Source organism: Tripterygium wilfordii, chromosome 14 (genome assembly GCF_013401445.1).
Source record: "Tripterygium wilfordii isolate XIE 37 chromosome 14, ASM1340144v1, whole genome shotgun sequence".
Classification (NCBI taxonomy): domain Eukaryota; kingdom Viridiplantae; phylum Streptophyta; class Magnoliopsida; order Celastrales; family Celastraceae; genus Tripterygium; species Tripterygium wilfordii.
In genome coordinates this window covers 8,402,433-8,474,521 of record NC_052245.1, presented here as the reverse complement: position 1 = coordinate 8,474,521, position 72,089 = coordinate 8,402,433, and the positions used below count along the sequence as shown (strand labels likewise).

Sequence of the window (72,089 nt, the reverse complement as noted above, 5' to 3'; positions counted from 1 at the left end):
CTATAAATCTTCATCTCTTTTATCTTTGTCCTTGCTTCATTGTGTGATAGTAATTTGGGTTTCTGAGGATTATCAAGCGCTGAAGTTAGTTCTTATTTCTATTATTTCTGCTGAATTTAATTTAGGAGAGGGTTAATTTCTCCAAACACAAAATAGCTCAGAAGTCATTGATGTGCATATATTTATACACACTTTTGTGCATATTTTATATTTCGTTCTTGGTAAATTTGATGGGATTAAGTTGGTATTACTTGTGTTGTTTGTGTTTTTGATGTAGGAGCACTGTCGCGAAGATTTGGAGTAAAAAGAGACAAAGGCGAATGAAATTGCATCACACAAACTATACATGACAGAGGGATCCGTGGAGAAGGATAGATCTGATATATACCCGCTAGAGCACCCCAGAAGGATCAAGCGGCCAGGTCTCCGCTCGAGCGGCCATAAGAGATCGAGCAGAGCATATTAGAGTTACGATACCAAAAGATGATTTCACTGCCGCTCGAGTGCCCATTTCCGCTCCAGCGGAACCCTGGCGGACTAGGTCTCCGAATTTACTTAGAAATAGGTTTTCTTGATTCTAAAGGCCTAGTATAAAAGGGCGGCCATGGTTTTAGGGTTGGACACACTCTTTTCCTAGGTTTTCATGCAGCAAAACTCCTCTCCAAGTTTTACAAGGATCCAAGGAATCAAGGCTTCCTAACCAACAACAATTCCATCAAACTCAAGGGGGTTTCTTCATCTTGTTTCTATGAATTCTCTTTTTGATTTTGTTTTTGTCCCTTGGAAGATGGGTTGTAATTAAACCTCTTTACTAGGGCTTGATGTAACCTGTAGTAATCGTCCGGTCAAAATAATAATAGAAGAAAAAATGAAATCGAAGATATCAGTGAGACAAGGAAAATAGAATCCCAATTATAAAAACAAAAAAGAAAAAGAAAAAGGTGACAGTGTGCGCCAACACACTATAAAAATGAAATAAAAAATATATATATAATGAATTGAAAAATGAAATAAAAGAGGAGAAACCATGTGGTGGCAGGGGTATAAAAAGGAGAGTAGGGTTTAAAGTTGAGGGGAATGTTGGGGGTTTAGAGGCTCTTGGTAAGAGGGCAGCCGTACAGGAAAAGAAATAAAAAAGGAGATCTCGTGTGGCAGGTGAGGGCGGCTGCACAGGAGCAAATCAAAAAGGAGGTAACGTGTAAGAGAGATGAGATTTTGGCAGAAAAAAAAAGCGAGGAGACGTGTGGGAAAGGAGAAAAGTTGTAAGAGTGGCAGTAGGGATAAAAGGGAGAAAGAGGTCATATACCGGGGGCTGCACAAATTAGTGGGGAGATGAAGAGAAAAAGGAGAAGGAGAGAGGTTTTCGTGTGAGAGAAAAGGGGAGAGCAAGGAAGAAAAGGGAACAAAAGGAAGTGTTCTTGGAGAAGACTTAGCCGCTGCAACATAGAGAGCAAAGACGTTTTTCATATCCCATTTCTCTGAGAAGGTAATAATCGGCAAACATAATTGTATCTCCATATCTCTCTGACTTTATCTTTGATTCATACTCTGCAACTTGGTTTCCCTGATTTTTCCGGTTTCCCTGATTCTCTATGATTTCTCGGGTTTCATGTATTATTTGTTCTATATGTTCATGCTGCTGGTCCAGCTTTGGCTTCTGTTTATAGTGTTCATATGCTCTTGCTTGTGTATTTGTATGCTTATATTGATTTCTTTTTGGATCTGTTCATGCTGCGTGTTGTTCACATCAACCTGTTTCCATTTCTTCGATCTCATTTGATGATAAACAACTTGAGATCTTGTCTATATTTGAGACTCAGTCTCCTGTATTTTGTGTATGCATTGGTCTCTGCATATATATGTGTTCATATGGGTTTGTATATGTATGTCAGATGTGTGTCTATGTACAATATGTTCATGTATATATATGGTGTGTCTGTGTGTGTATATATATGGTGTGTATATATATATATGGTGTGTATGTATATATATAGGGGTTTGTTTGTGTCCGTATATATATATATATATATATATATATGGCGTGGAGTATATATATATATATGGTGTGTGTATATATTATAGGTCGTGTGTGTGCGTGTATATGTGCCACGTTTACATACATATATATTGTGTCTCAGTACATATATATGGCGTGTCTGGGTGTGTATGTATATGTTGCGTGTGTGCATATTGATTTGTTTGTGTATAAATGAATGTATATATATCTACGGTTTGTATGAGTGTATATAACATGGTTAGGGGTACACACATGTTTATGTATATTTGTATGCATGGTTTGACCGTATATGACATTATGGAAAATATGTTTGTGTATATGTATACTTGATGCGAATTTGATCCCTTGATATTATATTTGGATACCCATTTGACCCCATTCTCTTGTTTGATTTTGGACATGGACCGGGCTGGACACTATTCGAGCCGGAGGGCATACTTAGAGGATTTGGGCCGGATTGGAACAATGGATCTCGCGGGTGATATTGGATTCTTGTACATTTTATTAATTGTCATGTATAATTGTAGATGTAAACCTTGTAATAAGGTAGTGAAAAATAGTGGATGTAAAATCGAAAATGCATACATGATATTGTAGGGTGCTAGAAGCATATAGACATTAGGAAATGATTTTGTTAATGATGATTGCATTAGAATGAATGCTTAGGACTTCGATTTCTCACATTTTGTCATGCTTTAGACGTATGCTAGGATTGTTTGAATGTCATGAAAATAAATGCAATGCGTTAGTCATTAGATTAATCCAAGTCGTCTCACGTTAATAAACACACCAAAATTAAATTATGGAACCCTTATGTTTTGTTTAAATACCAAGGAGCCTTCAAGATATTGGGGTTTCATTGACATTCATTTAAAACATTTGGATTTCGTGGACCCGGAAAACAAATGTGTTTTTAGGGATTAGGAGAATTCATTCAAGGACTCAAAGGTGAGTTTAAAGATATTTGACCCATTCAATGAGCCTTAAATGAATTCTTTCTTTTCTCATGAAGAACATAATTGTGAGTAAGGCTTGAATTGAACCTTATTCCTTGATTGTGGGCCCTTTTGGTACATCAACCAAGTCCTCAAGAGTCCCTTTTTCCAAATATCCAAACCCACTCCAAGTGGTGTTTTATCCAATCTTTGGCTAAGCTGGGAATGACCCCAATGATCCCGTGCACACCCTTTTTCCAAATATCCAAACTCACTCCAAGTGGTGTTTTATCCAATCTTTGGCCAAGCCGGGAATGACCCCAATGATCCCGTGCACACCCTTTTTCCAAATATCCAAACCCACTCCAAGTGGTGTTTTATCCAATCTTTGGCCAAGCCGGGAATGGCTCCAATGATCCCGTGCACACCCTTTTTCCAAATATCCAAACCCACTCCAAGTGGTGTTTTATCCGATCTTTGGTCAAACCGGGAATGACCTCAATGATCCCGTGCATACCTTTCTTTCCAAATTACCAAACCCACTCCAAGTGGAATTTGATTCAATCTTTGGCCAAGCCGGGAATGGCCCCAATGATCCCATGCACACCTTTTTTCAAATCATCAGAACCCACTCTAAGTGGGATTTTTATTCATTTTTGGCCAAGCCAGAAATGGCCGCAGTGATCCCATGCACCTAGTTCTCTAAACCACTCCAAGTGGATTTTTCATCACATTTCAATAAGACCCATCAAAATGGGATTTTCAAAAACAAATTAGAGCCAAATAGGAAAACATTCAAAGGTAACCGTTTTCGGGAGTTGTGGGGTGCCTAACACCTTCCCCATGCTCAATAGACCCCCTTGCCCATTTTTCTCGTAGACTAGAACGGATGTCCAATTGCATCCTAAAAATCAATTGGTGGCGACTTCATTGTTTTTCATGTCGGTTGCTTCAGCTGGCGACTTCATTGGGGACCTTGGTTGTTGTACCAAAGGGGTCGGGTCTTTTTGTGTCAGTGTTTTCCTATTTTGGTTCATTTGTTTATTTTGTTGTACGTTTTTCTTTCAACATTTTGAGGAACCTAATGTGTTTGTTCATGATTGTAGATAAAATAACAGGTTTTTAGGTTTCATAAAATTTGAGTGTTTGTTGAGGATATGGTATGATTCCCTCGCACACACATCACTATTCACATGCACACAAATGGCCCATAAAAACCGGGTCCTACTATTGATTAGTGAGGGTTGATCTTTGCTTTTGATGGATTTTGTCCTCACGTAAGCAAGGAAAAAATCCTCCTGGATTAACGTCCCTTCAAGATATTGGGGGATGGGTTCCACTTCCAAATATGGGGTGTGAACTAACCTAATCTAGTGACCTCTCGCGTAGCCGTGTTATAGTTAGATATGCCACCCATATGCACATTAGATAACCCTTAGATTTGGTTCAAGACCTTCAGAAGTTTGTAGGAACCTGATTGTGTTTGGGAACAATGGGGATTCTCTTATCCTTAACTCTATTTATTTTTTGTACATTTAAATACGCTGTACATTTATTCCTCATTTACATGTTCATATGTACTCGATGCATACCTGTATATATACATTCATTGAATCACATATGTACATGTTTTATACACTTGTCATATATATGTTAGCCTAGGTTATGATTTTATACGCTTGTTAATTATCTATACATGACTATATATACTTGGACACTTGATAATTATCCATATGCTTATATACTCATCAATCACCCATACATGTGCATATGTATCCTTCATGCATATTAATTGCCTTTGTATATAATTTGATTGTTTTATACATTATACCTTTTATTCTAATTCTTTCCATACTTTTACACTCCCATGCATTCACTAGGCACATTCTTTGCAATTGGACAAGATGATGTTTTCAAGATCAGTGATAGGGACCAGTAGCACAGTGCCAGACGGACCAGGGGTAGCTAGAGACGTTTTGGAAAAGTTGCGAGAAGAGTTTGGGGACAGCTTAAAGGATGATTTATCATTGGGGGTTGTTTGAAAAACACAGTTTCAAAAACGAGCACCACCAGGGTTGGCACAGTTTTGGGAAGCTCAGAGTATTGAAGCCCGTAAAAGGTTTGGAAGGACTTATGGACATATTGGGCACCTGTTAACTATTGAAGTACCTGTAACACTTCTTCAAGCTGCTGTACATTATTGGGATCCCACATATCGATATTTTACTTTCAATTCTATAGATTTGTCTCCGTTAATTGAATAGTATGGTCAATTGTTAGGATATTATCCTCATGTAAACAAAATTTACAATCCAGCATAAACTATTGATGGTAAAAAAATTGTTCATCGGCTTTTGGAAATGGAACAAACTCGGACCATGGGGAAAGATAAGGGTACCATTTGGGTGTTTCCTATAGATAAATTGATGGACTTTGCTCAAGGAAGGTTTGAGACTCCAGAAGGACAAATGGCTTTTGCATTGGCGGTATATGGGGCCGTGCTATGTCCTTGTGCGGGTGGATATGTGGAGAAAAATGTGATTAAGCTGGTTCACCTAGTCAAATATGGCACTAATCCCATACATGCTATCTTGTGTGAGACAATTCGATCCCTTAACCATTGCCGCATCAACAGGGAAGGTAGTTTTCGAGGGTGTTCACAATTGTTAGGACTCTGACTGGTGAGTCATTTGAAGTATCCGAGGGAGATTGGAGCTCCAATTGTTGTATTCGAGGATCATACCCGGTCATTTAGAGATCCAATTCAGAATTTCAAAGCAGCGAGGATACAATCTACTATACCAACTGTTGACATGTGCAGACAATTCTTAGATGAGTTGAAGCCGAAAATGACGTTTGATCGAGCTGTGTGGTACAAGCGAAGGGGTTTACTCTATAAATGCGGTGATTACAATTGGGTGCCATTGGTGGGACCTTGGGGCGGCACTAGTCAAGCACCTGCAATGTTCCTTCGTCAGGAAGCAGGAAATCTATGCACGCGAATTACTTATGGCTTAATGGAGTTCAAATTTTCACACAAAGATCAGAAAGGAAAATGTCTGTCTCACCAGGTGGTAGAGGCAGGGAAAAGGATTCATATAATGGAACGTGGGACGCTTACTGTGGGCTTGAAAGGGAAAAATCGATATATACAATGGCTCTGAGAGAGAAAGAAGACTATCACACAGTATGACAACATGGAGAGGAAAGGGAAGGTGTCTTGCGAAAGGGAAGGCTCAGATCCAGAAGTACCATCAGGTGAGATTAATGAACCAATGGACACCCCAGTTGAGGAAGAGATCGAAGCAACTCAGAATTTTTGGAAAGAGAAGTATCATAGGTATAAGAGAAAATGCAAAAGGTTGAAGATGAAGATTCAGAAAGAGAGGGAAGGCAGAGAAGTAGAGAAAGGGCAGTTTGACGCATTGAAGGATAAATTCTTGAAGCTGCGGGAGAAGATGAAGAAAAGAAAAGAGAAAAATCCAGCAAAGCATGACAAGACACAGATAGAACTCTAGGAAATGCGTAAACAGATTCAGGGATTGAATGAAGAGCTTTTATCGTGGAAAGAAGATGCCTATCAGCTACAATTACAAATGCACGTAGATAGAGAGGAGCAAAGGAGGATAGAAGCTGAGAATGACGGATTGAAGGAACGGATGAATGAGATGACCCAACAACAAATGGGAGAGATCACAGCTCTAAAGGAACAAAATGATTATTTCCATTCACTGTTCGAGGAGACACAACAGGAGTTGCAGAGTACCAAATTTAAAGTGAGATTAATGATGAGTCATTTGATGACCCTGTCAGATTGGGCTGAGGATTATGAAAGACGCCTGCTAAAGTTGAGTTCCAATCCTGTTCTGGAGATGCCAGAGTTGACAGAAATATGGGTGTTTTTGAGAAGTTTGAAAGATGACCTACATGAGCTCCAGACGAGGTTGAATACTATGCAAGCAGGAGGTGTTTTTGTGGTGGAAATTCCAGTTGTTCAAGTGGATTGAGTTTGATGTTTCCCCTGCATGCTTTGAATGAAAGAAATAAAAGAAGACGACCCTATTTTAAATCATCTTGTCCAATTTCAAAGATATCTAGGAAGCACATAAATTCATAGTCATGCATAAGCATAAATAATAAAAATAATTAATTACTAAAAATTTCTTTCATCATTTAGGTGGCACGTGAAAAAGGAAAAGCACCAATTCATTCCTATCACCGTCATCTTTATCGCACCAGATTACAGTTGCGAATTGCTAAGACGATGGAGGATGAACAACAGAAGGAACTGATCCAGAAGCAAAGCCAGGAAATTACAGATCTGAAAGAACAAGTGGCCATGCTAATTACTCAGATGTCACAATTTATGAAAGGAAAAGCAGTTGCAGAAAGTTCAGCACAGAAAGGAGATCCCATGCTTCAGCCTTATGATAACACGACGATGAATTTCTCAGGATATGCACCGGTAGTTGGGCTAACTCGGGATGGTGGATTTCCATCACTGGATTCCCAGCAGAAAACGTATGTCATGCCCGTAAAGGTTAAAGAGGAAGAAGGAAGGGGTCTTACTGTAGAGCAGTACAAGAAGATGGAAAAATGGATGAGTTCAATTGAAGGATTTGGGCCTGTTGGCGCTTTAAGCCCTCATAAGCTATGTCTGGTGAAGGATCTGATCATTCCTCTTGATTTCAAGCTTCCGGCTTTTACTCTTTTTTATGGTACTAGAATTCCTCTAGATCATCTGACCATTTATTGTCGGAGGATGCAGCCATATGTTCACGATGAGAAGATACTGATTCACTTTTTCCAAGAAAGTTTGATAGGGAGTGCAACTAGGTGGTTTACAAGCTTAGATCCGTCTTCTGTTGAGACCTGGGAGGATTTGGCTAATTTGTTTCAGAAGAAGTATGAGTATAATATGGAGAAGGTCCCTACCATCTATGACCTTCAGTGTACTGTCATGAAGGAAGGAGAAAGTTTTTGGGATTGGGCCCATAGATGGAGAGACCTAGCATCCCAGATACACCCCCCGCTGGCGGAACAAGATCTGGTTAACGCGATCATTGACACACTCCGAGAACCTTATACTTCAAAAATTGCTGGAGGGGGGCACGCAGGTTTAGGAGAAATGATTCGAGTAGGGAAACGTATTGAGAGATGCATGCAGAGATGAAATATTAGCATTAGCGTCCCGACGCTTGAGAAACCAAAATATCAAAAGGGAGGGAGGATGAAGAAGAAGGAAAACAAGGTGCATACCGTTAATTATAGCGGCAATCCTACTTATGGGTCTATTTTCAATTAATATTTGTTTAGTATTTATATTTTTGTTGATATTTGCTTTTAATTAGTCTAGTTTAGGTATAAAGTAGTTTTCTATATAGTTTTGGTCTTCTAGTTTGAGTAGGTTTTGGGTTGTTTGCTTGGCTATATGAACCGATAGACTTTTACTTATTTTGATCAATCAAAGAAATTAAACAAAAATTGAGACTTGTTCTCAAAATCGAGAGATTTCTCTCAACCTAACATTGTTCTTAATTCTATTAAGATTAAGGCTTTCATCATTGGTGCTTTAATTGAGAGAACTCATCATGGGTTCTAACAAGAATCGTATCAAAACCAACCTTCAAGCATTTCGCATGGAGATTCTACAACAGTTTGCCCTAATCCAACAATGGCTAGATAAGATTGACGACTTACTTGTCAAGAGCAAAGATGATCTGAATAAATTATCAACGTCTATTTTTGATGAAGAAAAAGAGGAAGACTTGAACGTGAATTCTATTGATATGGGAATAGACAAATTATCGGCCCCAATATTCGATGATTATCCGGACGAAGGAGATTTGATACTGCAAGAAGAGATCAAGGAAGAAATATTGGAGGAAAATTCAAACATTATTCAATTAGCAAATCTCGACAATATTATGGTGCTTGTTGAATATGTCAATTTTGTCATTCCCAACTGGTTTAGCAAGGTTAAAAATCCTTCGCTCTTGTTGGTAATTGAAATTGAGGATTCAAGGAAGTATTGGTCGGAGACATGCTTCTTCGTATCAATGATGATATTCTTGATAGGGTTTTTACTGCTACTACGATTTAAAATTCGAGATCAAGTTTTCTCCAACAAAGGGAGACTGATGCAGTGGTTAGAAAGCTGTTCAAGATTCAATTTCATCCTTGTGGACAAGGATAGTCTTGAAGAGGGAGGGAATGATGAGAACCAATAAAAGACAAGTTATAGTTAGTTTAGTTTCCTATATTATCAGTATTTACTTTCAATTAGTATTTGTTTAGTATTTATATTCATGTTGGTATTTGCTTTTAATTAGTCTAGTTTAGGTATAAAGTAGTTTTCTATATAGTTTTGGTCTTCTAGTTCGAGTAGGTTTTGGGTTGTTTGCTTGGCTATATAAGCCGATAGAGTTTTACTTATTTTGATCAATCAAAGAAATTAAACAAAAATCGAGACTTATTCTCAAAATCGAGAGATTTCTCTCAACCTAACATTGTTCTTAATTCTATTAAGATCAAGGTGTTCATCAAGGTCACATGGCCTGCATTGGGAGTTACATTGTTCAGTCACTAGTGCATGTATTTCTATTGAGTCTGTCATGAAATATTACTTTCTATTTTGAGATTCTAGCTGGAATTGTGTTATATAAATACTACTTAATTTAATAATATTTATATTTACCAAAAAAAAATTAAAAATTGATAATTGCAATGGATTTGAGGAAAAAAAAACCACAAACACAACAACAAAAGTTACAAAGATGGATAGATCAAAGGTTTGACTTCATTGAATCAATTTCTAGAGGACTTGGATCTACTTAGGCCAATGAAAGGAGTTCCTCATCATGCTCCACCACAGACATGATTTCTTCTTCTAGTGTCACCCACGCTTCTATTCCATTACTCATTCTAGTATCCAAGAGCTGAATCACAGATCCACGAATCGGAAGAGCGGGAGCAGTACTTGGAAACCATATCGGCTTCCCCCAACCAAAATCAACACTATAAATGCCCGAGTTACACCAGCTATTAAACACAATGAATTCGGCTCCATCGGACAAAGCCTTCGAATATGATTTACAAGTCTCTGTCGCAAACTCCAAAAAATGCTGCAATCCTTGAGCACCTTGAAGGCTCTTCAAAAAATCACCATTGAATCTGGATACGCTTTCCTTCACCCCGCCTATGAAACTGCACAAATTTGTTTCCTCACCAATTACAATAGATGCTACCAAAACTAAATTTCCCACACTTGTTTCTAGGAATGGTGGCATAGCCCTTGGTCGCAAGTTCACCGAAGTAGACATCAAAATTGACTTCTGGGCACCATATTTCGCCTTAAATGCAGACTTGACACATCTAAAGAGGAGTCCAAGCACAACCTCTACTCGTGTTGGGTTATGAATTCTAGAGCTTTTTGCTTTGGATTTAAGATTGCTCACGGTGAATCCTTCAAACACATACCTCCTGCAAACAAAGTTACCATCTCTACCAAATACCTGACTTGCTAGGATCGAGCTCATCGGATCTTGTGGAAACGCTGCGTTTTGAGGAAACAAATATGAGCAGCTGAAATCGAGAGGTATCGCTACCCCTTCTTGAGCCATTATAGCCCAAGTTTTTAGGAATACTATCAAAGAAGTTGCATCAAATACATGGTGTGGAACAACTAGTCCTATAGCAAAGCCACCACAAGCAAACGCAGTTTCTTGTATCATAAAAACATTACCACGTGGAGTTGTTTCACTACAAAGGATACCTTCTGGCACGAACTTAGGAAGTTTCGAGATATCAGGTTGCTTGAGATAATCGGTCAAATCACAAGTAGCTCTAGCCACCATATAACGAAGTCCCTCGTCGTTACAATCAATTGAAAGATTGTCGATGAACCTTCCAGCGAGTGGATAATAAAGAGTTAGAGTGCTTGATAGAGATTGTTTTAGCACTTGTGATCTCTTGGACATGGAGATGGAGGTAGCTTGGCTTGGTGGATAGAAAAGGAGGGCAGAAACAAATGTTGGAGTACCAAATTGATCGATCAGAGAGATCTTGTAGGTTCTAAGGTGATGCGGTGTTGGAGAAAAGGGTTTGATGCACTTTCGTGATATTATCTCAACCTCCATTTTTCATTTTCTGACCGATAACTCGCAGATCAAGATCTTCCCTTGGTAATTTTGAAGCTCATGATGCACAGAAAAAAACTTCAATCATTCATGTAGGGTCAAACATATATAAGATGTTTAGCATAAATTTTCATTTATTCTTGAGATGAATTTAATATCCACTTTTTCTTAATCAATTTTTTGTTTTTTTTTCCTGGTAGAAACAAGGGAAAGAAGGCAACACTAACATACAGAAGCTCAAAGAAACGATAAGCCAAAACAAAACCGTTACGCGAGCAATAATTAGCTGAAGAGAGAGATGAGGAATGGTCACCGTTACAAGAACAAATCCGCGAGAGGTTCTGGTGAAGAAAAACCGTAAGCCTCCGGTGAGAGAGAGACGCCGTGGAATACAAAAATAGTGAGGATGGAGATAGCAAATTTGGTGTAAGGAGGCGGATAGAGAATGAGGGCAGAGCAACTTATATAAGTGGCTCAATAAGGGAACGGATCATATTCTACGTTTTCAGCATAATTTTTAATTTATTCTCCACATTGAAGAATATAATAACCAAGTTTTCAATGTTTCTTTTTTTTTTTCTCTACTTAAACTGGATAAGAAACATATCTCTCAACGGTATTTCAAAAAAAAATGGATGGGGGACGGGGGTTGAACCTCTAACCTAGTTGGTTAAGGTTCCCTAATGTTTGGATATTACTTCCATCCCATTTGTCTCAAAACGGTTTATGGTGTCATGCGCATATGTATAGGTGCAAAAGTAGGGAGAGAAAAAGGGATGGTTTTTTTAAAGTAATTTTTTTTTAAAAAAAATCAGATGGTTATATATGTAATTTAAAACTGTGTCCTTATTCTAAATTTTTTTTCGAGGTGTCCCTATTGGAACAAGTTTTTCTAATTATTCCTAATTTGTATTTGCCACTTGATTAAAAGGACATTATTTTTCGAGAGATCCTTAAGTTAAAAACAATGCACCATTAAGTTCAAGGCCAAACATATTACATTGATAGTTGCTTGATTTTTTGTTAGACAAAAATGTCCTTATATATAACATAACTCTAATACATCTTATCTCATCTCCTACCTCAAGCGTCTCTCCTTTCTCTCCCTAAACTCAAGCCTCTCTCTTCTCTCTCTACCTTACGCATCTCTCTATCTTCCTAAAAGATTCAACACTTCCATTTCCTCTTCAATCTCTATTTTATTTTGAATTAAAAATCTCTCTCTTTGTTTTTGTTATATTTAAGATTTTCGGTTCTTTTTTTTTCTAGGTTTTCACTTTTAGATGAATCGAAATATATATTTAAAAGGTTTGAATGTGTTATTGATTTGTGGACGTTGTTTGTGGAAGAAAAAATAATAATGATATTTTTTTTTCAAGATCTCTGTTTTTGTCTGATTTGAAGGGGAATGATATGTGTAAAATCCTGTAGAGAATAAAAAATCATATTAAATAGATATATTATGGAAAAAAATCAGAGATGCTATAGGAAATTTCAAAAAATTGTGAAAAATGAGAAGTTTACTCGGAAAGAAAAGGATAGCTCGAGAGAAATATTGCTCGGTGTGCAAAATGTAGCTCGATCTTAAGAACTTAGAAGGTAAAAGCATTGAAAATGACAACCCCTCCACTATTTATAGTGGGGCATAGATCAGCCCAACAACTAAGATTGCGAGACTTTTCGTATCATCCAATCCGAGCCACGGATCTCAAATCCAAAAAAAAACTACTTGCATTCCCAAACCAAGAAAACTATAATAAATATAGACCTCTAAACTGGCCAAACAGGTTCGACTCGGCGAAGGTCTGGGATGCATATGATGATACATAATTCACTCGCAAATCAAAAGTTGACACGTAACGCTCTCTAAACAAGTATCAAGAAGACATTTCTCAGTATGCCTTACCTCAGTTCAATCAAACATGTACTAGCAGAAGGGGAAGGCCCCAATATCGTAACTCATAGTGTCTACATCGGCCCCCGAGATGCCTATCTCGGCTTTGAGAAGATTACCCCGGTTCAAAGCAGTAAAAAAAATCCGAAAGACAACAAAATTTTTAAAAGAAGACTCCTAACCCAACTCGAGTAACAAAGAAGACATTACATTGACTTCAAAAAGGAATAGGACTCATCCAAGTATTAAATAAAGGCACTCCAATCAGGTAAAAGAATCATTCACAACTTCCATATACTTCTTTCCCAAGAGTTTTGACTTTAAGAGTTCTTACTTTTCTCTTTTTTGCTTGCTGACTTAAGCATCGGAGTAGAAAGACACCTTAGGGAGACTATGTAGCTTAAGTTTGTTCCCCTTTTAGTCTGGAAAACCTCATCAACAACAATGGTAACTGCCTGGTTTGTATCAATCAACCTGGTGCATTAACAAATCAAGGCAGATTTGTATGTCATCAAGATTGTTTTACCACTTTTTACCACTTGAGATTTATTGGACATGGAAGTGAAGGTCGCTTGGCTCCGTGGATAGAACAAGAGATTGGAACCTAAAGGTGGAGAAGATGGTTTGATGCACGGTCTTGATATTATCTCAATCTCCATTTTCTTTTTTTATCGATCACTTCCAAATCAAGATCTTTGCAATTATATGTTTATGAAATATATATGAAATTTACCATAATTCATGCACATTATTAACTTTCACCAATAATGGGGTGCGAAGATATCGTGAGCAGATAACGAATTTACGGTCTGACTTTTTATTTTTTGTTTTTAGACGGCGAGAGTGAGGGGACCTTTGGCTACGCAAAAGCAACTGAACACTGGCTAATAAGACAACAAACTACATTTTACGAAGTTAATATTGATCAAAAATTGTGGTACAAAAGACGTGGGACCCACTGGAAGGTAATGAATGATAGCATGCGCATGGGACAATTGTATACATATATATATATATATGTTGAGAGCAAATGAGCCATTGGTGGAGTGGCAATGACTTTGCATGTCCCTGACTGAGGTCATGAGTTCTAGTCTCACCTTCTCCGAATATTTATAAGGAGGTGTGTGGGCTTCGTCTGCCCCTACGTGGGCTTGATAGTTTACCCCTGCGTGGGCTTGATTTGTGCCTCCTGCGTGGGGCCTGTTGACACCTGTACTTTCATAGGCTTGATCTGGTGGTGTATCGTATATTGTTTGTACTTGTACTCAAAAAAAATATATATATATATATATGTTGAGAAATACAAATTGTATTTGGCTTGCATGGCTGCCTGGTGGAGCCAAACAACGGTATTTTGGAGTTTCCATGTAAATGGTTTCTGTTATGATTGTGGCTTTATTCTCCATTTCAAATTCTCTTTGGTTAGTTGATATTGGTGCAAAGTGATAAACCATTATCATAAAACATCATCATCATCCAATTTTTTATTCAAAAAATTTTGGTTCAGCTATATGAGAGAGTGAAAAAATCAAGTAGAATCCAATATATTTATTCGTTTTCTCTATTTATTTCTACCATCAAGCATGTTTACCATAATTTTAATTTATTCTCAATCTCGAAGCCTATAATTTTGGTATAATAATCCAGTTTCTCATCTTACGATCATAAAATATTATCATCATCTGATTCTTTATCCAAAAAGCTTTGACTCAACTGAGTTTATGAGAAAAACAAGAGAATCCAATACGAGTATTTGTTTTCTCCATTTATTTCTGCCATAACACATGTTTAACATAACTTTAACTTATTCTCGAGGTTGAATAAGCCTATAATTTGGGTATGATAACCCAATTTTTCATCTTATGGTTATACATACATCTATATATATATACCCGCATGTCGTGCGACATTAAATTTATATGGAATTTACCTTAGCGGGGAGATATGCGCAGTGAAATAAGCTGGTTCGCCTCTCTCCACTGGACCTAGAGAAATCTCTACTCCTTTCACCTTAATCTTATACTTAGTGTTCTTATTTGTATTTAATGCCCAATTATAATATTTAATGATATGGAAGAGTCATTCTGAATTTTCATAATTGCTATAAATCGTGTTAAATCAAACAAATATACAACATTGATGATGAAGTTAAGATTCAATAGAACTTACTGCAGTTATTCACCTTTGCCGCTCGTGCCAAAGCAATAAAGCGATATCAATAGATGAACAATAAGCTTGGACTGAATCATCAAACTGTTTGATAAATGTAATATATATATATATATATATATATATATATATATATATTAACTTCAATGATACACGATTTTGATCAATGTATCCTATGTATTCAATTCACGTGGAAGCATTTCGTAGCAACACGATACTACTATCGATGGACAACATCTCGCAAAAACATGAATTTGATACCATGTTACTTATATGCCAGTTGTACACCGGCAAAAAGGTCAAATTTCTACGCATGCAGAATAACCAAATTCTCCAAATGAGATTTTCCATTGGAAGCGAAATGCTGGGACCAGCAACAAATGGATCTCCTTGAAAAATCTCTCTCAAACTTATGGACAAAGAGGAAAGAATACTTGACAAGAAATGAGAAATGTTTAATGCATGTAATCACTCTTGAGCAAGTTGCCCAATACATTACAAATGACTTGTTTATATACAAAATACCAACGGGCAAAACAAGTAAACAAGGAAAGAATAAGTTTCGTTTTGAAAGCATATATCTCTCATATCTTCTTTCTTCAACGTTTCCCCTTTATGAGCCTTGCTTTAGTGAATCCCTTTGCTATTGCCTTGCATAAAATGAGGTTGGTGTCTAACGGTCCAAGAGAGATTTTCTCCTTGACTGATTCTGATTCTTCAATGGTAATAGATGATAAGTTTGCTTGATTGTTGGGTTGATGTTTGTGGCTATTGTCAATGACCAACGGTTCAAGAGTTAAACTTGATTGTGCATGATTTCCTTCTTGATTTATGTGGCTATCTAAGGTGACAAGAGATATATGGGAATTCGCTTGATCTCCTCCATGAGTTGAGTGAGTGGTAGGATTGGTAGGGCTATTATCATTAACACTCCTCCAATCCAAGAAGTAAACGTGGCATAGACGAGAGGAGCAACATGTCATCGCTCACAAGTATGAGCTCGGATAGGCTCTCCTATTAGTAGATCAAAGTTTCAGTTGTCGAAACATGAGTTGAATGTGAAGAAAGAATCCCTTGCAAAATTGAAGACAACTTATAAAGAATGAATTCCTATTTCTGAAGTTTTTGAACGGACATTTCTGAATGAAACGCATCAATCATTTACTCTTTCACAGTTACACTCCTAAAATTTTCAACCAACTCTATATATATCATATTTGTCACTTCACCATTCACTCATTTACATTTACACTCACAAAATTTTCGAATTTTCAATATTGAAAAGTCTTTCAACTCTATATATACCATACTAATATGTCAATTCACCGATTCAATCTTTCGATGACTTGTGTGGATTAGACGGCAAACTCGATCCAAAATATATTTTCCGCCTCTCCTAATCTCAATTAATTACCAAGTTGATTGTTGGAATTATAATATTTGTAGTTAAAGTTAATTTAACGTTAAAATATGTTTGGATTTGGATGTTTTCTTTTTGGCCTGTGTAGGGATTTTTTTATTGTATAAATTGTGCGAGTATGCATTATTACTTTTTTTTTCAGTGTTCGAAGATGTTTATAAATTCAAGAAATGTTGCAGTGTAAAGTAATACAATATCGTTTGAAAAAATATGGATAATTAATAGGATAAATTTTTTCAGCATAACCGAAGGTCTTGGATATTGCTGAAAAATTTAGAGCATTCACTAGCTTTCCAGCAGTTACATTTTCATCTACCTCAATATCTCAGGTAATCATCAGACTTTATTTTAAAATTAAACAATTTACAGAGGTGTTGATTGTCAAAAAATAATTATTGCTTTATTTTCTGTTTAACTTATCATAACTCTTTCATTATTTTTAATTTTCTATTGTCATATACTGTGGTAAAGCATACATTTTCTCATATGTTATGTTAGTACTTTAAAATAAAAATTTATTAATTCTCTATCTTAGAAACAATAAAATTTTTAATTCAATCATGCTAAATCCAAATTTCCTTACTTACTGCATTAGTTATTTAAATTTTTTACTTTTTATTAGGATGGAGATTATTGAGAGTAGCAAACATAATAGATCTAAGTGGAGAAATTCGCTGAGAAATCGTGTTAGAAAAAGGAGAAAGACAACTACATGAAGTCAGCCTGATATTCAAAACGATAGCACATTAGAAAATTACCAAATTGTTGATAGTCATGAAGGATTCCATGAAACTACCGGGGCTCAAATAGAAAATATATGGTCTTTAAACCTTCGAGCACCAGAGTTAGCAGGTGTATTTTGGGGTACAATTTTCTAGCATGCAGAGCTATTTGGGTGTCCATAGAAGAGCAATCACATGATATAAAAAGATAAAGAAGAACAAAAAGAAGAGCCACCACATGATATAAAAAGGAAGAAGAAGAAGACTATTGTTCACAGTAAACGAAAGTGCAAAGGAAAATTCAAATGAGGGATTGTTGTCAACAACTACGTCTGATGACGCCACCATCAAATATTAATAATCTCAAATAGCTCAGATTTCTCATTTTATGTTAGCAGTTGTCTCTATCATACGTCTATGATTCAATTTGTTCTTTGTTTGCTACACCTAAGGTTATTTGCCTGTGAATTTTTTAAAACTAAACTATGAAAACTCAAATAAATTATCGATATTTGCTTCTTTATGTCATGTTTTTACCTTTTCTTTGGTTACGAATTAGATTATTAAATACAATCTTGCAAAGTTATAACTCAAATATAAACATGTTTTAATTACAAAATAATGTTATTTATTTTAATCAAGCTACATACTCGAAAAAAAACCATTTCTCAAGAAAAAAAACAAGTAACATTAAACCATAGCGAAGCACGGGTACATTGCTAGTGAAACAAAAACTCGAAGCTGTGACAAGATCTAGTAATTTTCTTCAATTCCTTCGATACCCGATTGTAATGAGATACCCATGTTTTTATACAAGAATGTCTCGAAAGATAAGATGATTGGAAAATAATATGATTGTAATTAAATCAATCTTATCGATCAGTTTATTTTGATCTCTTAGAGATTTTCAGTTACCAAATGATAAGCACTTATATGAGATGAGGATTTTATCACAAAGAGAGATAAGAAACAAAGAGATTAATCTTTATCTTAATAAATAAATAACTCCATGATTTATCCACATGACTAAGACAATGATAATGTAACTTGATCCAACCAATTAATTTAGACATCAAATAAGAGGTAAAGCTATCCAATCCAGCTTTCTAAATAAGCAGATAATAGATAGATAAGATTTGGTAAGCAAGATACAATCTAATCCTCTCAGAGTAACCTGCTTCAAGGTTACTTCCCTACACACAATTTTATCAAAATTGACTACACACTTGTCATATTTGTTAGGATTAAAAATCGTACAATCTCCCCATTGGCAATTGCGGGGTCAAAAACAATAGTTCACCGTGACCATATGAGGGAATAGCTCTCCTGCAAACACCAGGGTTAGAACTACTAACACAAGTATTTAGACAGTCAATTCAAAAGTCATAGGCTCTGTGAATCAAAACTGATCTAACACCCTGTAGATAATATATAGAGCAAACATAACTAATATCCACAGTTCCAAAACTAGAGTCAGACTTTGTCAGAAGAACTATGGAAAATTGCATAGATAAACAAATGTTTCTCGCCCTCAGTTCAAAAAGGCCTACGCTAAACAATTAAACTCAAACAGAGAAACCAACATCACAAAACTATTAGTTCAAAACCATCATACAAAACACAAGTATCAAACCATAACAAAACAAATCCTAAGTATCAACCACCATAACAAAACAAATCAAAATCCTACTCCCCTTTTTTTTCTCTAATTGGCAAGTACATCAATTAAGCTTGGCCCTCTTAGCTATTGCTTTGAGAATTTCGTCACCTTCCTCCTGAGTGCTTCGGATGACAGTCAGTCTCGCTTGAAGATCTTCATGTTGAATCTTCTGTAAACCAATGTCTCGGTCCACTTGTGCAGCTATGTTGTCCACGGCAGTGGCCAACTCTAACGTAGCAATTTGTAATTCTTGGAACTTTGTAGTGATAAGAGCCTGAAGGGAATCACCTGCAAGGTTCCAACTTGGGTAGCAGGGCAGCTTTGCTTCAGAATTGACGACAATGGGTTTAGGCATAGATGTGGATTAGGAAATGACAAAGGTTCCAAGAGCCAATTGTTTTCTACGCAAACCGGTTTTTAACATCAATTGGTGGCTTAAGAGGAATAATGTCATGGGTTTCAGAAGTTCCAATAGAAATCAACATTTTGGTCAACATGACCCCAAATGGCAATTTGATGGGTCGGGCTGACTTTCCCTAACACTCATAATATGATGAAGGACAAATGAAGATGAACAAATGGATATCCTAGTAAGAATAGCATGCACAAGCCTACTGATGTGAAATTCTACCTTGAAGAACCCTAATTGCTGCAGAATTTTGAACCTGAAAAATAGTTTTTCGGGCCAACTTTAAGACCCTATAACTTTCCCAATTCTTGTCCGTTATTTAAGTATCACATACCGTTGGAAAGCTTGAAATATATAATATCTAAATATGCAATTCTCACAACAGCATGCATTCACTACGGAAAATTATAGAGCATTGAAAAACCTGATATAACACGATTTGAAGAATTTTTCAGAAGTTTCAAACCTGAATTTCTTCAATCATAACTTGTTTCGTACTATGTAGAACACATTCAAAGAACATAATAAAAAATTAACCTTGTTCCGATGCCAATAATGGATGGCAACACATGCACATTATCATAAAAAAATACATTTTCATTGCCAAAGATCATTGTATTGATGGTCTAGAGCATATGATAAAAGCATACCTTGATTTCCCCGAAGTTGAATGTAATTCTTGGAAGGAAAGGGCACAATCCAGAGAGAGGGAGATCAATTTCGTTCTTAAAACTTGTAAGACCACAAATGGTCTCTTGGGGGTTGTTACTTCCATTGGGGAATTACAACTCCCCTGGAGTTCAAAATACGAACTGCCCATGCCAGTTGGGAGCCTCTCCTTTGAGTGGTTTGACCTATCTTGGGTGCCCACTCCAAGTGCACCATGACTAGCCAATGCTAGCCATGCCAACATATACGAATAAATAAAGAGTCCTATTAGTCTTTTAAATTCAAATACTATTTGATGGCGTCTGAAACAGGTCTATCCTATTAGACGGATCAGCCAAGTTAGACTGAGCAGGAATAACTAACTTCTCCTTTGCGGGTACGTGATCTCTTCCTTCCTTCCTGCACAAGAAGCGAACGTAAGCTTCGGTAGGGCCCCGAGGGTGTACTCGGGGGGACCTCTCCGACGCTCAAGTCAGTACAGTACTAAACTTGGGAGGATGGCTCGTTGCTCCGAGTGTTACCTCTTGCTCAGTAAGTATTTTAGAGTGCAGGAGTTAGATTGCTTACCTGAGGGCAGAGGTTCTCTTTTATATAAGTTTGAAGTGTTTGAGTTATAGTAGGAGTCAGACTCTCTCTCATTGGTTTTCCAGAGGGTTTCTCGGATGGTAAATTCCATCCGTATCCCTTTCCAAAGGGGACTAGGACTCTTCTATAACTGAACCTTGTTTACCGAAGTAGCCCCTTTCGTCATGCACTGAGATGGACACTTCGGTTGAACCGAAGCATTTCATTGCTTGTAGTACCGAAGTGTATACTTCGGCTAAGAACCGAAGTACACCCTTCGGTTCACCTTCAGCCACAGCTTTTCTGGCGTTCTTTCCGCCACGTGGCCTTCATTGATTCATGAGGGTTATTTTAGGAATATCAGTTGCCCCCTACACTTGTACCGAGGCATCTTAAATGATGAACTGGGTATGAGTGTAATAATATTTAGACGTCGGTTCATCTTTGCGGATGAGATCGAAGGATATGAAGCGTCACCAACTTCTGTCCATTAGATCAGATCTTTTACCTTGTATAAATACAAGCTTTGTTGTTCTCTTCGACTTTTACTAGTCCTTTTTACTGTTTCAAGAGTCATCCATCAGACCGACCGACCGAAGCATCTTTCATTCGACCGAACATACTTCTTTCCAGTCCCTTCAGTCTTTATCAGGTCAGTCCCCTCCTCCTTCTCATTTTAAAGTGATGTCTTTAAGTTCCTCCTCCACCTCGTCCTCCTCTTCGGGGGATACATCTTCCTCTTCCTCTTCGAGTGAGCGGACTGCATCCGGCTCTGAGGTGAACATTGTTGATTCACCTCAGACTGGTCTTACTGAAGCTTCAGTACTTCAGTCGGCTCACCTAGAAGTTGCTGCTTCAAACGAGGTTCCTCCCAATCAACAGGAGGGGGGAGACGAGGCTGATTCTGAATCGACCTGTTTATCGGGTTCGGGATTAGATGATCATGGGGTGTCCAACATTAGGAGAGAGTACGGTATCCCCTGGCCATGCCGTCGCATCCTTCTAGACGAACACCCCCTTCATCCAAAGGAAGGGCAGTTCGCCGTCTCATTACACTCTTTGAAATACGGTGCTAGGATTCCGTATCCACCTGCGTTGACCAGCTTCTTCCGTTTCTTCGATATTTGTCCAACCCTCCTGACCCCAAATTCTTGGTTCTTCCTCAATACCATTATCAACCTTTGTGCCAAGTATAAGGTACCCTTCAATTCTTTTATCATTCAACACGTCCTTAGACTAAGTAGACATGGTAGGGAGGCCGGGCTGTACTACTTTCAATTTCGCCCTCCCATTGAAGCCCCTCACTACCAAGCTTCCATTAAGGATTGGAAGAAGGGTTACTTCTTCGTGAAGGCCCCTCTTCATCCCGGAGAGAACCTTCCATTCCGAACAACCTTCGGTATTCCACACGTTCTTCAATTCAATAACCCCCTCGAACTCAGACTTGAAACTGATAGAGAACTATTAGATTGACTGAAGTCTTACCTTCCTCCCAATCCTTCGGTCCCTCTATCATTCAGTAGAATTGATTCAGCTTATGCATATTCTTCGGTTATTCTCCAAAGAGGTGTGCTATATTTGACTTAGAGAAATTTGCTTGTCCATATTGCCTTTGCTAATATGTTCGGTCATCATTTTTTGCAGATATGGCAAGCATGGAAGATTATGTGAATATGTTCAGTGCGGGGGCTTCGAAAGGCAAGAATCACGGCATTGGAAAGGGAAACCGAAGGAAGCCGAACCCAAAACGTTCAAGGAAGAATACCATGGGAGAGACTTCGGCTGCAGCTAACGCTCTCAACGCCCCAACTACAGTCCGTTCTTCGGTAAGGGTAACACAGCTGGGCCCAAACCCTTCCCGAACCCCAGATTTCACCAACATCCCTCTTCCAGTGACCCAACCACCCCGAAGGATGGATATTGAGGATCTCACCATTCATACACCGAACTGGGATGTTCTGGTGAGTGACTCGGCCAATAACCCGACTATCGAGGGTAGGATGGTAGCGAAGGCTCCAACTCCTGCTGACTTCAGCAGATATGAAGCACTTGCCTTATCAGACAAAGTGTCAGAGCTAAACACTGCTGCCATGAAGGTACAATAACTTTACTTAACTTTGGTTCTGATTTTTTAACTTGAGTTATTTTTTTACTGTTGAAATTGGTCCTGAAGTACTGAAGTTTATCATGCCTATATAGGTTGTCTCTGTTCTTGCTACACTTCCTGGAGGTATAGCGAACATGGCTCACAACGAAACAGCGGCAATTGAAAGGGCCGAAGCAGCTGCCTTGGTGAAGGCGAAGGCTGAAGCCGAGCTAGAGACATTTCGGGCCGAACTAACGGAGAGGACCGAAGCTCTAAATGCCGCCAATGCCAAGGAGCTGAAATACCGTAAGGAGAAATCCAGGCTGGAGACTGAGGTCGCTAGGCTTTCGCAAAATGCTGAAGTTGGAAGAGTGAAGGCCATTGCCGAAGGCAAAGCCTTGGGGGTTCAAGAATACAAAGCTTCAGAAGAGTTCAAATTGACTCTTCGTCAAGAAGGCTACTTTGGTGGTCGAGGTGCCTTCAAGATGGCCAGGAAAGCTCTAATTGAGGCTGGACAGGATCCAAGTGTTCTTGACAAGCTTTGTCCGGTTTTGGTTGGAAAGGACGGATTGGAGGAGTCCAAAGAGGAAATATACGCTGAACTTGCTAGGGCTGAGGATGAAGTTCGTCGCCAGGCTGAAGATGAGGAGAATTCTGAAGAAGATTTCGAGGATAGGAATGAACTTCCTTCAACTGTTGACCTTACCGCAGTCACTTCAGATGAAGATCCTCCTCATATCATCCCTACTGAAGGTGATTCTCCAATTCAATCAACTGAGCAAGGTGATGTTCGTCCTTTTACTCCAGAAGATGTTCCTCCTCCAGAACCTTCTGAACTTGTCCAGCCAGAAGCTAACCAACAAGAGATGCCAGAGACTTAGCTGAACCCTCCGTCCAAACTTGTTTAGTGTTTTTTTTTTTTGAACATTGTATGAACAAATTTGTATTATTTCAAAATGATATTTCATATTTTGTTGATCTTTTAATTCTGGATTAATTTGTGATTGAAGTGGGGACTTCTACCCCAAGTTCGGTCTTTTGCTGAAGTGCTTTTCTTTTTGACTGAAGTTGGCTTCCTTCATTCTCTGAACAATTTTGAAACCTCTTCGGCTGAAGCATCCGCTTTGGCCAAAGTGGCCATCTTGGACCGAAGGGTCTAATGGGCCCGAAGTGGCCATCTTGGACCGAAGGGTCTAATTGGGCCGAAGTGGCATATTTTTTAGACTTAGAAAATTTTTCTAAGCTTTGGGGCCGAAGTGGCCTATTTGGACCGAAGGGTCTAATGGGGCCGAAGTGGCCTATTTGGACCGAAGGGTCTAATTGGAGGATTGATTGTGACAACTTCTGGACTGTTGTTTTATTGAACTAATGAAAAAATAACAACTCTTTAAAAATTATTGTTCAATTAAATAAAATATCTACGTAGATTGTCAGCATTCCAAGGACGCATCTTCTTCCCAGGGTTTTCTGGGTCTTCAATTCGGTATGTTCCTTCCTTGAATGCTTCAATTACTTTGTAAGGTCCATCCCATGTCTCCCCTAACTTTCCGGGGTTCTTTCCTGCGGCCTCCTTCTTTCTTAAGACCAGGTCCCCTGGGGTGAATTTCCTTTCTTTGACCCTACGGTTGTAATACCGGGTAGTCCTCTGCTTATACGCAGCAGTTCTGATTCGAGCTTCTTCTCTAACTTCCTCCACCAGGTCTAAATTATTCAAAAGTGCTTCATTATTTTCCTGGATATTGAAGTTGACGATCCTTGTAGTTGGGATTCCAATTTCTACAGGTATCATGGCTTCGGAGCCAAATGCCAGGGAGAAGGGTGTTTCTCCAGTAGAAGTCCGTGCTGTGGTTCGGTAGGACCATAGCACACTCGGTAGTTCTTCCACCCATCTTCCTTTGACACTATCTAGTCTTGTCTTCAAACCTTGGAGGATCACTCGGTTTGTCACTTCGGCTTGCCCATTAGCTTGTGGGTGACTGACCGAAGTGACTCTGAGATCAACCCCCAACTCTTCACATAGCTTCTTCATCTTTCCTCCGACAAATTGTCTGCTGTTATCAACAATAAGGGCCCTTGGTATCCCATATCTACAGACAATAGTTCTCCAGACGAAGTCTATTACCTTATTCTCAGAAATAGTTGCAAGTGGCTCCACTTCTACCCACTTAGTGAAGTAGTCCACGGCTACTATCAAATATGTCCTTTGACCCGATGTTGGTGGGAATGGTCCAAGAAGATCCATACCCCACTGAGCAAATGGACAAGGACTCTGAATGGGCACCATCTGACTAGGAGGAAGGTAGGGTACGTTGGAATGCCTTTGACACTTATCACACTTTTGAACAAGCTTTTTGGCGTCTGACACCATTGTAGGCCAGTAGTATCCACAACGTAGCACCTGATAACTTAATGTTCTTCCCCCTATGTGACTTCCACAAATTCCTTCATGCACTTCCCTTAGGGCATAATCAGCCTCTCTGGGCGCCAAACATCGCAGGTATGGAAGTGTGAAGGACCTTCTGTATAATTCTCCATCAATCAGAGTATATCTTGCTGCCCTTTTCCGGAGACTCCTTGCTTCATTCCTATCCTCAGAAAGTTTCCCTTCAAGTAAGAATTCTCTGATCGGGTCCTTCCAGCTTGGTTCAGCTTCAACCGAAACAACTTCTAGTTCAGCTGAAATACTTGGTTGAGGAAGTACTTCAATTCTGACTGAAGTAGGCCCTTTGGCTGAACAGGCTGAAGCTAATCGTGCAAGGACATCTGCTTTTGCATTTTCCTCCCTAGGTATTCGATTGATCTCTACCTTGGGAATCTTGGCCAATAATTTCGTGACCGCAGCTAAGTACTTGACCATGTTTGAGCCTCTCGCCTCATAGTCTCCCTTCATTTGTTCAGTCACTAGCTGAGAGTCGCTGTTGATCAACAAATTTTTAATTTCAAGTTCGGCAGCAAGTCTCAATCCAGCTAGTACTACTTCGTATTCTGCTTCATTATTTGACGCTTTGAAGTGAAAATGAAGTGCATGTTCAATACATATGCCCCCCGGACCGAAGAGGAGTACTCCAGCTCCGCTACCCTCTTGATTAGAAGAACCATCAACGAAAAGGTTCCATTTTGGGTAGTCCTCTTCGGTCAGTGTTATCATGGTTGGTCGAAGACATTCTACAACAAAATCGGCTAAGGCTTGAGCCTTAATCGCCTGTCTTGGTTTGTATTGAATGTCAAACTCACTCAACTCAATGGGCCACTTTTTCAATCTGCCTGATGTATCCGGTTTTTGAAGTACGTTCTTCAATGGTTGATCAGTCAGAACTACGATAGTATGAGGTAGAAAGTAAGGCCTTAATTTTCAAGCAGCAGTGACCAAGGCTAAAGCAAACTTCTCTGCTTCAGTATAACGAGTGTCAGCATCTATCATGACCTTACTGATGTAATATACTGGCTTCCGTATTTTATCGTCTTCCTGTATAAGGACTGCACTTACTGCATGATCAGTCGTAGCAAGGTACAAGTACAATACCTCTCCTTCTTTTGGACATGTTAGTAGAGGAGGATGTCCGAGGTATTCCTTCAAATCCTCAAATGCCTTCTGACATTCTTCAGTCCATTGAAATTCCTTGGCCTTTTTTAAGGCCTGGAAGAAGGGTCTACACTTATCACCCGACCTAGCGAGGAATCTCCCAAGTGCTGCTGCTCTTCCCGTTAACCTCTGAACCTCTTTCGGAGACTTCGGAGGATCCATCTGAAGAATGGCTTCTACCTTCTCTGGGTTCGCTTCGATTCCTCTCCTAGTGACAAGGAAGCCAAGGAATTTTCCTGAGCTTACTCCAAAGGCGCATTTATCTGGGTTCAGTTCCATTTGAAACTTATCTAAAGTGTTAAACACTTTTTGAAGATCTGAAGGGTGATCTTCCGCCCTTCTACTCTTCACGACCATGTCATCCACATATGCTTCTACTGATTTTCCTATCTGCTCAGCAAAGACATGGTTTATTAACCTTTGATAAGTGGCACCAACATTCTTAATTCCGAAGGGCATAACTTTATAGCAATATGTCCCTTCTGGAGTTATGAATGAGGTGCTCTCCTCATCTCTTAGGTTTATCCTGATATGGTGGTACCCCGAATAAGCATATAAGAAGCTAAGGAGTTCATGGCCCGAAGTTGCATCCACCAATTGATCAATCTTGGGAAGAGGATAGCAGTCCTTAGGACAGGCTTTGTTTAGATCTGTCAAGTCAACGCACATACGCCACTTTCCATTCGCCTTCTTTACCATGACCATATTGGCCAACCAATCTGGATATTACACCTCTCGGATGAAGCCTGCTTCAAGTGACTTCCCCACTTCTTCCTTGATAGCAGCTTGTCTCTCTAGGGTGAAGTTACGCTTCTTCTGTTTGACCGGTTTAGTCCCCGGTATGATGCTCAAACTGTGGGAGATGACTTCCCTACTAATTCCTGGCATTTCGTGCGCACTCCATGCGAAGTTCTTTATGTTAGAGAGGAGGAGCTTGGTTACCTCCTCAGCTAACTTTTTATTTAACAAAGACCCTAGAAATAACTTCTTTTCAGTTCCTTTCTCCATAGTTATTGGAAGAAGTGCTTCAACTGGTGTTGGCTTCAGTATATTCTCTTCTTCCCGAACATCTAAGCTTCCAACTGATATGGATGTCTTCTTCTTGTCCTTCAAGTCCATATAGTACATCATTCGAGCTAACTTCTGATCTCCTCTCGCTTCTCCTATCCCATTAGAAATTGGAAACTTCATTTTGAGATGGTAAGTAGAGACCACCGCCCGAACCTTGTGCAGCAATGGTCTGCCAATGATGGCATTGTAGGGGGATTGAACATCTACTACAAGAAGATCGATCATATGCATAACTGTCCTTGGATAGGTTCCCAGAGTAACAGGTAGGGATATGACTCCCTTGGGAATATGGATTCCCCTGCGAACCCATATAAAGGAACCGAAAAGTTCTTCAATTTTTCGTCTAAGATCTTCATCTCTTTGAAGGCGTGATAGAATAAGATATCTGCAGCACTTCCATTATCCACCAGAACCTTTTTCACCGTGAAGTTGGCGATGACTGCTTCTACAACTAGGGCATCATCATGTGGATCCTGGATATCTTCAGCATCTTTTTCTGAAAAAGTAATTTTTTCTTCATCCCTTCTTGGCTTCTTTCTTTCCTTACTTACTTCATTTATTCGAGCATAAGCCCTTCTTGCTGAGGAGCTTTCTCCCCCTGCGGCCAGACCTCCTACAATAACTCCAATTGTCCCAGCATTCCCCCTTTGGTGACGAGGAGACCTATCCCTTCTTCTTTGTCTCCTTCGGTCGTTATCCCTATCATCACTATCGGTTCTTCTCCTCTTTTGTTCTCTATCTGAAGTGAACTGCTTCAGGTAGCCTCTCCTAATGAGGTCTTCAATCTCATCCTTGAGATGCCTATATTCTTCAGTGTCATGACCATGATCCCTATGGAACAAACAATACTTATCTGAAGTACGCTTTTCTGCCGGGGCCCTCATTTTCTTAGGCCACTTCAATATATCCCTATTACTTATTTCAGGAAGGATATTATGCAATGAATTATTAAGAGGAGTATAGGAACTATAGCGAGGGACTGGTGATCGTACTATATTTTACATATTTTTTATATCTCAATTTACACTTATTTTTGTCTCTTTTATTGGAATGAACATGAATATTGCATAATTTGTCTTGATTTGATTCTCAGATTTTTGGGCAAAATATGGTGTAAAGGGCCTAATTTAATTATTAGAGTCCATAAGTCAAAGCTTACATAGCCCATGCTTGAAACACATCTCTTAGACCCATGAAGGAAACATGGCGGCTAGTTTTGCAACTAGGAGAAAGCAAGGCACGTAAAAATCAAGCAAGGAAAGAAAAAGAAGGAAATCAAGACAAATAAGCAAATAGGAGAACAAAAAGGAGTCAAAGACCAATTGTATGCAAAATTAGAGCTGTGCGTGGGACCCGGTGAAACCAAAGGAGAATGAAAACCAAAAAATTGCACATGAATTGAACAGGAAACAGAACGAAGAGCAATTGAAGGAAATCCAACTAGAATTTGGAATGCAGTTTGAAGGAAGGTTTTTAGTGTATAAATAGGAGGTCATGGCAGTGCAATAAGACACGAATTGGAATGCCACATTCTCTAGCTTTTGTTCTTGTTCTTGTCTCTAGTTTTCTCTTTCTTTTTGTTCTTGGTTCATGATGTTCTTATATTTAGTTTCCTTGTGTTCTTATAACATGAGTAGCTAAACTTCTTTGCTAGGGCTTGATGTAGCCTAGTATGATTATTGCAAGTATTTGAATTAATTGAATGCATAATTTTGGTTCATGAGTCTTGTCTTTAATTTCTATGCTTATAATCTATTGTTTGTTTGGTTGATTGGCCACCAATTGAATGCTCAATTAGATTCATCTAGCTAGGACTAAGGAACGAACCGAATTCACGTGTCTTAGTGGAACTGGAATTAAGGAAATCAATTGTCGACTGCCATGAACAAGGTTTAGGGGATTGATTGGTTGTTATAGTTCGTTAGATTGTAATGAGTTGTTAGCCTTGGGTTAAAAACTGCGAACCGAACAGGATTAATCCATTGTTAATAATATTTGTTGGCACCGTGAACGAACGAACCAACATATTTAAGAAAGAATCAACCCTTGAATCAGAACCATAATTGTGTGTTTGTTAATTGGATGCTTGTGATAGGATTACTAGGTGAAATCATTGCCCTAGTGTTCTTCTCTTATTGGATACAAAATCTGAATTTTATTTCTTTGTTTTTATTATATTTTATTTACATCAATCATTCTCCCTTTTTTCCCCAAATCTCAATCATTCATCAAGTTAGGTACATTAATTAGATTAACTAGTCTCCGTGGGATCGACCTCGTACTTGCATACACTGTACTATTCGTAGACTCTTGTGCACTTGCGAGAATTATTACATCAAGTTTTTGGCGCCGTTGCCAAGGACTAGTTTTAATTTAATTGTGTACTTAGCTTTCCTTTTCTTTTAATTTTTTTTATTTTTCAGGTTGTAAGTAATGGCGGTGGTTATGCAAGCTGAAACAATGGGTGATCTTGACATCCCCACTATTCCGGAATCTCCATCTTGCATCGTACTTCCGACGGCAGCTAGAAACTACGAGCTTAAGACCATACACTTTAACATGATGCCTTCTTTTCATGGTCTAAGTTCGGAAGATCCACTTAGTCACATTCGTGAAATTTTTAATATGGTTTCTAGCATGTCATTGTCTACAGGAGTTACTGAGGAACACTTGAGGTTGAAGATCTTCCCTTACACTATGAAGGACAAAGCAAGGACATGGCTCAACAGTTTGAGACCGGGTTCATTGACGACATGGACTGAGGTACAAAATAAATTTTTAGAAAAATTTTTCTCAACTCAGAAAACTGATGCTCTCAGGGACAAAATCATGCAATTCGAACAACAACTTGATGAGTCATTTTCTGAGGCGTGGGAGAGGTTTAATAACCTGTTAACTCAGTGTCCCCATCATGCTTTGCTTTTATTAGTGTTGATGCATATTTTCTACAAGGCCCACTGACAGTTTATAGCAAAGCTGCAGTTAATAATTATGCAGGGGGATCGATTAGGAATATGACTCCAACCGAATGTCAAACTTTATTTGAGAGACTTGCTATTGAGACACAACATTCGGAAGTAAGAGGTAAGCGAGCAGGTGTGTATGAAATTTCCAATTTTGATTCTTTTGCACCAAAATCGCAGGTTGATGCCATCTCTACCAAGTTGGACATTCTTCTAGCAATGAATGGGCATACGACTCAAGGAGTGGATTTCCCAGAGTTGGTGCAAGAGCAAGCAAATATGATGAACTCCTATAATCGGAATCCAAGGTTTGATCCCTACTCTAACTCCTACAATCCAGGTTTTCGGGCACATCCAAACTTTTCTTGGAAGAACACCCAAAACCAAGCCAATCCACCAACCACCACATTGGAGGACATGGTGCGGCAGTTGACAATTAACCATCAGAAATTGGAGGCACAAGTGGGTCAAATCGTTGAAGCATTAAGTCAAAGGGAGGCTGGAAAGTTTCCAAGCCAAACTGAGATCAATCCGAACCATAGGGAGCATGCCATGGCTATCACACTTTGTGATGAGCAACAAAGCCGAGTTGCTAGAAAGTTGGAAGAGCAGGAAGTTCAAGCACAAGAGCAGCCGCTTCAACAGTCGCGTCGTGCAATCATGTATGGGTTGCCTGACCCCGATAAGCCTGCTCCACCTGTGAGACCTTATGTTCCTCCGATCCCGTTTCCTGGGCGTCTTAGGAGAAATAAAGAAGAAGTACCATCAGTGTAAAAGACAACCCCGAAGACAGACGTGGAACCCTCTGTTGTGCAAGAAGAGAAGAAATTAGATGAGAACAAGGCAGTTCAACTAACTGAAGAGTGTAGTGTCATATCACAAAAGAAGTTGCCGCCAAAGCTTAAGGATCCAGGGAGTTTCACTATACCTTGTTGCATAACCAATCAAAATTTTGAACATGCTTTATTGGATTTGGGTGCATCAACTAATCTAATGTCTCTTTCTGTCTTTGAATCTTTGAATGTAGGTGCGCTCAAAAAGACCTCTGTGGGCATACAATTGGCCAATCGATCTATTCGATATCCTAAAGGAGTACTAGAAGATGTTTTAGTTAAGATACATGGATTAATTTTTCCAGTTGACTTTCTAGTACTTGATATGCGAGATTGCCAAGGTCATGGAGAAGAAATTCCATTGATTTTGGGGCGACCATTCATGAGGACTACAAGGATGACAATTGATGTGTATGAAGGCACGCTAACAATGACAAATGATGAAGAAACAGTGACCTTCAAGCCTAAGGTAGCACAAGGTGAGAAATCAATGGAGAAAGTGCTCACTATTAAAGATTACATTGTGGAGAAAGAAGGACATCCAATTGAGGTTGAGTCTATAAATCTACCTAGAGTCATGCCATACGAGAGAGGTAAGCATACTCCCGCCTTTGAGTCCTTCCATTTATTCACTAACAAGTTATTCCCCTCAATTGTGAAAGTACCCCAAGATAAAATCCTCCAACAAGCAGTTTTTGGAAAAAGAGAAAAGGGATATTCTGATTTTCTTGAGGAACCAATTGCTCGTGCAACTATGAGGGTCAGAAGTAATGAAAGAGGTGTTGACATGGGTGTGGTTAGAAGAAGGCGATTGCTACAACCCAATGAACTGAAAGTGGGCTTCCAAGTTCACTAATTTAACTATTTGAAGACTTACGTCTCGCCTAGACGTTAAATAAAGCGCTTGGTGGGAGGCAACCCACCCGGTAAATTCGTTGCTTTTATTGTATATTATTTTAGTTCATTATAGAAGAGCACTCATCCCACATTGAATTAAATTGCTATTTGTGCATCAAATGTAGAAAGAAAAAGTTGTGCCAAAGCGCTGGATTGAAACAATTTTATGGGACAACTCAAGACGAACCAGAATGCAAGCCATATATGTGCAGAAAGATACGGATGTCTAGTTTCTGCAGAATTTTACGGTTCGTGAATCTGAGCTCAGATGAAGGAGAAATTGATGATTTTACTACAGCTGTGCAGTGCAGAATTCTACGCGGGAATTATTTTCCAAATGTTTTTGCAGTCAGGTTGTATCACTCTGACTCATTACTTTTTCTTCGTGTTATTTTTCACATTATTTCATGCACTGAGGACATTGCATAATTCAAGTGTGGGGGTGAGAATAGCTTGTATTGAAAAAAAAATTTTGAACAAATTTATTTAGTTCCTTCCAAAGCGATGATGAGACATAAATTGTTTAGGTCTAAAATTAGTTTGTTAGTAAAGAGAATTTTCACTAGAATTGAGCTTGAATTACAATTTTTCATGGGCCAATATTAACATGATATGTTGATTGAGAAAGAAGCATGTTTAGACTTGATGTAGACTTGCATAATTACCCTTGTGAGTTTTGAGCCTATATGATTGATACATTATGCATATCAATCCAATTTCTTTCTTGTGTGCTCTCATGATTATATGTTTCTCTAGAACTTGCTTTAAACCTTTTTGAGACTATATTGATACATGTAATGACATGAATATGATTGAGGCATTAGGATGATACCACCATAGTCAAATTGCTTATATCCTAATGTATTTATCCACTAGAAAGCCCCTTTGAGCCTAAATAAGCCTTTTTATTCATGAAACTTATCTACTTACCCTTTAACCCGAAAAACAATTACTTACCTAATTCTAAGGAATTAGTAGAGCATACCATGAGATTTTTCAAGTGTTGATGGGGTTCAAGTATGTTGAGTTTGGTGATGAAAAGAATTAAGTGTGGGGAAGTTCTTATTTGTTTTGGGATGTTATTTGGTGGAGAATAAATGTGATGTTGAACACATGTGCATTAATGTGTCGAAAAGGAAAAAGAAAAAAAAGGGGAAAAGAAAAAGAAAAAATATGTTACATGATTTGACATTGTTTTGAAAAAAAAAAGAATATAAAAAAAGAACGAAAAAAAAAAAGAAAAAAAAAATTTATGTGCATAGTGAAAGAAATCTTGAAGTTGTGAAGAATTGGTGGAGTATTGAATATTGAGAATGAAGATTGGGCCGACAAGATGATATATGCCCTAATTTTTGTGTGCTCTACTAGTTCTTTAGAAATTTTGTGATTTCCTATACCACTTTTTCTTTTTACCTTCACCCTTGGCCCCATTACAACCTTGAATAAAGACCTCTTGATTCATGAAGTTACATGTTTTTGATAGTGTAGAATGGGTGGACAAGCAAGCATATGGTAGGACTGTTTTCATGAGATTAATTGAGTGCAAACACTTTAATACCACTAAATTGAGTGAATCTTGAGAGTATTCCTAGTGAGAGGTTGAAATTGAGTTTGAATGTGCACTATTTCGATTGAGATATGTTGTGTTGATGTTGGCCTAATTCTAAACATATATATTTGAGCATGATTCTTTGTGAAATTCTTTAGCTAATGACTAGTTTATAAGACATCTTTGGTGCTTGAGCGAGATTGGAAGGACTATTTTAAATGTTTATGGGTGTCGTTCTGGTAAACCCTCACGAGACTATAACTCGTCCACTAGGGACACCTAGGGGTTTAAAGGCTTGTGTCACATGCTGAGTGCCACCGCGATTCCTGCGAAAGTGAGTTAGGTTTTTTATTTTATTTTTTATATTTATCTTCTCTTTTTATTTTACTCGAGGACGAGCAAAAGCTAAGTGTGGGGGTATTTGATCGTACTATATTTTACATATTTTTTATATCTCAATTTACACTTATTTTTGTCTCTTTTATTGGAATGAACATGAATATTGCATAATTTGTCTTGATTTGATTCTCAGATTTTTGGTGCAAAATATGGTGTAAAGGGCCTAATTTAATTATTAGAGTCCATAAGTCAAAGCTTACATAGCCCATGCTTGAAACACATCTCTTAGACCCATGAAGGAAACATGACGGCTAGTTTTGCGACTAGGAGAAAGCAAGGCACGTAAAAATCAAGCAAGGAAAGAAAAAGAAGGAAATCAAGACAAATAAGCAAATAGGAGAACAAAAAGGAGTCAAAGACCAATTGTATGCAAAATTAGAGCTGTGCGTGGGACCCGGTGAAACCAAAGGAGAATGAAAACCAAAAAATTGCTCGTGAATTGAACAGGAAACAGAACGAAGAGCAATTGAAGGAAATCCAACTAGAATTTGGAATGCAGTTTGAAGGAAGGTTTTTAGTGTATAAATAGGAGGTCATGGCAGTGCAATAAGACACGAATTGGAGTGCCACATTCTCTAGCTTTTGTTCTTGTTCTTGTCTCTACTTTTCTCTTTCTTTTTGTTCTTGGTTCATGATGTTCTCATATTTAGTTTCCTTGTGTTCTTATAAGATGAGTAGCTAAACTTCTTTGCTAGGGCTTGATGTAGCCTAGTATGATTATTGCAAGTATTTCAATTAATTGAATGCATAATTTTGGTTCATGAGTCTTGTCTTTAATTTCTATGCTTATAATCTATTGTTTGTTTGGTTGATTGGCCACCAATTGAATGCTCAATTAGATTCATCTAGCTAGGACTAAGGAACGAACCGAATTCAAGTGTCTTAGTGGAACTGGAATTAAGGAAATCAATTGTCGACTGCCATGAACAAGGGTTAGGGGATTGATTGGTTGTTATAGTTCTTTAGATCGTAATGAGTTGTTAGCCTTGGGTTAAAAACTGCGAACCGAACAGGATTAATCCATTGTTAATAATATTTGTTGGCACCGCGAACGAACAAACCAACATATTTAAGTAAGAATCAACCCTTGAATCAGAACCATAATTGTGTGTTTGTTAATTGGATGCTTGTGATAGGATTACTAGGTGAAATCATTGCCCTAGTGTTCTTCTCTTATTGGATACAAAATCTGAATTTTATTTCTTTGTTTTTATTATATTTTATTTACATCAATCATTCTCCCTTTTTCCCCAAATCTCAATCATTCATCAAGTTAGGTACATTAATTAGATTAACTAGTCTCCGTGGGATCGACCTCGTACTTGCATACACTGTACTATTCGTAGACTCTTGTGCACTTGCGAGAATTATTACATCAACTGGACCCTGGTCAGTCTTCCTACCAGACTGATCATCCTTCCTCTTGTCATTCTTTCCTTCTACTCTTCCTTGCTTCTTGCTTGGAGGGGGTAAGTCTCTCTCAGTCTTTCCCAAGGCGCTCGAGCCTTTTTTGGCAGGGGCCGAGGAAGAATAGAACTGGGAAATTTTCATCATGTCCTCAGACTGCATGAATTTATCCCCCCTAGTGTAGAGTTCTCCCATGCTCTTCGGGCACTTCTTCGTTAATGAACATACATATGCTTCATCCCTTACCGTTCTTACTAGGGCCGAAATAGCTACCTCTACTTGGACATATGGGATCTCCAAGCATGCTCTGTTGAACCTAGCAAGAAATGATCGAAGTGATTCTCCTGGCTCATGGTCTAGATTCATCAGGTCTAAACTTGTCTTTGCTGTTCTACGTGCGGCGGAGAAGTGAAGGGCAAGTTTCTCGGACAAGTCCCCAAAACTAGTTATACTATGTCTTGGTAATTGATTGAACTATGTTCTTGCTGGCCCGAAAAGGGTTGATGGGAAGATCTTACACATTATGAGGGCATTTACCCCCCGACACTCCATCATTGATTTGAAACCCTGGATATGGTCACAGGGGTCAGTCAACCCTTCATACTTCTCCAGTTTTGGAACAATAAGGTGACGTGGCATTTCAGCTTCAAGTATCTCCGAAGCTAAGGGTGTTAACGTACTGTCCCACAGTCCCTCCATTGGGGACACTCCTTGTAGTGCTGCAATCTTTTTGTTCATTTCATCTAGGTGTCGGCCGACATCTTCATTGTAGTTTGTTCCCCTTCTAGTACTTTCTCCAACAGTACCCTTGGTGTTCACTCTCCTGGTTGTTTCTTTAGATTTACCGGAGTGCGAACTTCTTACTTCCTCATTATCCCGAATTTCTTGGTTTTGTGGGGGAATTTCTTGTCGACCTCCAGGCTGATTCGCTTGTGACTGCTGGTTCATGATTAGTTCGGTCAACATTTGCACCTGATGAGAGAGTTGTTGGAGCTGTTCCTGAGTGCAAGGTACTTGGGACGGTCCGGCTTCCCGGTTATGCCGGTTGGTTCGGTCAGCAGCATCCCCCTGGCGTTCTACCTCCTGACGGGGGTGATCACCCTATTCCCGGTCGGGATCATTAGGGTCAGCAACTCGACGGCTTGTTTCTGAAGTAGTAGCGGCGTTCCTTCTCGATCTAACCATTGTGAGTTTCTTTGGGAAAGTGTACCTTCCTTCCCACAGACGGCGCCAAACTGATGGCGTCTGAAACAGGTCTACCCTATTAGACGGATCAGCCAAGTCAGATTGAGCAGGAATAACTAACTTCTCTTTTGCGGGTACGTGATCTCTTCCTTCCTTCCTGCACAAGAAGCGAACGTAAGCATCGGTAGGGCCCCGAGGGTGTACTCGGGGGGACCTCTCCGACGCTCAAGTCAGTACAGTACTAAACTTGGGAGGATGGCTCGTTGCTCCGAGCGTTGCCTCTTGCTCAGTAAGTATTTTAGAGTGCAGGAGTTAGATCGCTTACCTGAGGGCAGAGGTTCCCTTTTATATGAGTTTAAAGTGTTTGAGTTGTAGTAGGAGTCAGACTCTCTCATTGGTTTTCCAGAGGGTTTCTCGGATGGTAAATTCCATCCGTATCCCTTTCCAAAGGGGAGTAGGACTCTTCTATAACTGAACCTTGTTTACCGAAGTAGCCCCTTTCGTCATGCACTGAGATGGACACTTCGGTTGAACCGAAGCATTTCATTGCTTGTAGTACCGAAGTGTATACTTCGGCTAAGAACCGAAGTACACCCTTCGGTTCACCTTCAGCCACAGCTTTTCTGGCGTTCTTTCCGCCACGTGGCCTTCATTGATTCATGAGGGTTATTTTAGGAATATCACTATTGGAAGTATAAAGACCAATGTTATTAAAACCGATTCGGACATTGACCCGGGCAAGCTACCGGATCACTGGTTTATTGGTTCAACCAGTGGGTCAACGGTTTAACCGCAGGTTCAATTGATAAATAAAAACTATATATTATAATTAAACTTAATGCTAAAAAATAAAAAATAAATACAAAAATAATGAAATATAACCATCCAAAAAAATACGTATGTAATATTCACATTTAACAATGTAATAATAATATATTAGATTACATACTGATTATATTGATATATTTTGATAAGTGATAAAGTGATAATTAATATACATATATTGATATTATCATCTTATAAGTAACAAAATGAAATACATATAATGAAATTACAAAAGATTTCAATGTTTTATAGTCATTTAACTCTAAAAAATAGGGAAAATTGAAGATTAGTCCCTTATTGAAGAGTTTTGTTCCAAGAATGACACTTTTAAAAGTCTTATTCCATAAAGTCCATGTAGTTTGAACTAATATTCCAAAAAAGACAAAAAGTTAAAATATATGGTTTTATTATCTAAAATACCCTCATCTTCATCCTCAAACATGGCACATGCCTCCGGCACATGATTCATCTCTGACCTATGCCGGAAGCTTCGTCTCTGCCGCCGGAAGCTTTGTCTCTACCCCTCATGGCTTATTCGAGAGTTCTATGCCATTTTTTAGTGATTTTTCATCCTGATTTTTATTGTATTCGAACTAGATCTACTCATACTCACCACGGGACCTATAGATCTTGTTGTTTTCCTTCGATTTGTCAACACATCATTATTTTCGACATTTTCTGTGACGATTTTCGTGGTTTTCTGGGATTTACAGACTGCAAGTGATATGTTATCTGTTTCGATTAATTTGATATTTGTCATAATGTTATCTGTCTTGCTAAATGTTATTTGTCTTGTTAAAATGTTATCTGTCTTTAATGAAATATTATCTGCTTGAAGTTTCGAAACAGATAACACATCAGAACATATCCGAAACAGATATTATATCTGCGGATTTAGATATGATTTTAGAAGGAAAAAAAAGAGTTCAAAAAAGCAATAAAACCTTATGCGCCTTGATCCGTGGAGTTGATTTGGGGTGTTGATAGTTGTCGGTGTTGGCTATATTGGTCGGATCTAGCTCTTTTTCAAACGATGGCTGTGATTTCACGAAGCTTTTTCGACGACTCAAGTGATAATCGATTATGGGTGATGGCTGGGCTTTTATTGGGCTGACCTAGAACTTCATTTCGGTAGTTGGCTTGTTGAAAATGATGGACGAACAACCAACTTCCGATATGGTGGAGCAAGGAAGGAGGAGGAAGAAGAAGAAAGAAGAAGGAGGGAGGGCATTTTTGTAAGTTGGTAGGTTTTGTCCTTTTTTCTAAAGATTTTTTTAGGTTCTCCTTGTTTGAATACAACTTTTAGTTTTTGTCATTATGGATAAAAACCCCTAAAAAATATCTCTCTGATTCATGTAAAATCGGTAGGGTCACCAGGTTTCCGGTCCGCCCGCCTGATTTTCATTGGGACACATGCTCAAACGGTAATATTGATAGAATCGTACCGGCTTAGTGGCCGGGTCACTGGTTTTCCAGTTCGACTAGCCAGGCCAGTCCGATTCTCACAACACTGATAAAGACTACACAAAACAGAGCTTCCAATGCATGTTGTTGGCACCGATTTATATACTTGTTGGGCCGATCTAGCTTTGTCTTTTAAAGAATGATTTGGGGCCAAGCTAAATAGAATCCTTAAGATCTGTCCAATTTTACTGGACCTCTAGGCTTTCATTTGGCCCAATCCTTCAAGAATTTAAAAATATTTATTTTACAATCTAAATCGAAATTCTGAGAGACTCATTGTTTTATCATAAATACGCTTACAAGAATTTTGTATATTTTAACAAAAATAATTTTATCTTAGGGTTATCTTTGAAAAACCAAAACTCAATAAAATTATATCTATTTATTATCCAAATTCTATTCTTATAAATATCCCAATAACCTTCGTGATATGGTGAAATTTGTTGATCTTCCTTAAATAGGATGAGAGACTAAAATAGGGCTACCAAGGGGACTTCGTAGGACATACAAATCTAGGCTCCCAAAATATTATTCTTTACCACCAAACCCTATGACTAGGAATAATATTTCAACCCATTGTTCGTTTGACACCACCTAAACTATGGATGAACTCCTAGAGATGTACGATTCTTATATCGAGATTTTTCTTATTAGAAACATGCCCCTGACATGTGAGATGTGTACGAATATATCCTCCATGCAACACCAGATAAATTGGAGTGAGAGTTTGTGTATTATCAAACACCCCAAAATCCATATTTCCCCTGAGCTCTTGGTTCCTTTGTATCTATAAACTAAGTGTATTAGATTGACTCGTCGATCAAACTAAATACTAAAAGCTTGAACCATAAGGACCACTATGCATATTTTCTAGGTAGATTAATTTGAATCTCTCAGGTGGGTGCTTGCACTTCTGTAACCTGAAAGTACTGACTATGTTATAGGTGTGGTCCCACACCCTAGTGGCATATGTCCAATCCATCGAGTGTATTGACAATAGTGCGTGTCTCTCTCATTGATGAATCAAGATGCATACGCTATAAATGTGAAAGTAGTAACCTATTCAAGCCTAAGAGATATCGTATTTTCATAGCTATAGGATGAACAACTTAATGATGGTAGTTTTCTAGTTGTTCTTTCATATGTAAGAATGTCAATGTATGTTTCCTTAGATACACTAGTACACCAATTCAAAAATTCTCTCGAGTAGTCAAGACAAACCACTCCCCTGTTTGGAGATGTCTGTGCTCTACAATCTATATTAGCAAAGTGCCTAGCTTTGTTAATCTGATTAAGACTATATTATTTCGGATGTAATAGTGAATCTTGTGTCTGTCTATACTCACACGTAAAGTGTATCTGAGCATCCAAGTTACTATAAATAACATCCCTAGACGTTGATAGAACACTCATACATACATAAAATATTAAATAAAACATTTAAGACACAAATGCAATAATAAATGTTTATCCATAAATTCTAGAAATGTCATCATACATGGTATGTTTTTAGGACATACTCCCAATAACATGTTGTAGCATTATGAAATTCTTTTGTGGTGTCAACTAGTAACATTAAACGAATTTTCATTAACAACCACCTTGACCCTAACCCCTCACCACTATATTACTATATTATCAAACCAAACCCAGATGAAGCAATTGATAATGATAATATCAAAATAGCCTCCACTCAGTTGGTGACGCATGGCACGTAAGAGCAAGCTCCCACAAAGTTAAGGAAGCATCCTTGGCTATCGACCAAGTTAAAACTGAAGACATCAACCAGGGAAAGACATCCAAAGAGTCAACATAAGGCATGGTAGCCGATGAGAGACCATCTCAAAAGGACCGAGAGGCCCCCTTCAGTGTAATACTGAGCATATCTCCTCGGTAACCTATGATGATAAAACCATAAGGAAATCAAGAGTCCAAAAGGAGACCGACAGAATTTAGGATAAGATTCACCTTCCTGTGAATTCGCCTAAGATCAGGGAGAGAAGATCTACTCCAACAAAAACCGAAACTCATCAAACTCATGTAAAAGGAAATCTCTGCTACAGATAAATGATCCTAAACTTTGCACTCCTGCCCTTTATTTCCTACTTGAGAGAGAGCATCGAGAACTACCAATTGACATCTTATTGACTTAAGCGTCGGAAAGGTCCTCCAAACACACCCCTAGGGATCCCTTAGTTTACTTGTTCTCTTGTGTAGGCCATCCTCATCAGTGCCTAAAATAACATCTGATGCTGGTCCTACTGCTAGATACGTCATTAAGATCTAAGACAGTTTTGAACGTCACAAGATTTAGTGATAGAAAGATGAGAAAATTCCAAATCGGTACCACTTGTGAAACTTTTGGACACTTAAGTACAGTTCAAAAAACTTTATCCCTCTAAGATATGACTCGTATGCTAATTATTTTCTTATCATTGTCTTCCTACTCCCACAACAACTGCACTTTTCTTCTCTTTCTCTCTCCTCTCTCTTTAATATTGTCTGTTGGTATCTAACCTAAACTGAAGTTCACATCACCACGAACATACTCCAGCCTTCCACCACCACCAACGACCATTCATTTGACTGAAAAATGATCGGAGATGCAGTAGGAGAGAGAAAGATGCAGTGATGAGAGAGATGTAGTACAGAGAGAGTGCTAGAGATGTAGCATAGAGAGAAAGTAACAAGAGAGAGAAATCATATTAGATCTAAACCTCTTTGAAAAAAGGGTAAAAAAAAGAACTATATAAAATTTAAATGATTTAAATAATTATAAAAAATAAAAATGGATTTGTGAGGGCTAAAGTTTTTTGGAGTAGACCTAGATGTCCAATGATTTTGAAAGTTGTATTAATTTGTCATTTTCTATAGAAAGATTTTGTGGTTCATGTCAATATTTTGCTGAGTATCTTACGTTATGAGTTACATTGTCTAGTTTTTGTTGTTTCTGTTGCGCCGACTACCATGCAATCCTGTTGCTACGGCGTTGTCTCCTCAAGTTCCTTGTTCTACATAGTTGGATCCGACCATTTTCCTAGGTCTTGTTTTTATTTCTTTTTCTTTATGCCAATGTTATTAGGTCACATGGCCCGCACGCTTGTGAGTTACATTGTCCAGTCACCAGTGCGTGTAATATGAGTCTGTTATGAAATATTACTTCATTTAATAATATCTATATTTCTTCTTCAAGTATCACCCATGCTTCTATTCCATTGCTCATTCTAGTATCGAAGAGCTGAATTACAGATCCACAAATCGGTAAAGCGTGCGCAAGTAGTAACTGGAAACCATATCGGCTTCCCCCAACCAAAATCAACACTGTAAATGCCTGATCAGTGACACCATCTGTTAAACACAATGAATTTGGCTCCATCAGACAAAGCCTTAGAATATGATTCACAAATCTCTGTCGCAAACTCCAAAATATGCTTACATCCTTGAGCACCTTGAAGGCTCTCCAAAAAATCACCATTGAATGTGGATATGCTCTCCCTCACCCAGCCTAGGAAACTACACAAATATGTTTCTTCACCAAGTACAACGGGTGCCAACAAAACTAAAGTTCCAACGGTTGTTTTCGGCAATGGTGGCATAGCCCTCGGTCACAAGTTCACTATAGTAGACATCAAAATTGACTTATGGGCACCATATTTCGCCTTAAATGCAGAGGTGACATATCTAAAGAGAAGTCTAAGCACAACCTCTACTCGTGTTGGGTTATGAATTCTACAGCTTGCTGCTTTGGATTTAATTTAGCTTAACTTATGAGCTTCAAAATAAGCTCTGTTAAACAACCCACATAAGCTAACTTATAATATATCTTATAAGCTCCAAAAAAATGAGTTTCCAATTGAAGCTTATTTTAGAGCTTATGTTTGTTTTTTTCATTTTTTTTATTTTTTATGAAGATAATATTATTTATAATATTATGAAAAAATTTATTTTATCTTTTAAATTAAATTTAAATAGACTTTTTAGAGTTTATAAGCTAGCTTATATTATAAATTTCGCCAAACACCTGACAGCTTGTGCCTGTTTGGCACGACGGTTCCCAAAGGGGACCGCTAATGATGGGACCCACATGTATTATATTTAAATAATATTTATATAAATTAAATTAAATTCTAAATAACATACAAAATGTACTATTAAATTAAATTCTTAATAACATATTTATATAATTAAATTAAATTCTTAATAACATTCAAAATTCTTAATAATATTTTATATTTATTAATTTATAATTATTATAATTATCTATAAGAAATTATATTTATTCATATTATATATTATATTACAATTTTTACCTAAAATAATTGTAATTTTTACCTAATAAATTATACTAATAAATTTATAATAATACAACTAAATATATTTTACTTAACTCATTACATAGCTTATATGCTACAAATAACTTTTAGTTCACCAAACACCTTACAGCTTATTTTAGAGCTTTAAGTTCAGTTTTTTTTTCACAGCTTAACAGTTAGCATTGAAAATCAACACAATCGCTCTACAAAACGGAGCCCTTATCTCAAAGCTTATAAGTTAACTTATTTTTCACAGCTTATAAGCTAGCTTATTTTGACAGCAAATAAGCTCAGCCAAACGGAGCTTAAATGGGTGGGGGAGGGGGGTTGAACCTCTAATGTAGTTGGATGAGGTTCCCTAATGTTAGGAAACCATAATGTTAGGAAATTACTTGCATACCTTCTGTCTCGAAACAGTGTATGGTGTCATGCATATGTGTGTAGGAGCAAAACTAGGGAGAGAAAATGGGACGGTTTAAGTAATGTTCTTAAAATCATATGGTCATATACGTAATTTAAAACTTTATGTCTTTATTCTTAAATTTTTTTCACGTGTCTTTATTGGAGCAATTTTTTCTGATTATGTCCTTATTGGTAATTGTTCCTTGATTAAAAGGACATTATTTTCCGAGAGATCCTACTGTTAAAGACAATGCACCATTAAGTTCAAGGCCAAACATATTACACCGATATGTGTTTGATTTTTTGTTGGACAAAACGTCCTTATATATAACATAACTTTAATACACTTTATCTCATCTCCTACCTTAAGCATCTCTCCTTTCTCTCCCTAAACTCACGCCTCTCTCTTCTCTCTCTACCTTTCCCATCTCTCTCTCTTCCTCAAAAATTCAACACTTCCATTTCCTCTTCAATCTCTATTTTATTTTAGAATTACAAATCTCTCTCTTTGTTTTTGTTTTATTTGAGATTTTCGGTCCTTTTTCTAGATTTGCACTTTTAGATGAATCGGAATATATTTTAGAAGGTTTGGATGTGTGGAAGGTGTTTGTGGAAGAAAAAATAATGATATTTTTGAAGGGGAACGAGTTGTGTAAAATCATGTAGAGAATCAAAAGTCACATGAAATAGATATATTATAGACAAAAATCAAAGATCCTACGAGAAATTTCAAAAAATTCTGAAAAATGTGAAGTTTGCTCGGAAAAATGGGGAGTTTTATCCAAAATTTTTTGGTTCAACTACATGAGAGTATGAAAAAATCAACTGGAATCCAATACATGTATTCGTTTTTTACATTTATTTTTGCCATAAAACATGTTTAGCATTATTTTAATTTATTATTAATCCCGAAACCTATAATTTTGGTATAGTAACTAAGTTTTTCATCTTATGATCATAAATCATTATCGTCATCTGATTCTTTATCCAAAATACTTTGACTCAACTATATGAGTTTATGGGAAATTCAAGAGAAATCCAATACGAGTATTTGTTTTTTCCATTTATTTCTGCTATAATACTTATTTGGCATAATTTAATTTTTTTCTCGAGATTGAAGAAGTCTATAATTTTGATATCATAACCCAAATTTTCATCTTATGGATATATATATATATATATATATACCCGTGCTTTGTGCGACATATAATTTATATGAAATTTACCTTTGCTAGGAAATATGCGCACTGAACTAAGCTCGTTCGCCTCTCTCCAAGGGACCTAGAAAAAATTCTACACCTTTCATCTTAATCTGATACTTAATTAGTGTTATTTGTATTATTTAATGCCCAACTATATAATATTTAACGATATGGAAGAGTCATTCTGAATTTTCATAATTGCTATAAATCGTGTTAAATCAAACAAATATACAACATACATGCAAAATTATTAACAAAACACGAAAAAACATGGGAAAAAAAATATGATCACTGATAACACATATTTATACATATTTTGCATCCATTATTCCTATGCTTTGCACTAGTTTCCTTTGTGAAATTGGTTGTTTTGATGTGTTTTGTGTAAGTTTTGAAGGAATACGTCCCTAACGGTGATTCAGAGCTAAAGAGGCAAAAGTATGGTGAATGAAGAAAGATAAATATGTTCATAATTTTGAAGCCATGTCAAACTCCTATATAATTCATCAACTTCACGGAATAAACTGGATGTGCTCTGGAAGAACTGGACAACGAGTGATATACCGTTGGAAAGATCAAGAAGTCTAGTTTCCATATAATTTTACGGTTCATGATTTGGAGTTTTCTAGAGGAAGTTGCATCAGTGGTTCAATGCAGAAATTATATACGAATTTAGAAGATTTGATACCTCAAGTTACTATTCTTGATACTCAAGACACGGAACAAATCTTGGGAGATCACGGGGCACTCGAATCTTGTGTTAGAAGTCAATGACAACTCTCTAAGTGAGTTTCCATTCAGTTTCCATAAGGAGAAGTGTATTGAAAGTCAAGTTCTATATCAATTAGGAGAAACACTTCCTTACGGTAATTAGACTTAATTCCTATATTGTCTCAAAAGTCTCAGTCGGTGGTGCACTACTGTTGAACTATAAAAGGGGATGTAAAAGTAATCAAAGAGGGAACGAACAAATGGAGAGCACGGAGAGAAGGTGAAACCAGCAGCAAGCAAGCCGAGATCTACTATTTGGTTTTCTCTTTCTCTTATGTATTTTAGCCTTCAAAACATATGATGTGTGGCTAATTTTATTTCAGTTAAGGAGCTGGTTGAAGCCTGAACATGATTGTATTGATGCTTCGTTAATCTTTAATCTTATTTCTTGAGATCAAATGAAAATCTTTTCACTATATTACTTGTTGATGAAATCTGATATATGTTTCTTTGAGTGCATGCTTAGATGCATGTTTTAGGATTCTATTGCTAGGACAATATGATTGATCACCCATATCTTCATAGAGTCTCAAGTAGCCAATGAATAAGATAACTCATATTCATGTGAATTGATTTCTAGGTGACGTAAGATGCATGTCACATCTTATGAATTTAGTGATGTTTGCTTTCTTTGTGCTTAATGATTCTTGAGTGTTGAATCTATGAACATGCCATTCTAGATTGCATCTTAAGAACAAAGTTAGGGAGTACATGCCATGAACTTGACATACCAATTAAGAGAGAGTAATAAGATAAAATCAACACGCCATTGTTTTATCTTAAACATCGTCATTCGTGAATTAAGAAATACAGATGAAGGTTGCAGCAGTATATGATTGTTAGTGGTGGATAGCTTTCCCTTGACTCTTTCTCTTATAAGAATAAAAAATGTTTCTACTTCTTACTGACTATTCTGAGTTAGCTGTTTAGCGCGAGTCACAATACTGTTTAGCTCGAGTCACAATTAGATTTGATTTGCAATTATATTCCAGTCCTCTGCGAGAGATACCCTTACTTCTCACTACGCTCAACAACCTTTTTCTTACGTTGCAAGGATTAAATTGAGTTATTTTTCAATACCTATATTGGTGTTCAAAAATAGCTTAACAATTTTTCGCGTCGTTGTCGGGGATCGAACCCAGGTCGCCCGCATGACAGGCGGGAATACTCACCACTACTTCTAGTAGCAAGATGGAGATTCTTTTCATGAAGCATGGGTGCATTTCAATGAGTTGCTTTCAAGTGTCCTCATCATGGTTTTTCCAAAGATGACCAAGCTCAATCCTTTTATGAAGACATGCTCAAGTCCTTGTGGACTCAGCATGTGGGGGAGCTTTCATGAATAAAACAAGTAATGAGGCTTTTCAACTATTTGAGATCTTAAGTAAAAATTCTCAGCAATTCTCTACTGGAGGAAGGCAAGGATCAGGGAGTAGGAGTGTTTATGAAGTAAATGTTCAAGATTGATCTTCCTCACAAATAATAGCTGTTGAAAATAAATTAGACATGCTGATGAAGACCATACTCCCAATAAGACAAGCGACTCAAAGTGAGGTATGTGCTAAATGTTTCAATATTGATCATACAACTGAAACTTGTCATATGTCTTCTACAGAGCTGGAGCAAGCTAACTATGCGGCACAAAGGTCAAGGTATAATCCATACTCAAATACTTACAATCTAGGTTGGCATGACCATCCAAACTTAAGATGGAGTAACAATGACAATGTCCAACAAGCAATTACTGCACCTCAAGGCTCGAGCTACACACAGATAGCTCGAGCTATGAATCCTCCAACACTTTTGCAACGTGCACCTGATAAGTCACTTGAGGATTTTGTTATGACTATGGTTGATAGCACTAATTCCTTTATACAGAAGGCGGATAGTCGTTTCCAAAAGCAAGATAAGGCCATAGAGAACCTTGTAGTGACTTTTCTTTCTAAAGGAGAATCGGGAAAACTCCCTAGCCAAACCGAAATGAATCCTAAAGGAGTAAACCTTGAACAAGCAGCAGCCGTGAGTTTGAGTAGTGGAAAGCAAGTTATGGACAAGCCGATGGCGAATAACAGAGGAAAGAATGATGTGGTAGAGGTGGAGGACAAAAGGGACACCGTTCCCGAGCAAAAGGAGATGAAAAAAAAATATTGAGAAGCAAACAACGGATCATCAGGTAACTAATGCTTCAAATTCGTATATTGTGGCCATTCCTTTCCCTCGTAAGTTCATGAAAACCAAGAAGGAGCAGCAGGAAAAAGATATCTTGGATACCTTTCGTAAGGTCCAAGTAAACATCCCTCTCTTGGATGCCATAAAACAGATTCCCAAGTACACGAAATTTCTTGAGGAGCTTTGCACTAACAAGAGGAGGTTTGAAGAACATGAAATAGTAGCTCTGAGTGAGGAGGTGTTAGCTGTGCTCCAACATAAACTACCTCCCAAATTGAAAGATGATGGAAGCTTTACCATACCGTGTACCATCGGTGAAAAAAGGTTTGAAAAAGCCTTACTTGATTTAGGTGCTTCTATAAATTTAATGCCTTTTTTTGTTTATGAAGCACTTGATCTAGGTGAGCTCCAAGAGACTAGTGTAGCTATTCAACTTGCGGATAGATCACTTAGACGACCAAGAGGTTTGTTGGAAGATGTTTTGATACGTGTGAATGAATTGATCTTTCCAGCCGACTTCTTTGTGTTGGAGATGGAAGAAAAAGTTATGCCGGTCTCTTTACCCCTCATACTTGGTCGGCCCTTCATGAGAACTGCACGAACGAAGGTTGATGTCTATGAAGGAACCTTGCCCATGGAAATTCAAGGAGAAAAAATTGGTTTTAGAATTTTCGAGGCAATGAGGTATCATTGAGATGATCAATCTTGTTTGTCCATCGATAATTTTGATTATTTGGTGCAGGATACATTCAATACAAGCATGGGTGATGACTCTTTAAAAACTGTGCTGGAATTCTGGAATTAGGCTTATTACTTTGCCAACAATCAGCCATCACAATGACCAACCAGAAAGCTATTTGGTGTGAAGAATTTGAGAGTTCAGTGGCTGCCCTTGAAGCTTTGCCATGGATACAAGGTAAGTATTATTCTCATTTTATTTCTCTTCCAATTTCTAATGAAAAACTTGTTCCTTCTATGATTGAGGCACCAAAATTGGAGCTTAAACAACTACTGGACCATCTGTAATATGCATACTTGGGAGACAATGAGACACTACCAGTTATTATCGCAGCTAACCTTTTGATAGAGGATGAAGATAAGCTGATTAGAGTTCTCAGAGAGCACATAACAATAATTGGCTGGAGTATAGCGGATATCAAAGGCATAAGCCCAACCATATGCATGCACATAATACTTCTTGAGGAAGGATCAAAACCTACAAGAGAATCTCAACATCGATTGAACCCTCCTATGATGGAAGTGGTCAAGAAAGAAGTTCTCAAACTTCTTGATGTTGGTATGATATATCCTATCTCAGATAGTAAATGCTGAGTCTCGTACAAGTAGTGCCCAAACAATCTGGAATAACAGTTGTAAAAAACAAGGACAACGAACTAGTGCCTCAACGTTTGCAAACGGGCTGGAGAGTGTGCATTGACTATCGCAAGCTCAACAATACTACACGTAAGGATCACTTTCCTTTACCTTTTATTGATCAAATGCTTGAGCATCTTGCAGGTCGTGCATATTATTGTTTCTTGGATGGCTACTCGAGCTATAACCAAATTGTCATAGCTCTGGAGGATCAAGAGAAGAGGACATTCACTTGTCCTTTCGAAACATTTGCGTATAGAAGGATGCCTTTCTGTTTGTGCAATGCCCCTGTCACATTTCAACATTGTATGATGAGCATATTTTCTAACATGGTCGAAAAAATTATTGAGGTATTCATGGATGACTTTTCGGTTTTCGATAATTCTTTTGACTATTGTCTTCATAATTTGTCACTTGTTTTGAAACGTTGTCAAGAAATTCACCTTGTACTTAATTGGGAGAAGTGTCACTTCATGGTAACACAAGGCATAGTTTTAGGCCGTATTATATCTCCTAGGGGTATTGAAGTTGATAAAGCAAAGATAGACCTTGTTCGTTCTTTACCACCCCTTACATGTGTGAGGGAGGTTCGTTCTTTTCTCTCTCGATTCAAGTTACTAAATTTGCTTGTCTACGTATTCCTTTCTAGTTTATTAATTTAGTTTTACTACAAAATCAACTGTTAATCTTTCAAATAGAATTTAGGGTCAATCATAATTGGTACTTAATAAATTTCAATCAAACATCATTGGTTCGACACTCTACTTTTCACTATTATTATTTATTTGATTCGTACACTTACGAATTTGCACAACAGTAACAACATACATTAATTTTCCAATCTTACTTTCAAGTGGAAGGTAACTCTAAAGTCGGAAGACTCTCAGCTGATGAGAAAACTACTTCTGGTTTCTCCATAGAGGCTGCCCAAGAATGAGATATAACAAAACTATCCTCATCGTTCAAGGCAATGGACTATACCAGGCCCTTTGCTAGAACACTTTGGCTTATGCTTGGAGTTTCTAAGTGATGGTTTCTAAAGTATTTGTAAAAATATGACTGATGTAATAATTCTTGCAAGTGCACAAGAGTCTACATATAGCACAGTGTATACAAGTACGACGTCAATCCCACGGAAACAAGTTAATTTAATTAATGTACCTAACTTGATGAATGATTGAGATTTGGGGGAAAAAGAAAGAATGATTGATGTAAATAAAATAAAAAAAACAAAGAAATAAAATTCAGATTTTGTATCCAATAAGAGAAGAACACTAGGGCAATGATTTGACCTAGCAATCCTATTAGAAGCATTCAATTAACAAACACACAATTATGGTTTCAATTCAAGGGTTGATTCTTTCTAAAATATATTGATTCGTTCGTTCGCAGTGTCAACAAATATTATCAACAATGGATTAATCATGTTCGGTTCACAGTCGTTAACCCAAGGCTAATAACTCATTACGATCTAAAGAACTATAACAACCAATCAATCCCCTAAACATTGTTCATGGGAGTCGACAATTGATTTCATTAATTTTGGTTCCACTAAGACACGTGAATTCAGTTCGTTCCTTAGTCCCAACTAGATGAGCTTAATTGAGCATTCAATTGGTGATCAGACAATCAAACAAACAATAGACTATAAGCATGGTAATTAAAGACATGAATCATTGAACCAAAATTATGCGTTCATTAAATCAAAATACTTGCAATATTCATACTCGGCTACATCAAACCCTAGCCAAGAGGTTTAGTTACAACCCATAATCCAAGGGACAAAAAAAAAATCAAAAAGAGAATTCATAGAAAGAAAATGAAGAAACCCCCTTCAGATTGATGAAATTATTGTTGGGTAGGAAGCCTTGATTCCTTGGATCCTTGTAAAACTTGGAGAGAAGGAGTTTTGCTGCTTGAAAACCCAGGAAAAGAGTGGGTCTAACCCTAAAACCATGGCTGCCCTTTTATACTAAGCCTTTAGAATCAAGAAAACCTAATTCTAAGTAAATTCGGAGGCCTAGTCCGTCAAGGTTCCGCTCGAGCGAAAATGGGCGCTCGAGCGGTGGGGAAATCATCTTCTAATTCCGTAACTCTGATATGCTCTGCTCAATCTCTTATGGCCGCTCGAGCGGAGCGGAGACCTGGCCGCTTGATCCTTCTGGGGCGCTCGAGCGGGCATATATGAGATCTATCTTTCTCCACGGATCCCTCTGCCATGTATAGTTTGTGTGATGCAATTTCATTCGCCTTTGTCTCTTTTTACTCCAAATCTTCGCGACGACGCTCCTACATCAAAAACACAAACACAAGTAATACCAACTTAATCCCATCAAATTTACCAAGAATGAAATATAAAAAATACACACAAAAGTGTGTATAAATATATGCACATCAAATACCCCCACACTTATCTTTTGCTCGTCCTCGAGTAAATCAAGAGAAAAGAAAACACAAAGTAAGTTCTTATACTCTATTAATCTCATAAATTCATACTACCATAATCACATCCAAAAACAACTTACTCAAACCTCAACTCAGAGATTTCAATAAAATCAGAATAAAAAACCATCATATCCATCTCAAAATTCACATTAGTCATCCATCACATAGCTCTTAGTTTCAACTTCAAACCTCACAGATAATTCACTCAGAATAAAAATTCACACCGAAGTTGGCTAAGTACTCTCAAAAGAAGCGTATGTGGGCGGAATAATGTAAGAAGATAACAAAATCTCACATACAAGTTAAGAAGAACGCTATGACAGAAAATAAAAATTAGATCTCGTCAACGGATATCACTTACCAAGAATCATGAACAATATCTCAAATCACGTCTCAAAATCAAACCAAGTCATTGTCAAGATCAAGTAGGACTTTTTAGGCTTGTAACGTAAGGCTAGGGTTATTGTCTAGGTAAAGGCATAGATAAAGGTAGATGAGAGCATAAAATTCAAGAGAACCATCAAAGTTTCAATAAATCAATTCAACACTTCCCAAATTTTTAGTTCCCAACCAACTCACAATTAATACACCCACACTTTTCAATTATTTGAAGCTCATCACCATACATTAATTACAACGATAGAACATATAATGATAATTCTTTTTTTTTTTCCTTCCAACGCATACTTTTTACTTATTTATTCATGCTTCTTGTTTTTTTTCTTTCTTTTCTTTCTTTTTCGTACTTTTTCCTTCTATTTTTTTTTTCACCTTCTTGCACCACCCTACACTTTACTCCCTTTTTTTCATAACCGGACACAATTTTTCACAACATTTTTTTGTTTTTATCTATTTTTTTAAAAAAATAAGAATGAGACCCCAGCCCCACACTTGAATCATGCAATGTCCTCAGTGCATAGAATAAAGAAAACATCCTGAGTTAGGGTAACACAACCTGAAAACGAAGCCATTCGACAAGAAATTCCCGCGTAAACTTCAGCACTGCACAGTAGTCACAAAATTATCAATTTCTTCTGCATCTGAGCTCCGATTCACAAACCGTAAAATTCTGTGGAAACTAAACATCCGTAGCTTCCTGCATATATGGCTTGCATTCTGGTTCGTCCTGAGCTGCTTCCAAATTTTGTTTTCAATCCAGCGCTTTGGCACAATATTTTCTTTCTGCATTTGATGCACAAATAGCAATTCAATTCAATGTGGGATGAGTGCTCTTCTATATTGAACTAAAAAAAATAATATAGAATAAAAGGAACGAATTTACCAGGTGGGTTGCCTCCCACCAAGCGCTTTATCTAACGTCTAGGCGAGACGTAACTCTTCACATCGCTAGATTAATGAACTTGGAAGCCCACTTTCAGCTCATTGGGTTATAGCAATCGCCTTCCTCTAGCCACACCCACATCAACACCTAATGCATAATCCTTCATAATTGCATGAACAATTGCATCCTCAAGAAGATCAGAATATCCCTTTTCTCTTTTACCGAAAATCGCGTTGGAGAGTATTAGCCTGCGGTGCTTTCACAATGGAGGGACACAACTTGTTAGTGGATAAAGGAAAGGACTCAAAGGCGGGAGTATGCTTACCTCTCTCATATGGCGTGACTCAAGGTAGATTCATAGACTCAACCTTAGTTGGATGTCCTTATTTCTCCACAATGTAATCTTTAATAGTGAGCACCTTCTCCGTTGACTTCTCACCTTGAGCTGCCTTGGGCTTGAAGGTCACTGTTTCTTCATTATTTGTCACCTTCATACACATCCAATGTTATCCTTGCAATCCTCATGAATGATCATCCCAAAATCAACAAAAGCTCTTCTCCTTGATCTTGGCAATCCCGCATATCAAGCACTAGAAAATCAACTGGAAAAATTAGTCTGCGTACCTTAAGTAAAACATCTTTTAATACTCCCTTAGGATATCGAATAGATCGATAAGCCAATTGTATGCCCACAAAGGTCTTTTTGAGTGCTCCTACATTTAAAGATTTAAAGACAGAAAGAGACATTAGATTAATTGATGCACCCAAATCCAATAAAGCATGTTCAAAATTTTTATTGGCTATGCAACAAGGTATAGTGAAACTCCCTGGATCCTTAAGCTTTGATGGCAACTTCTTCTGTAATATGTCACTACACTCCGCAGTCAATTGCACAGCCTCATTCTTATCCAACTCCTTTTTTTCTTAGACAATAGAAAGTCCCACATATGTCTTTGGGATTGTCTTTTGCACGACACTTCTTCTTTATTTTTCCTAAGACTCCCCGGAAACAGAATTGGAGGGACATAAGGTCTCACAAGTGGAGTAATTTTATCGATGTCAGACCGACCATTCATGATCGCACATTGCGGCTGCTCTTGTGCTCGATATGTGACAATCCTATTCGATATTACTGACATTTTCACATTATAATCAACAACTTTCTGCTCTCTAAAATATGTAGCAACTCGGCTTTGTTGCTCATCACAAACTGTAATAGCCATGGCTTGTTCTCTAGTGTTCGGATTGATCTCAGTTTGACTTGGAAATTTTCCATTCTCCCTTCGACTCAATGCCTCTGCAATTTGACCCACTTGAGCCTCTAATTTTTGTTGGTTGATAGCCAATTGCGGCACCATGTCCTCTAATGTGATGGTAGGTGGATTGGCTTGATTTTGGGTGTTCTTCCAAGAAAAGTTTGGATGTGCCTAGAAACCTGGATTATAGGAATTAGAATAAGGATCAAACCTTGGATTCCGATTGTAGGTGGATTGACTTGTTCTTGCCCAACCTCCGGAAAATCCACTCCTTGAATCGTATGCCCATTCATTGCCAGAAGCATGTCCAACATGCTAGAGATGACATCAACCTGTGATTTTGCTGCAAAAGAATCAAAATTAGAAATTTCATACACACATGCTCACTTACCTCTTACTTTCGAATGTTGCGTCTCAATAGCAAGTCTCTCAAATAAAGTTTGACATTTGGTTGGAGTCATATTCCTAATCGATCCCTCGGTATAATTATGAACTGCAGCTTTGCTAAGAACTGTCAGTGCCGTATAAAAAATATGCATCAACACTAATAAAGGCAAAGCATGATGGGGACATTGAGTTAATAGATTATTAAACCTCTTCCATGCCTCAGAAAATGACTCCTCAAGTTGTTGATCAAATTGCATGATTTTATCCCTGAGAGCATCAGTTTTCTAAGTTGAGAAACTTTTTTCTAAGAATTTATTCTGCACCTCTATCCACGTACGGAGTGATCCAGGCCGTAGACTGTTGAGCCACATCATTGCCTTGTCCTTTATAGTGTAAGGGAAGATTTTCATCCTTAGGTGTTCCTCAGTGACCCCTGTAGTCAAACACATGCTAAAAACCATATTAAAAATTTCACGAATGTGACTAAGTGGATCCTCCGAACTTAGACCATACCCGCTCTGAACAATCCCCCTTTTGCCGGATTATTCCCAATGTAATCATAAAAAGCTAATTTTTCAGGAATTTTAGACCAAGCTTCGGATAAACTTTGATTCTCGGCTAGCCCAGCAACAACTCTTCGATATATTTCTTGCTGGAAATATCCCTGATCCCATTGATAACGAGTGGGACCAAATAATTCAATCGGAGTAGTCGCTGAACCATACCACATAGTTCCAGCAACAACAAAAGCCGCAAAAAAGACAGCAGCAATACTACTGGAAAGGACGGTTTCAATATTTCCCATACGCAATCCTTTGTATAGACGTTGTGGCGGACGGACACTAAGATGAAATAGTCCCGCTAATATGCCCAATGTCCCTGCTGCAATATGATGAGAGGCTATTCCTCCCGGAGCAAAAGGATCAAAACCTTCCACACCCCACGCTGGATTTACAGATTGGACCTTTCCGGTTAGTCCATAAGGATCGGACACCCAGATTCCAGGACCGTACAATCCTGTTACATGGAATGCGCCAAACCCAAAGCAAGCCACTCCTGAGAGAAATAAATGAATTCCGAAGATTTTAGGCAAATCCAAAGAAGGCATCATATTGAAGTGAATGGTCTTAAGCTCGTAGTTTCTAGCTGTTGTTGGAAGTGTGATGCAAGATGGGGACTCCAGAATAGTGGGGATGTCAAGATCACCCATTGTTTCAGCTGGAACTATTGCCGCCATCTTCTTGTCGTCGGTTGAGGATTCTTCGTTACTACCTTGATATTTGTTCCTCAACAAGCCTTCAATGTCGTCTATGTAAGGTTGTAGCTCTCCTTTCAAAGATTGTCTACCTTGCATAAACCTGAAAAAATTAAAATAAACAAAATTAAGTACACAATTAAACTAAACTAGTCCCTGGCAACGACATCAAAAACTTGATGTAATAATTCTCGCAAGCGCACAAGAGTCTACGTATAGCACAATGTATACAAGTACAAGGTCGATCCCACGGAGACAAGTTAATTTAATTAATGTACCTAACCTGATGAATGATTGAGATTTGGGGGAAAATGGAAGAATGATTGATGTAAAAAAAATAAAAAAAACAAAGAAATAAAATTCAGATTTTGTATCCAATAAGAGAAGAACGCTAGGGCAATGATTTCACCTAGCAATCCTATCAAAAGCATTCAATTAACAAACACATAATTATGGTTCCAATTCAAGGGCTTATTCTTTCTAAAATATGTTGGTTTGTTCGTTCGCTGTGCCAACAAATATTATCAACAATGGATTAATCTTGTTCGGTTTGCAGTCGTTAACCCAAGGCTACTAACTCATTACGATCTAAAGAATTCTAACAACCAATCAATCCCCTAAACCTTGTTCATGGCAGTCGACAATTGATTTCAATAATTCTGGTTCCACTAAGACAAGTGAATTTGGATCGTTCCTTAATCATAGCTAGATGAGCCTAATTGAGCATTCAATTGGTGATCAGACAATCAAACAAACAATAGACTATAAGCATGGTAATTAAAGACATGAATCATTGAACCAAAATTATGCGTTCATAAAATCGAAATACTTGTAATATTCATACTAGGTTATGAAGAAACCGGCATGAAAAATAATGAAGTCGCCACCAATTGATTTTTAGGATGCAATTGGACATCCGTTCTGGTCTACGAGAAAAATGGGCAAGGGGATCTATTGAGCATGGGGAAGGTGTTAGGCACCCCACAACTCCCGAAAACGGTTACCTTTGAATGTTTTCCTATTTGGCTCTAATTTGTTTTTGAAAATCCCATTTTGATGGGTCTTATTGGAATGTGATGAAAAATCCACTTGGAGTGGTTTAGAGAACTAGGTGCACGGGATCACTGCGGCCATTCCTGGCTTGGCCAAAAGTGAATAAAAATCGCACTTAGAGTAGGTTATGATGATTTGAAAAAAGGTGTGCACGGGATCATTTGGGCCATTCCCGGCTTGGCCAAAGATTGGATCAAATTCCACTTGGAGTGGGTTTCGTAATTTGGAAAGAAAGATATTGGGGCCATTCCTGGTTTGGCCAAAGATTGGATAAAACACCACTTGGTGTGGGTTTGGATATTTGGAAAGAGGGTGTGCACGGGATCATTGGGGTCATTCCCGGCTTGGCCAAAGATTGGATAAAACACCACTTGGAGTGGGTTTGGATATTTGGAAAAAGGGACTCTTGAGGACTTGGTTGATGTACCAAAAGGGCCCACAATCAAGGAATAAGGTTCAATTCAAGCCTTACTCACAATTATGTTCTTCATGAGAAAAGAAAGAATCCATTTAAGGCTCATTGAATGGGCCAAATATCTTTAAACCCACCTTTGAGTCCTTGAATGAATTCTCCTAATCCCTAAAAACACATTTGCTTTCCGGGTCCAGAAATCCAAATGTTTTAAATGAATGCCAATGGAACCCCAATATCTTGAAGGCTCCTTGGTATTTAAACAAAACATAAGGGTTCCATAATTTAATTTTGGTGTGTTTATTAACGTGAGACGACTTGAATTAATCCAATGACTAACGCGTTGCATTTATTTTCATGGCATTCAAACAATCCTAGCATACGTCTAAAGCATGACATAATGTGGGAAATCAAAGTCCTAAGCATGCATTCTAATGCAATCATCATTCACAAAATCATTTCCTAATGTCTATATGCTTCTAGCACCCTACAATATCATGTATGCATTTTCTATTTTACATCCATTATTTTTTACTACCTTATTACAAGGTTTACATCTTTACAATTATACATGACAATTAATAAAATGTACAAGAATCCAATATCATCCGCGAGATCCACTGTTCCAATCCGGCCCAAATCCTCTAAGTATGCCCTCCGGCTCGAATAGTGTCCAACCTGGTCCATGTCCAAAATCAAACAAGAGAATGGGGTCAAATGGGTATCCAAATATAATATCAAGGGATCAAATTCGCATCAAGTATACATATACACAAACATATTTTCCATAATGCCATATACGGTCAAACCATGCATACAAATATACATAAACACATGTGTACCCCTAACCATGTTATATACACTCATACAAACCGTAGATATATATACATTCATTTATACACAAACAAATCAATATGCACACACGCAACATATATATACACACCCAGACACGCCATATATATGTACTCAAGACACAATATATATGTATGTAAACGTGTCACATATACACGCACACACACGACCTATAATATATACACACACCATATATATATATACTCCACGCCATATATATATATATATATACGGACACAAACAAACCCATATATATATACATACACACCATATATGTATATACACACCATATATATATACACACACAGACACACCATATATATACATGAACATATTGTACATAGACACACATCTGATATACATATACAAACCCATATGAACACATATATATGCAGAGACCAATGCATACACAAAATACAGGAGCACAAATACAAGAGACTGAGTCTCAAATATAGACAAGATCTCAAGTTGTTTATCATCGAATGAGATCGAAGAAATGGAAACAGGTTGATGTGAACAACACGCAGCATGAACAGATCCAAAAAGAAATCAATATAAGCATACAAATACACAAGCAAGAGCATATGAACACTATAAACAGAAACCAAAGCTGGGCCAGCAGCATGAACATATAGAACAAATAATACATGTGTTGGCACCAAAAAATATCTTGGGCCTAATAAGCCTAGTCCATGTAAAAGGCCAAAGGTGCAGTCCATACGGTCCATCATGTTTTATCACAGCCCATGAGTCCATTATATGAAGCCCAGATGGTGAGTAACTACCCAGGTGCAATTGTGCTGAGAGTGGTCCATGAAAAGAGGAAGAAGTTGTGGCAGTTACCACAAGGTGGTCTAGGTGGCAGCTTGTGAGAGATTTAAGGGAAAACTGACATGAAGATGTGGTAATGGCTTCAAACTGACAAAAAATGGCACAAATGAAGGATAACTACAGTAGAATCATGGTTTATGGGGGAGATTTTCATGCAAGACAGAAGATATATAAGATGATAGACAGACGAAGGACACACACACAACCAATCAAACAAACAAACTACTCAAGCCCAAAGGCAATTTCAACTTCCAAGCTTCCTAGCATTCTAGCATTTCAATTACATTTTTCAAATCCTTGTCAATTTCAAGCTATGTCGTTCATTCCAAATTTTCTTGTATTTATTTCCTGTCAAGTTTCATTGCCAACCATCATTGTGTAAATTGTTCTTGGTGTCTATTTATGTTTCTTCATTTCAATCTCAACGAAGCGCACTTCAGTGGAGTTGGGGAACCTAGAACTATTGAGGTCCCAAGATAGTTCGTTCAATTGTCTAGATAGAAATCTTATTTACATTCGGTGCATTTCATTCACATTAGTGTATGAAACTATAAGCCTTGGCACACCTGCAAATCATCATCACCTTGGGCCACATTTTGGTGACAACAACCTTTTTTGGCACACCCAGTGGGACGGGAGAAGAAGCATCTGAAGGCTACCATGGTTCCGCGCACTCGCTTGTCAGGAAAAGAACCAATTGCTGGGGAGAATCCGCAGGAGGAAAACCCACTGGTAGAAATGGAAGAGGCTACCAATGATGGCAGTACTGAAGAAAAGCAGGAGCTCATTGAACGACCAGCTGGCTTATCCGATGAAGCCGCCATTTTGTTTGAACATTTGGTCAAAACTATAAAAAATCTGAAGGTACGTTCAAACCAAACTGATGACGTCAAAAATAGGCCCAACCCTACTAGACGAATCAGTTAGTCAGACCAAGTTCTTCCTTCCTGATCGGTTGTCTTCCTTTCTGCACAATAAGCAAACGTAAGCTTCGGTAGGGCCCCAAGGGTGTGCTCGGGGGGACCTCTCTGACGCTCAAGTCAGTACGGTACTAAACTTGGGAGGATGACTCGCTATTTGGAGCTCTGCCTCTTGCTCAGTAAGTAAATTTGAGTGCAGAAGTTAGATCTTTACCTGAGGGCAGAGGTTCCCCTTTTATATGAGCTTGAAGTGTTTGAGTTGTAGTAGGAGTCAGACTCTCTCTCATTGGCTTTCCAGAGGGTTTCTCGAAGGGTAAATTCCATCCGTATCACTCTCCCAAAGGGAGTTGGACTCTGTTGAGGGTTGGTGTCCTATTGGGACTCTTTATTGTATGACTTGGTATATACCTACTTCGGTCATGTAGGGATATTACCAAGGCAACACTTCAGCGTGATAGAAGCAAGGTCAGATTCATTGATTTCAGTATATAATTTTTAGGGGAACCGAAGTGGGTACTTCGGTTATGGCCGAAGTGTACCTTTCAGCTCTCCCTTCATCCGGGCCCAGCTAGCAATTCAGATGTCACGTGTCATAGTTTTATTGGTGGGGTAATTTTGGTATTATCATATGCCCCCTACACTCTCATCGAAATGTCCTTTGGCAAATTGATGGGATATTTGTATAACGTGGATGACGAGAGACCAGAGAAGTAGGGTTGTTGTCTTGAGGTCCTACACTGGGCCTGCCTTGCCATTGGAATGAACTTTACTGCAATTTTTTTTTCTTCTTTATGCTTGTGATTTGGTTGCACATGTGTATATTTAGGGTCGGGCTTTTGGTTGGATTTCTTTTGTCTAAAATACCTGTATTATTGATTCTTAAGCAGACAAAACAAACATGATTGCAGCATATGATTTGTTCGTGGTGTCTATTTCTTGTGTATTTTACCTTTTTGTGCATCATGCAAGATCAAATCGAGATGTGTCACAAATCCTTGTCTCTCAAACCAAACAATTGAAGATGCCATGAAGCAGATGGAGCGAAAGTTGGAGCAAAAGTTTGAGGATATGACTATGGGGGCGCAATTCCCATCACAGAAAGGAGCAAACTACTAGGCTGATGGTGGTTACAGCAAGTACACTCCTCCCCCAATGCGCTCTCCATCTAGTAATGGTCAGAATTTCAGGTCTGTTGCATATGGGAATACTAATCCTATGAATAATCCAACTGCCTATACAACTACTGAACCTGCTGGATCAGGAGGCAACGTTGCTGCAGGAGTGGGTACTGCTCGTAGGGTTCAACCTATTATTCCACCACAAACACCACCTGTTGATCTGGAGACTCTCAGACAGTTAGTTCAAGATTTATATGGCCACGGCCTTAGACATGTTGGTCGACCAGAGTATCACAAACCTTATCCAGCTATTGTAGATAGGGAGAATCCTTACCCAAGAGGATTTAGAGTACCTGATTTCACTTTATTCTCTGGAGAAGAAGGGTTGTCCACCGTGGAGCATATTGGTCATTTCACTGTGCAGTGTGGCGAATTGGCAAACTATGATAACTTTGACAACCTTCATCTCAGATTGTTTCCAAACTCTTTGACAGGTGTTGTTTTTACTTGGTATTCCACATTACCAAGGAATTCCATCAACACATGGTGGGAGATGGAACGATCATTTCATACTCAGTTCTCTAGAGCTAAACCAGAGGTGTCTGTGGCTGAGCAATCCAGATTGGTGCAGAAGGCAGGAGAAACCACCGATGCTTATATTGCTCATTTTAAGAGGCTGAGGAATAGATGCCGCAGCTATCTGCCTGAGTCAGAATTTGTCAAGATGGCCCAGCGAGGATTGGACATTAAATTGCGCAAAAAATTCCAAGGTATGGAATTTTATGACTTTTATGAAATGGCAGCAAAGGTAGCAGAGTATGAAGAATTGTTGAAAGAAGAAAGTAGGAGAAATAAATCTTCTACGGGAACTTACTACCAGGAGATGGAGATGGCTGCTGCGGATGTGACTTCAGAAAAGAAAGTGTGGGTTTGTCCGGCATTATCCAAACCGAAGGCAGCTGAGCCAGTAAAGAAACAGCCTATGGGTGGTAACATCAATTATACTTTTGATGTGACCAAAACGGAGGAGATTTTTGATTTTCTGTGGCAGGAAAAGTTTGTTACATTTTCAGCTGGACACAAAATACCATCTCAGGAAGATATGAAAGGGAAGGAATATTGCAAATACCATGACCTATGGTCCCATACCACCAACAACTACTGGACTCTGAAGAACATGATTCAGGATAAAATAAACAAAGGTGTCCTACGATTCCCCGATAAGGAGTCAATGCTGGTAGATGAAGATCCATTCCCTCCGGTGGCAACCACAATGCATGCAATTAATGTAGATCTTTGGGACTACCTGGAGCTTAAAAGGAAATTGAAGGAAAAATCTCAGGTATGGGAACCAAAAGCTCATAATTCTCAAAATTCACAAGCCCACAAGGAGAAGAAGGGATGAAAACCGCGCTATGTGCAGCCACCAGCTAGCACTATTACCAACAGATGGCAGTTGGTGAAACATAAGAAATTTCTAGCACCTCTAACCAGAACTCAGTTGAGGAGAAAGCAGAGACAGTATGCTGCATATATGAGGAGCCATTACAAGTCTCCAGTGCTTCAACATAAAAACTGGACATGGATTCGCAAAGAAAAGAAGCAAGAGGACAACCACCAAGTGAAAAAAGATCAACCGCCTGCAAAGGAATTCATGGTGGGAGCAATTCAGGTACCATATGAATGTTCTACTACTACTTTAGTTTTGCCAACTGCTTGGCAGGCTAAGAAACACATAAAGGAAAATCAAATGCCAAAGCTTGACCGGCTAGGGAAGGGTGATCAACCTTTCAATTCAGTGATAGTGCAGATAGTGGATGAAGAGACCCCCAAAAAGGTTATCTTGGAGAAACCTTCAATCCAAATGTCACAGCACATCAAGCCATTGTATGTCAGAGCGCAGATGAATGGCAAACCGATTGACAGAGTCTTAGTGGACAACGGTTCTGCTGTTAATACCATCCCACGATCGGTTCTCAGGTTGCTGGGTAAGAAAGAAGATGATTTAATTCCAACTGACGTGACTATGGCAGGCTTTACAGGTGAAGTTACTAAGGCAGTTGGTATACTGCCAGTGGAGCTGACTGTCGGGCAAAAATCTTTCATGACTACCTTCTTTGTCATTGACAGTCAGGCCAAATATCAAGCTTTATTGGGAAGAGATTGGATTCATTCCAATTGGTGCATTCCATCTTCACTACATCAACTCTTGGTGTGCTGGAGAGGAAATGATGTGGAAATCATTTGGCAGACAACCAGCCATTCAAGACTACATCAGACTAGGTGGAAGCTCGCTATTACCATGCCCAATGTGGACCAATCCAGTTCGGAACCAAGAAAGAAGAGATGCAGAAAATTGCAGGACAATTATTGCAACCAACGGCCATTGTTCCTTATAGGCCGAGGAGGTCAGAACCAATCATTGAAGAAGTTCCATGATGTGGTCGAAGGATGAAGAGAAGATAGTGGCGGCTGCGATAAATAAGATTGTAGTACAAGCTGCCATTGATAAAGTTGTAACAGAAGAAATTAGTGAAAAAGAGATGATAGTAGAAGATGATGGCTGTTTAGCCACTAATAATAAAGAGGAGTTGAATTGGAATGATTTACAAATAGCACTGGCCAAATTAGATGATTTGAAGGCCGAAACCCAAGATCCTCTGGAAGAAGTGAACTTGGGGGGGCAAGAAGAGTCCAGAGTTACTTACATAAGTTCTACCTTGGATCCATCTATCAAGGTAAAACTAGTAGCTTTACTTCACAAGTTTCGTGATTGTTTTGCTTGGGATTACCAGGAAATGCCAGGATTGAATAGAAAGTGGTAGAACACAGACTGCCTGTTAAGCCAGGGTACAAACCATACCAGCAACCATCTAGAAGAATGTCTTCAGAAGTGGAGTTACGTGTCAAAGAAGAAATACAGAAGTTGGTTAAGGCCGGTTTCATACGGCCAACCAGGTATGCTGAATGGTTATCCAATATTGTACCGGTAGTTAAGAAAAATGGCAAAATTCGTATCTTTGTTGATTTTCGTGACGAAAGATGTTTATGTTATGCCAATTGCTGATATGCTGATAGATAGTGTGTCTCAACACGAGTTATTATCTATGATGGATGGTTACTCTGGATACAACCAGATAATTATTGTAGAAGAAGATGTCTCAAAAACGGCATTTAGATGTCCAGGAGCATTAGGGACATATGAATGGGTAATGATGCCTTTTGGCCTAAAAAATGCCGAAGCAACCTACCAACGGGCAATGAAAGCTATCTTCCATGATATGATAGGCAGGAAACTGGAAGTGTATATTGACGATATCATTGTTAAGTCAGTTAAGGCCAATGACCATGTGGCCGATCTCAAACTTGCATTTGAAAGAATGAGGCAGTACCAACTAAAGCTCAATCCTTTGAAATGTGCATTTGGAGTTAAAGCTGGAAACTTCTTGGGATTTTTGGTCCATTAAAGAGGCATGAAGGTTGACCAAAACAAAGCCAAAGCTATATGCCAAGCTCAACCATCGAAGAACAAACAACAACTCCAAAGCTTCCTTGGTTAGGTAAATTACCTTAGAAGATTTATTTCTAATCTTGCAGGTAAGACCAAGGTATTCTCAGAATTATTGAAGTTAAAGAAGGAGGAGGCATTCAGATGGGAGTCAAAACATGAAGAGGCCTTTCAAACCATCAAGGCCTACTTAAGCAAACCTCCAGTTCTCATGCCACGCACTAGGCACAAACCACTGAAGTTGTATATATCAGCTACTGATGATTCCATTGGGTGCCTGTAATATCCTGACATGATTTTTACAATATTCATAGTTCTTTTGACGCGTTGATCGAGGTGGAGTGAACCTCGATGATCACGAACCGGGATTTGGGGAGAATAAAAATTATATTAAGATAAAAATCTGGAAATATTTTTCATAAGTGGGGGATTTAAAAAGAAAATTTTTGGGAGAAGAATCACCTTAATCGAAGTTAAATGGAATTTGTTATGATTTTTTTAAGTTTAATACGTGTATATGTCTTATAAATGTACAATGACATTTCTGTAAAAACTACAGGGACTATAGTGAAAAGATGAATTAATTAATTAAATACCAAAACTTTTTAAATTTTTCAAAAACACCCTCTTGTTTTCACGATTTTCTCTCTCTCTCTCCTCTTTCTCTCTCTTAAACGGGTTTGACAGTGATTTTGTGATTCCGGCGACGATGACGGTCATGACTGGTACCAAAAGAAGCGTAGTAGTGAGACGAGTATAACCCAAGTGGAATCACGTCGATCGGAGCTGTGGTTAGGGAGATATCGGAGTTTGAAGTTTCCGGCCACCGTGGGTTTCTTTGGTCGATTAGGCCGATTCCGACGACGGTTTGGCTTGATTCAGGTATCTATGAGTTCATCTCTTCTAGCTCTTCAATTTGGTGTGTGGATTGGTTGGTTTTGGTGGCCGGATCGCCGAGTTGACCGAGTCAATCGAGTTGACTCGATTGACTGGTGTGTTGACCGGTCTGACCCGGTTTGGCACTGTTTCACCCGGTTTAACCCGGTTTGGCACTGTTTCACCCGGTTTGACCCGGTTTGGCACTTTTCACCTGGTTTGACCCGGTTTTACACTGTTTGACCCGGTTTTGGCCATTTGATCGTTGACCATAGTTGACTGACCATATTTTAACTGTATTTTCGTATATTGGAGGTGGTTGATGTAGACTGTGGGGCCCATATAGGAGCCCAATTTATTGGATATGGATTTACGATGGATGATATATATATAGACCGGGTACGTACCTGTAGACCGTCTGAGATGAGGTGCATCACAGGGGATGCTCTCTAGTGTAGGCTATGCTATTGTGATATCCGATCCTCATCTAGTTTCGGTGTAGACCTGGACTGGGAGACACCCTATGGGGATTAGGGTGGGTCCAGGGGTGGATTATGGATTACAGATTATGAATTATGGATTTTGGAGTGGATTATGGATTTCTGGTGGCCGGGGTTCGTGGTTACAGTGCTATATTGCCTTATCGGCTACTATATTACCTGATTGGATTGTCGATGATTGCTTATTTATTGTATTGCTTATTCTGCATCATATTCCTGGATTTCTTATATTTTTTTGGATATTGGTGTTTCCTTTCTACGCCCTACTGAGCTTTGTAGCTCACCCCTCTTCTTTATTCCCTTTCAGGTGAGTTCGGTGCGGGAGATGGTGGTCAGTGGCGGGTTGCGTGAGCTGATGTGTAGCCTCGAGCCGACTATTCTAGCAGGGCGTGGATTTTGGTATTGTATTTTGTGTATATTACACGGTTTGGTATCGAGTGGATATATTCTACTGATCCGCTTTTGTATATTTACTTCGGTGGTTTAGGTGGTTATCACTATTATTATTACATATGTTTATTTGGTTTAATTATCGGTATGGGAATTGGTTCGGGGAATGGGGTGTCCCCTGCCGGTCACGTCTCTGTGGGTATAGGTACACTTCGGTATACCTTAGGAGAGAGGGGCGTGACAGTGCCTACTAGCCCAGGATGACGATGTTGGAAGAGAAAGAGCAGTCTACTACCTGAGTAGACTGCTGACAGATACTGAAGGACGATATTCTGTGGTAGAGAAGCTCTGCCTTGCATTATATTTTGCCTGTACCAAGTTGAGGCACTACTTGCTTCAAACTAAGGTGTACGTGATCTCAAAGATGGATTTGAGCAAGCACATGCTGACCAAGCCATTGCTAACAGGAAGGATAGGTCGATGGTCATTGGCCTTGACAGAATTCAATCTCAAATGGAGACCACAACAGGGAGTCAAAGGACAAGCACTTGTTGATTTCCTTGCTGACCACCCATGTTTGTAAATTCCTGAGACCTTACAAGGCATGATAGATGCGCACACTACACCAAACTTTGGAGATGAAGGTGAAAGGGTACTAAAGTTCGATGGGTCTAGTACAGAGATGGCTGCTGGAGCTGGAGTAGTCATTCAATCCCCAAAAGGTACAAAAACCACATTAGCTTTTAATTTGGATTTCGATTGTACTAACAACCAGGCAGAATATGAAGCGCTCATCATTGGCTTGGAGATTTTGCTTGAACTAAAAGTCAAAAATATTTTGGTGGTTGGAGACTCTCAATTGGTGCTAAAACAACTGGCTGGAGAATACAAATGTGCTAGTTTTACGTTGGCACCATACTACAGTACATCCTTACAATTGCTTGATGACTTCCAGGAGGTAGAGTTGAAGAACATTCCACGAGATCAAAATCATGGAGCCAACGGTTTGGCCCAAGTAGCTTCTGGTTTAATACTTCCAGAAAGTTTGATACAACAAATCATCACGGTGGAAAGACGATCTCATCCATCTATCAGGGAAAGAGGCATGGCGGTTGAAAGCCTAGCTCTTGATGATCAGATGGAGGATTGAAGGAGAGATATCATTAACCATCTGTCATATCCCAATGATCCAGCATCCAGGAAGATCAAAGTGATGGCACAGAGCTATGTAATGATAGAGGGTGAACTCTTCAGAAAAGGAGCTGATGGTTTGTTACTTCGATGCCCTAGTTTTATTGAAAGTATGAAAATAATGCAACAAGTACATGAAGGTATTTGTGGTGCACATCATGCCGAGCCAAAGATGAGATGGTTGATAAGAAGACACGGCTATTATTCGCCAACTATCTTGAAAGATTGCATTAAATATGCAAAAGACTATCAACAATGCCAGAAGTTTGGCAACGTTCAAAAAACACCAGCAGCAGACATGCAGCCTATCATTAAACCATGGCCATTCAGAGGGTGGGCACTTGATATTATTGGAAAAATCTTTCCTGCCTCATCTAAGGGTCATCATTTTATTCTGGTGGCTACTGACTATTTCACAAAATGGGTAGAGGCAGTACCTCTGAAAAAGGTTGAGCAAGCAGAGGTAATAGATTTCATCAAAGAACACGTTATTTTCAGATTTGACATTCCAGAAACCATCACAACTGACCAGGGGATAATGTTCACTGGAGGGGAGGTCAAAGCATTTCTGGAGGACTATGGAGTCAAATTACTCACATCTACTCCATACTATGCTCAGGCTAATGGGTAGGCAGAGGCTTCAAATAAGGTGATCATTTCTATTTTGCAGAAAACTATTGAGGATAATCCTAGAGCATGGCACAAAATACTACAAGAGACATTATGGGTTTACCGCATATCCAAAAGAACAACTACTGCAACTAGTCCTTTTGCTCTCACTAATGGGTGATAGGTATGATAATACCTATTGTTTTTGATAGAAATCTACCCCTCTTAAGCTTCCTTTTGATAAATAATGAGTATGTTTATGTGTTGATTTGTATTTTTATAGGTTAATTGCGGATTGTAACAAAAAATGGTAAAAGGGGCTGAAATAAGCACGACTGGAGAAAGAACAAGTCTTCAAGCTGTCTGGGCGGATTTTATTCACGCCTAGGTGTCATCATTTGCGCCCAGTACAGGAGGAAGAGCTTTTTGGGTGAAGAAGTAGGGCCTAGGCTTACGCCTAGGCGCAAGAAACTAAGGTGGACATTTGTGCGACATGTAAAGTATATGTGGTCGACTTCAAAATGTGTCAAGGAATTAATATGGAGCCAAAGTGAGCTGTTGGTGCCAAAGTCAAAAAGGAAAGTGAGTTTTGAAGTGAAATTGTAAAAATCGTGTAACTTCCTTATATATGCAAGCCATGCGATCTAGTTTCCATTTTTGCAATTATTGACTTGAAGAATATCAACAGAAATTCAAAGAGTGTCGAATGCATATTTTCCTAATCAAGCTTTCATATATGATCAAGCTGAATTCAAGAGATTGACAAGTTGATTCTTGCAAGACATTTGAATGCAGAATGAAGGAAGGACAATATTTGGTTGGAAAAATTATTAAGTTGATTGGAGAATAAAGTATGATATATCTTTCCATTTATAAAACTTTGAATCAAGCTATTCTTGAAGATTGAGTGGTGGTACAACAAGCTATGATTCTAATATGACAAGTTTGATTAAAATATTAATGTCATGATTTATGCAAGTCAAAGGTCATGTTTTGGAGCCGACAATCAAGGAAAGGTAATCTGCAAGAGAAGATCATGAAGCGCTTTTATCATGGTCATTTCTAAAATGTAATTCCAGATTCAAATCAAGTACAAGATATCTTTTATTCAGTCAAGACAGAATAAAAATAGGAGTTGATTTTCCATATGGTCTGAAATCCCGTATTATCAAGGAGAATCAAAGCAAGTTTCCTTATCAAACAAGATGTTCTCTTCTTAGATATACAAGAAGCTCTAGTCTCCTATGTGAAGTCAAATTGTTGATTCTATTTCCTATTATGAAGAGCTAAACAATGGGGCTAATTGATGATTCAATTGGGAGCAAATCATGGAGAAAATCAATCAAGATTAAGGAGAAGCCTTTGAGGGTTTCTAAAACCAAAATTAAAGAGAAAAGTTGTTGTCCTATAAAGCGACACGTGAGATCAACAAGAAGTGTAAGAAAAGAGTTAGCCGAATTCTCTGCATTACTCAAAGCAAAAGTAGTATTCACTTTTCCTATCCCTAGCCGTGAGCACTTGTAATCTTTTTATTTTCTCAAAAAGCTCTTACACTTCACAATACCTCTCCTACCCGTGAGTTAGAGAAAAAGATTGAGAGTTCCATTACACTATCTTGTATCTATACACTTGAGTGGAACCTTTGAGCCTCACCCTTTGTGTAAAAATTTGTGGCTACTTTGAAAAGCCACGTGATATAGTGGATTTGAAAGCCTAGATAGGTGTTGTCCGAGTAGTGGAGTAAGAAGACTTGGGGAAGTATCCGAACCACTCTAAACACTGTTTGCATCTCTCTCTGTTTCTTTTTAATTTATATACCTTTACATATTTGCTTTAATTCAAAGCTTGCTGCCATCATATTTAGAAATCAATCATTACTTAGCTTATCACAAATTCATTTATTTTTCAAAATCACAATTCGAATTTTCACTCTCTTAAGGTTCGGTCGTTATACTTGTGATTGATATTGATCTTTGTTTTTATATATATCATTGCTTTGCTCTATACTATATCCTATTGATATATTCTTGTTTTTTGTCCATCTATATGTAAGAAAAATCATTTGTAAAATAGAGTTTTAGGTTTCAAAATTTTTGTTTATACAATGGAAGCTTTCTAAAACTCCATACATGTTCATGATCCTTTTAGAACTACATTAATCAACCCAAGTTTGCAGAATCATAGTTATGTGATTTAGAAAAATACCTTTTGGATTTTTCGGATGGAGATCCACAAGGAGAGTTTAACAATCTATTGATTGTAACCCTTGAAAACTTGATTCCAAATCCGGTGTGTTATAGATGAGATTCAAACTTCTATAACTTGTAAATCTTCCTCCTTATTCCCTAGAATCAATCCTTGATGTGGAGAGTGGTCTCTACAACAAAGATCGTAAGCACCAAACTAATGAACTAAAATGACAGAATAACTTGGAAGAATTTTTCTTTTTTTCTTGTATGGCCGGTCAAGCTTGGTATTTATAATACCCTTGTCCAACCCCCACTCTAGGGTTTCTTAGAGTGGGCCGGTCATAAGCTTGTGCACTATAACAAGCCCAATTCTCTCTTATTTAGTTCATAACCTATTTGGTCCAACTCAATTCTTATTTGGGTTATGCAGGGGACCTACAAGGGAAATAATATATGGGCTACACCATATTTAAAAGTCCAAACCCATCATATAAGGTTTTATTTTTAAATATGAATATTAGTATTTTCCACCAAAAAACTAATATTGAATAACTCCCCATATTATCTCAAATTACAATTTGAGTCTCTCAAGTTATAATTGTTTAATTCGCCGCCTCACGTTAAGTACCAAATACCCATCAATTAAATACATGTCACTGACATCATATATTTAATCGATATCTATAATCCTTGAGCAAATCCGTTTAACTTGTTTGCTTGTACCGGATTAATTAAAATCCGCTTGCAACACTTAGGCACAAATCCAAGCCCTATAAACCACCTCAAGAGGGTATTTGCAATCTCGATAGAGACGTGAATTCTATTGACTAATTACCTTCCATCATACATACAATGCGGTGACCCAACTTCCCTGGAGATATTGGCCTTTAATCTAGACCTCATCCTTGGGTAAAATCAAAGTCCCATACACCGTGTCCATACGTAATGATAATCATCAATACATTAAGAGCGTAAATAATTCAATAACAAATATAGAAATGTACAATTGTTCATACAGTTAGCTAGAACAATTGATTTGTATTTGGTCCGGTCAATACACACAAAGTGTACTAGTATGATAGGGTAAAGCAATCCCTGCTTTCTGTCACCAAGATAAGCCGACTACCATATCACACCACAACTATACTGATGGTGTGTCCAACTCCATCTAGGTTGTGACCTAATCTCATATTTAATAAGAACCTATGAATTTATCTTATGTATGCATGCATATAGCTCTACATATCAATTCATATACTATATTAAATAATAGACACATATGCCATTCATCATTCTCAATTGAAAAAACAACTAAACATTTTATTCGTAAAATCAAATAGTTAATGTATATATACAATTCGGGCTTTTAGTATACACTCTCAATAATCTCCCACTAATACTCAAAGCTAGGATGCCACACATCTGAGTCCTATGCCGTCCACGTGTTTATCGAAAGCCTTCGCCATCAAGCACTTTGTGAACGGATCCGCAAGGTTAACTCTGGATGTGATCTTGGTCACCGCAATGTCACCTCTTTTATGATATCTCGAATAAGATGATACTTACGCTCAATATGTTTACTCCTTGAATGGGCCCGTGGTTCCTTTGAATTTGCAACTGCACCACTATTATCACAATAAAGTGTAATTGGTGTTGGAACTGAAGGATCTACTGCCAAATCAGTTAGGAAGTTCTGGAGCCGTACAACTCTTTTAGCTGCCTCAACGGCTGCTACATATTCTGCTTCCATGGTAGAGTCCGCTATGCATTTCTACTTAACACTCCTCCAACTTATGGCTCCACCTCCTAGGGTAAATATATATCCCAAGGTCGATTTTCTAGAGTCTCTGTCTGCCTGGAAATCTGAATCCGCATAACCTAAGGGTAGTAGGTCATCCGTTTTATATACTATCATGCAATCTCTC

At 38.3% G+C, this 72,089-nt stretch overlaps 1 protein-coding gene, 2 non-coding genes and 1 pseudogene across 3 annotated transcripts; 1 reads left to right on the top strand and 3 right to left on the bottom strand.

Annotated features, from left to right (window-relative positions):
- Nucleotides 1-9,785: 9,785 nt before the first annotated feature.
- LOC120014179 (stemmadenine O-acetyltransferase-like) lies at nt 9,786-11,090 on the bottom strand. The gene has a single exon (XM_038866099.1). It carries the CDS (start codon nt 11,088-11,090, stop codon nt 9,786-9,788), a length of 1,305 nt encoding a protein of 434 aa, XP_038722027.1.
- Nucleotides 11,091-30,148: 19,058 nt separating this feature from the next.
- On the bottom strand, nt 30,149-30,255 carry LOC120015797. Its single transcript, XR_005471818.1, has one exon. It is a non-coding gene; the product is annotated as a small nucleolar RNA R71 (small nucleolar RNA).
- A 16,456-nt stretch (nt 30,256-46,711) lies between these two features.
- On the bottom strand, nt 46,712-46,807 carry LOC120015798 (annotated as a pseudogene).
- A 7,821-nt stretch (nt 46,808-54,628) lies between these two features.
- LOC120015794 lies at nt 54,629-54,735 on the top strand. The gene has a single exon (XR_005471816.1). It is a non-coding gene; the product is annotated as a small nucleolar RNA R71 (small nucleolar RNA).
- Nucleotides 54,736-72,089: the final 17,354 nt, after the last annotated feature.

Excerpts from the sequence above, each read along its gene's own strand:
- LOC120014179 (XM_038866099.1), bottom strand. The coding sequence starts at position 11,090 with ATGGAGGTTGAGATAATATCACGAAAGTGCATCAAACCCTTTTCTCCA.